At 40.2% G+C, this 69461-nt stretch overlaps 9 protein-coding genes and 1 long non-coding RNA gene across 11 annotated transcripts in view; 8 read left to right on the plus strand and 2 right to left on the minus strand.

Moving 5' to 3' along the window:
* Window positions 1-8921: 8921 nt before the first annotated feature.
* Window positions 8922-10144, plus strand: LOC134064452 (uncharacterized). Its single transcript, XR_009936301.1, has 4 exons — window positions 8922-8975; window positions 9154-9227; window positions 9454-9541; window positions 9765-10144. It is a non-coding gene; the product is annotated as an uncharacterized LOC134064452 (long non-coding RNA).
* A 4142-nt stretch (window positions 10145-14286) lies between these two features.
* On the plus strand, window positions 14287-17413 carry LOC134064031 (toll-like receptor 4). Its single transcript, XM_062519806.1, has 3 exons — window positions 14287-14461; window positions 14551-14717; window positions 15208-17413. The coding sequence occupies exons 1-3, from the start codon at window positions 14321-14323 to the stop codon at window positions 17411-17413; spliced, it is 2514 nt and encodes an 837-aa protein (XP_062375790.1). The 5' UTR covers window positions 14287-14320.
* A 5012-nt stretch (window positions 17414-22425) lies between these two features.
* LOC134064032 (piggyBac transposable element-derived protein 4-like) lies at window positions 22426-27317 on the minus strand. Its single transcript, XM_062519807.1, has 2 exons — window positions 26947-27317; window positions 22426-25718 (listed from the first exon to the last, which is right to left on the minus strand). Exons 1-2 carry the CDS (start codon window positions 27102-27104, stop codon window positions 23894-23896), a joined length of 1983 nt encoding a protein of 660 aa, XP_062375791.1. The 5' UTR covers window positions 27105-27317; the 3' UTR covers window positions 22426-23893.
* Window positions 25337-32365, plus strand: LOC134064033 (1-phosphatidylinositol phosphodiesterase-like). Of its 2 annotated transcripts, none has more exons than XM_062519808.1 (4): window positions 25337-25494; window positions 29039-29134; window positions 29283-29338; window positions 29549-32365. In XM_062519808.1, exons 1-4 carry the CDS (start codon window positions 25459-25461, stop codon window positions 30399-30401), a joined length of 1041 nt encoding a protein of 346 aa, XP_062375792.1. In that variant the 5' UTR covers window positions 25337-25458; the 3' UTR covers window positions 30402-32365. The 2 variants fall into 2 exon arrangements, with proteins under 2 accessions (XP_062375792.1, XP_062375794.1); XM_062519810.1 differs by having other exon boundaries at window positions 25473-25533.
* Window positions 32366-36876: 4511 nt separating this feature from the next.
* Window positions 36877-39770, minus strand: LOC134063727 (toll-like receptor 4). Its single transcript, XM_062519414.1, has 3 exons — window positions 39668-39770; window positions 39412-39578; window positions 36877-39278 (listed from the first exon to the last, which is right to left on the minus strand). The coding sequence occupies exons 1-3, from the start codon at window positions 39725-39727 to the stop codon at window positions 37076-37078; spliced, it is 2430 nt and encodes an 809-aa protein (XP_062375398.1). The 5' UTR covers window positions 39728-39770; the 3' UTR covers window positions 36877-37075.
* Window positions 39771-45016: 5246 nt separating this feature from the next.
* LOC134063598 (toll-like receptor 4) lies at window positions 45017-46498 on the plus strand. The gene is made up of 2 exons (XM_062519193.1): window positions 45017-45608; window positions 45681-46498. The coding sequence occupies exons 1-2, from the start codon at window positions 45017-45019 to the stop codon at window positions 46496-46498; spliced, it is 1410 nt and encodes a 469-aa protein (XP_062375177.1).
* Window positions 46499-52542: 6044 nt separating this feature from the next.
* Window positions 52543-56640, plus strand: LOC134063599 (toll-like receptor 4). Its single transcript, XM_062519194.1, has 4 exons — window positions 52543-52552; window positions 54018-54210; window positions 54432-56275; window positions 56324-56640. The coding sequence occupies exons 1-4, from the start codon at window positions 52543-52545 to the stop codon at window positions 56638-56640; spliced, it is 2364 nt and encodes a 787-aa protein (XP_062375178.1).
* A 3094-nt stretch (window positions 56641-59734) lies between these two features.
* On the plus strand, window positions 59735-63003 carry LOC134063600 (toll-like receptor 4). Its single transcript, XM_062519195.1, has 5 exons — window positions 59735-59777; window positions 59848-60043; window positions 60421-60913; window positions 61220-62267; window positions 62316-63003. The coding sequence occupies exons 1-5, from the start codon at window positions 59735-59737 to the stop codon at window positions 62630-62632; spliced, it is 2097 nt and encodes a 698-aa protein (XP_062375179.1). The 3' UTR covers window positions 62633-63003.
* Window positions 63004-63120: 117 nt separating this feature from the next.
* Window positions 63121-67527, plus strand: ftr14l (finTRIM family, member 14-like). Its single transcript, XM_062519634.1, has 6 exons — window positions 63121-63726; window positions 63842-63937; window positions 64270-64503; window positions 64757-64916; window positions 65158-65217; window positions 66560-67527. The coding sequence occupies exons 1-6, from the start codon at window positions 63310-63312 to the stop codon at window positions 67078-67080; spliced, it is 1488 nt and encodes a 495-aa protein (XP_062375618.1). The 5' UTR covers window positions 63121-63309; the 3' UTR covers window positions 67081-67527.
* An 807-nt stretch (window positions 67528-68334) lies between these two features.
* zgc:154058 (Transmembrane protein 150A-like) overlaps window positions 68335-69461 on the plus strand; it is a 39735-nt gene continuing 38608 nt past the window's right edge. The window contains exons 1-2 of the mRNA XM_062519826.1: window positions 68335-68636; window positions 68956-69179. Of these exons, the coding sequence (XP_062375810.1) occupies window positions 69115-69179 (65 nt within the window). The 5' untranslated portion in view covers window positions 68335-68636; window positions 68956-69114. The remainder of the gene's footprint in view (window positions 68637-68955; window positions 69180-69461) is intronic.

Raw genomic sequence — 69461 nt, forward strand, 5'->3', positions numbered from 1 at the left:
GAGCCACACAGATCAGGGTCTTTCCCTTCCTTTAACAGAAGAGAAATTGAAGCCTGTCTTAGCGTGGGGGGGAGTGAACCTTTCTCTAGTGATTCCTCAAACACAGAAAGAAGTAATGGGGCCAACTGAATATGAAATTTCTTAAAGAATTCAGGGGGGAAACCATCTGGACCAGGGGCTTTGCCAGATTGCAATGACATGATAGAACACACAACCTCATCCAACTGTATAGGGCCATCAAGTTGATCAGCTAGAGTAGAATCTATATTAGGGATATCCAAGTTATTAAGAAAATGGATCATGTTATCAGAGTCAAGTGGGAACTCAGAGGAGTAAAGAGAAGAATAGTAAGACTTAAAAGTACTGTTTATCTCAACAGGGTCGACAGTTAATGTACCAGACAGATTTTTAATCTGTGGAATAGTGCGCCCTGCTGCATGGCGCTTTAGCTGATGTGCTAGAAGGCGACTGGCCTTATCGCCATATTCATAGTAAGTACCACGGGACTTCAGCAACAATCTCTCAGCTACCCCTGTTGACAGGAGGTCAAACTCCGCCTGAAGGTCAAGGCGCTGTTTATAAAGTACAGGAGATGGGTTCAGTGCATACTGACGATCAATGTCAAGAATGGCATTGGAGAGGTCTGTCTGTTTAGCTTTCCTAATTTTATTTTGATATGATGCCTCTGATATAATGTATCCTCTAAGGTAAGCTTTGAGGGTATCCCAGAGTAAAGAGTAAGATGTGCCCGGAGTATTGTTTATCGCAAGGAAAGTGTCAATGTTTGTAGAAATCCTCTCACAGAAAGAGGGGTCAGATAAAAGTAAGGAGTTCAGTCTCCATGGGGGTCGGTCTGCACGGTGGGAATTCAAATTAATATCAAGAAGCAAGGGAGCATGATCTGAAATAACAATAGGTAAATACTTTGTGTTTGTAACCTTTGGGAGTAGAGAGCCATCAACAAAGAAGTAGTCTATGCGAGAAAATGTATGGTGGACATGAGAGAAGAATGAGTATGCTCTTGCTAAAGGATTGTTAATTCTCCAAGGGTCACTATATTTATGCTGTGACATGAATTCACAAAAAGCCTTGGACATAGCCGATGGAGCACTGGTCCGAGCACTGGATCGGTCCAGCACAGGGTTGACAACACAGTTCAAGTCTCCAGCAAATATTAATAAATGGGTGTTCAGGTTTGGAATCTGCATTAAAAGGTTATTAGCAAATTCAGAATTATCAAAGTTGGGGGCATATACATTCACCAAGATAACAGGGGTATGGTTGATAGAGCCCACTATGATTAAATATCTACCATTTTTATCAACTATAGCCTTAGTTTGGGAAAAATTTACATTTTTGTGAATTAAAATGGCAACTCCTCTGGCCCTGGAGTCAAAATTAGAATGAAAATATAGCTGAGCCCAAGGGGGTTTCACTCTAAGTTGGTCCTTAACACGCAGGTGAGTCTCCTGAAGAAAAGCTACATCTACCTTCAATTGTTTTAAGTGAGAAAACACTCTAGATCTCTTCACAGGGCTATTCATCCCTTTCACATTCCAGCTCAAGAATCTCAAGGATAAATCATTTTTAATATGATCACCCATACCTTAAATCAGAGTGAATAAAAATGCAAAATGGGTATGAGAAGTAGGCTAGAAATACAGCACCAATACTTATGCCTAGCAAAAAGGACCTCAGCTAGGAGGAGTAATGTTAGAGCAACCACCATATGATCAAAAAACTGTAAAGTTAACCAAAACAAATCAAAACACATAAATAAAGAAATAAACACATACAGAAAATGACACAAAGCCACACACTCACACAAGTATCCCCCTGTCCCTCCCCTCCCCCAGTCCCTAAATCTCTCTCCCCAATCGAGAGAAATCGCGGGAAAACTCGTCATTTGCTTCCGATGCATCTAAAAAAACAAGTCTCCTCTTCTGAACAGAGAGGCTCCCCGGTGAAAAATACACAACATCCCGTATTTAAACTACGTTATTATACCAAAACATCCCTGTGATAAACAGGTCAGAAACGTATTGGCTAAACATTGAACACAGCCACATAATACAGCTCAATCGCCATTAGCTTGGAATTCTCCTTATCATTAAACAAATGCAAACTCAGTTTAGTTGGCGGCAACTAAATTTGTCAAACGCATTTCAAAACATCTGTAAACGACCCAGCTGGGATTCACACGCCATAATCAAGAAAAAATAAAATAAAAACATGCACAGAGCAATTAGCTCAAGAGCTAGCTAGCAGGCTACCAAAAAAATGAACCTGTGAGAGCGCTAGCTACTAGCAGCTAGCTGCTGATGAGTTCCAGCCTGCCAGCAATGTAGCAAGCTAGCATAAGCTATAAACGCTAGGCTAAACCATAAGTGCACTTGAAGTAAACAATATATGTTGTAAAATATTTAGAAGGCCCAAACCTTAGGCTACTTCACCCAGAAGGAAATTTACTGTCAAACCAGCTCTGTGCATCCATGGGCGAATTGAACTGGAGTTTTTCGTTGCCATAGTCGATCCGAAGTTGGGCAGGAAAACGCAGGGAGAACTGCACTTCTTTCTCCTTCAGACAACGCCTCATATTGGTGAATGCAGCCCTCTTCTTAGCGACGCTAGCGTTGAAGTCCGGGAAGATGTAGATGTTCCGACCGTCATGAGTTAGCTGCTTCTTGTTGACAATCCCCCAGCGCCAGGCTCGCTCCTTGTCCTGATAGTAGTGGAACCGAACGATGAAGACCCTCGGCTTCAGCCCTCCGGCGTTGGGGTTAGGTTTAGGGCCAATGCGATGGGCACGGTCCAGAACCGGAGGTGATTGGAATACATCTTCCCCAAGAACATCAGCGAAGAAATTGGACATGTATGCCACTGGATCAGCTCCTTCTGCCCCCTCAGGTATGCCAATGACTCGGAGATTGCAGCGGCGGGAACGGGATTCAAGGTCTTCCATTTTATCCGTTAGCTGCTTGTTAGCCGTGGAAAGATGCTCGACCGCTCTTTCTAGCGACACAACCCGGTCACTGTAAGAGGAAAGATGTTGCTCCAAATCAACAATACGGCGGTCCTGAGAATCAATCTTTGCTGTAAATCCCTCAATCGAAGCAGCAATGGGTGCAAGAGCAGCATCGATCGCCCGTTTAAGTTGATCAGTAATGGCAGAAGTTAGATCAGACATTAAGGCCGCACGAAGATTGTCCAAGTCCACGGGTAGCTTAACAGAGGAGGCGCCATCGGCACTAGCAGACGCGTTAGCATGGTCAGAGTTCTTAGCAGAAGTAGGCATAGCTGTGGTATTAATCCTGTTTCGACGTTGCTTCTCCATTCCAGTAAAACATAAAAACGTTATAAAACCTCAAAGATAAGAATACGGGAGTTTAAATATGTGTATAAAATATTATATGTGAAAAATTGGTAGCAACACCCGGGAGCCCTCTCCACCTGCGTCTTGTTCAGTCACATGCTCAACCGGAACCCAAAACAACGATGCTTTTTAATACACCAAAATAACATTTGATAAATGAACCTCACATTTTACAGTTTGGTTCTTACTGGGGCTTTTACCTCCTGAAATATCCGAGTTTAGTGCTGGCCCAGTGGTTCACCTATGGAGCTCCAGGCCGTTTTTTTTTTTTTTTTTTCGGTTTCATCCTTACAACACTCTTTGAGTCACTGTAAAACGTGATTTTAGGTGACCTTTGTGGCTACAGAAAAGAGATCCCATCGACTAAGCCAGAGTTCATTTGGTCAGTGCTCAGTTCTGTGACTATCCTAAGATGGAGCTCTGCTGAGGGATTTGACCTGGCACCACACTCAGTGGCGGAACAACTGTACACAGGGCCCTGGGGCAGAGATGGTTGATGGGCCCCCCCTCCCCATAACTCCCCCCCCCCCCCCCCCCCCCCCGCTCCGCCCCCCCAACACGTATAACATTTGAATGATAACAAAAATGTGACACAAGCAACTAAAATAATGCAAATAGCTCCTTGAGCATGACCTGCGTTTTGCAGGTCATGCTCAAGGCTGAAGGCTCTACCAGCTGTAGCTCGTTTGTTTGCACCATTGATATGATATAACAATATTTGTATTATTAAAAGCAGCCTTCATTTGTTGCTTTGGAAATGGAGGGTCCCAAGCTTATATTTCTGTTTGCAAGTAAACGTTCATTTTGAACCTGGTAGCCACTTAGCTATCTGAGTGGAATGCATTCACAAGAATAGTCTAATTTGTGACTCCATTCTTCAGATGGTAAATAGGCTAGCTAATAAATAAATTGGCTAAGTTACTCACAGTGAGTGCAGCCAATGTAAAATAGTCTTCTTACCAACCTGAGCTTACAAATGGTGAATCACTGGAAACCTGATCTGCCACCTCCTTTAGCCTCCCCTCGTCTTTGCTGCCATCATTATCACGTACCTTTCTTAAAACGATTCTTATGGCAGAAGATGTCAACAATGACAAGCTAGGTGGAACCTGCCTAATAGCTGTTTTCAAATGTTCTGCACATTTTGCGATAATTCCTTGCCGAATTTCGGACGGTAACGGACATCACGTGAAGCAGCCACTTGCTGTTCACATCTTATTTCGAATTTCCGTCGTTAGCTGGTCAGATAATGACACCTAAATATAGGCTATGCGGTCTGACAGCGGAAGAGTGAAGCTGGAACCTGCCTCTCTGTCTCTACTGCATGCTCATAATTTCGTTCCAAATTATGCTTTAGTTTACAAAGTCACGAGCATGGAGAGAGCCCACAAAGTATACTGTGCGTTCAGACCAAAACCGTCAAAAGCGTCAAAGTCGCTGGTGAAGCTCATAGCCCGACGCTCAACCCAGTTCGGTGCATTCGGCGCCGAAAGCGTCAAAGCCATGACGTGAAACATCTTGAACAAACCACAAGCAGCAATCCTGCGAGTTTGACATTCTGATTAGTTGACGCCGAACCGTGTCATAGCTCATTACCATAAAGTTAACTGAGGCTCAACATTTTTTTGACGCCCGTGAAGCTCATGAAGCCACGCTCACGCCCGGAACGCTTTTGAAGCCGGTAACGCCGACCCTCCATAGAAAATGAATGATTTCCGGCGCTCTTGACGCTTTTGACGGTCTTGGTGTGAACGCACAGTAACGATCTTTCTCGTTTGATCGATTATTGGAATTGTCATTCATAAAAACTATAGATTCTGCGTTAATTGTGTGAGAATTATCCGGGGCTGATGCTTGGCATAAGAACAAGTTAAACCAGGTATTACAAACTTCCCGTAGCCTAGTCCAAGCCTATTATATACGTTGTTCACTACAATGGAATTTTGATGATGACGTTCAACAAGTCTTCAGATATCGTACCCATCATGCACTGCAGTTGTTAAAAAATTACACAAACATGATTAAAAAAAACAATACAAGCCATAACAACATAGCTTATCTTAAAAGAACATGACTAACTATTACATTACAAGACAGCTTTAGGGATTTCACTGGTATTTTTTGAGTCATGACTCCCACCATGATAAAATAGTAGATCTAAAATGCTAGATATATATACAGGCTAGCCACCTGTTTATCATCACAATTAGTGATGTGTGCTATAACACAATCGGTGAAACGAGTAGTTACGCGTCGGGGAGATTGAGTTCGCGTTTTCGATGAAGTGCAAAGGGCCCCTTGAGCCCTCGGGAAGGGCCCGGGCCCAGGGGCAGCTGCCCCGCCTGCCCCGCCTATAGCTCCGCCCCTGACCACACTGCCATTTTGTAAAAAAAACACAGAACAGCACTGTACGTGCTCAAAATGAGTATAATAGCATCATAAGACTGTTAGTTAGACAGATTCAGCCGTACGGATGCCTCTTGTCTCCAAGGGCCCCGTTCACACATACACGGGTATACAGAGACTTTTCCCTTCGTTTGTGCCTTTCGTATACACACAAACAGTGATTTTCTCCTCTGAATACCATTCTGTCTAAAAACTCTCGTATGAATGTGAACTGAGAAAAACGAAGAAAAACAAAGTTTTAGGCAAGCAATGCACCTTCTAGGCAGCAACGTCACAGTATGTGGCAGTAAGCCTACTTGCATCTGCGCAAAAAGTGTGACCAATGTTTACATTTTCATTTGGCTATGGTGATCATCATAGACAGTAAAAGAATCATGGATGTATTCAGAGTAGCAGTCGCAAAAATGTTGCTGCCAACCCTTTTCATTTTTTTGCATTTGCAAATACAGTTTACTGTAAATGAAACAGAGGAAGTGATTTGTTGGTGTTGTTGCTATTTTCGGGATTCTGATTGGCTAACGTGGGCTCAAGCTTCTTGTTACACTAAGTAGGCTACCTACAGTTTGGCATGTTCTTGACGGCACATACACGGCAGTTCATATGTCAGTCAAAGCAGTTAACCCAATACTTTTCTGATAATCTGAAAAACATACATCAAATGTTTTTGTGTTCAAAAGCAAAGCCAGAAGTAATTGTAAAACTTAAAGTTTACTCTTCTCAAGAATACTCAGCATTTACAGTAACTGTACAGTATATGTACTGTAGCCTGCCAGTCAACTAGTCTAACGTTAGCTTTGGGCCTGCAGTTGCATCAATGTCAACTGCATCAGTGCATCAGGTCAGTCAACCAAAGCAATCAAAAGATCTTACCACAAGGGAACCAACACAGCTATTCCTTGCAAATACACGGTAGTTGTGGTAGCAAACGTCTAGACAAGTAGACAATGCGACTCATTCTTCGTCATTCTATAATGGGGCAACTAGCTGTGTGTTTCGCGCAAGGACAACACAAAAATCTAAAGCGCCATTTCTGCAAAAGTCTCAAATGTAGCCTGTGAGAGGCAGGGATTTTGGAACCAATATTGCACATGTATATATAAAGCCTAAAACTTGGTCAGGTGAGTGCACAGTACATCTCATAAAGAATTTGTATGGAATTCTGCCAACTTTTAAAATCAGCTTGGTGTGAGATAACTGACTGATAGCTAAGAATGTGCACACAAAGCCTGTGCCAAAAACGCTTCATTATATTATTACTATTTCAAGCCATGACTGCACACAAACCAAATTGCCAGCTACAGACGGGGAACTCCAGTGGTTCAAACTCAGAGGTGCAGGAGAAGAGCTCCCTCTGGGTCTCCCCCAAATGAAGTCCTGCAGAGCGTTCATCAGGACCTGTTATCAGGCTCACTCTCACCCTCTTCTCCTCTTTCCATGCCTTCTGTCAGAGGCCCCTCTGCCTCTCCTCTCCAAAACTCTATTGGTTGTCAGTACATTACATACAGGAGGCCTATTGCTATTTGAAAACTCAATTTTAATAGTGTTTCAACTGAAAATCTGAAAAAAAGATGTCAATTGCATCAGTTAGCACTGCTGTGGATCAGCCCAACAACTCAATCAGAAGATCTTACCACACAAGGGAACCAACAGAGCTATTCCTTGCAAATACACAGTAGTTGTGGTAGCAAACGTCTAGACAAGTTGACAATGCAATCATTGGCAGTTGTTGGCAATAGATAGATCCTTTCAAAATACCCCAAATCCAATTATCTACGGTATATAATTTTAACTCTGATATGTCCTGTAAAGACGTCACTTCTCTGGACCGATGAGGGAACAGAAAGTGGTCGAAGGAAAATCCGTGAAGCAGCCGCGCCGTTTGAGACATTGAGTGGAAATACTGACATTACAGAGCAGTCTCTTTGGGGCATTGGCAGAATTCTCCAAATACAGTATTGTAACATCAGGTAACTGTAGCTCATGCACCTTGCTAGATGGTGCTGAGCGGCACACTCGAGCAAAATGTCCTCTTTTGTTGGAAGATTTGCATTGAACTGTAGCTGCAGGACACTGGGAAGAGTTTGCTAAATGCTTGTCAGAGCCACATCTGAAACAAGCTCTGTGCTAAAACAGACAGAGAATGAAAATACATTACCAGCTCAGAGGATTGAAGATTACACACCTACGGTGCGGGCGGGTGAGGGAGTTCTGATTACAGAATGGATCCTAGATTGGTGAGTTGACTACCCTATATAGGCTACAAAGTTTGTTATTGGTTCAGACATCACAGTCAAGACATGACAATACATTTGGTTATATTTCTTGGTCCAAGTTAACTTCTGAGGACCTTGGACAAACATGTGACAGGAGTTTCACAATAGGCCCACACTTAGTAGCTAATCAAGAGTCCACATTGATTGAAAGGAATGTCATCAGCCTGGGAATGAAGAGTTTACATTGAAATGAATGTCATCAGCCTGGGAATTAGATCCTTACAGTCCAAAATACATACAAATAAATAGGCCTACGTTTAGACAACTACTTTATCCAGTGTTGAGGTTTCTGTTCTTGAATTGAATAATGTATTAAACATTATTGCATATTTCAGTAGAATGGCAATATTATTATATATTTCATAAAAAATACAGAATAATATTGACACAATGTAAATAATCTTAATTTCTTTTTTTTTCTTTTTTTTTTTGCGGGGGGACATGTATAAAATATGTTTAGCCTATTCACCTGTAATATATCCCCATATAGAGATATAATATAGACAGGGATGAAAAACGCATGTATTGCCCAACTCTGGCATACCTTGACAAAAATCACTATGAGACATTCCCCTCCGACTGACCAAAATGTCTTAATGAATATTTTCAAATCTATTATTGGTTTGTTTCCAGTTTTTGGAGCCTGGGCTGCCTACAGAGATCAGGTTTACTTGGATAGCTAGGAGAAGATGATTACTGAATGTGACAAAAAAAAATGTATGGACTTGAAATCGACTAAAAAATCCCTGAATGCACCTTTAACAAGCAAAACATAAGCAGTGGCATAATACCCTCTCTTTGAATGAGGACACAAACCTCCACAGATCCACCCACTCCAACTTGGTATTTAAAGAGAGCCTCCCATCATGGTAATATCAAACATCACTGAGCTGTAAAAGTTGCTTGTGTTGTTTAATTATGAGGTAAGTATATAATATATCAATTATTTGTTTTGATTATGAAAATGTATATCCATAGTACATTTTGACTGATTCATACATTTTTTGAATTAGTATATTGTTGTGCCATTCAAGACATTGACCACTGCAAATAATCTGTGTGTCATTGCATATTTGTTTTTTTCTGTATTGCTTTTTAAAGTAATCTGTGATCAGTGGCTCTTTTTGTGAGAAAGATCTACAACAATGACACGAAAACTCTTTCTGGTCATTGTGGTAAGTCATTTTAGAATGTCCATATAAACCACCTGTTTTTCATTGTAGAAAATTGAGCACAATGTCTTTCTTTTGGGTTAAACTAAAGCTACAACAGAATGTGCACATCTATTTCAGTTCCATTTCTTTCTGTGTAATTTACAGAGTAACACACTGCGTTGTCTATACTGAATGAGCAAACAGACTTGTGCACTTGTAAACTTTTCTCTGACTCGGACTTTCTCAGCTCTTTCTGGTGATTGGTGAGCTGGTTGGTCAATCATCTGCTACTGATGATGGTGTTACCCTGTCTGAACTATCCACTGCTCCGGCAGGTGAGAGAGAGAGAGTAACATAGGCATACTGTAGAGATACTGTAGAGAGCAAGAACATTGTTTGTTCTTTTACTTACTCCACATCCTCCAGAATTGTTATTCTGTTATTCAGATTTTTTTTTTTTAATTCTATTTTATGCATATTTCAAAATCATTACATTGCTGTCATCCAAATGTTCATTAACGTTATCAAACATGCTGCCTGCTCTCATTTCACATGCAGAGGCACTGAAGGACTTGGCCTATGAGGGACACCTTCGTGTAAAGCGTGGATGCATGGAGAAGAGGTGGTAGAAGAGGTGGCAGAAGAGGAGGCAGAAGAGGAGGGAGAGGACGGGGACACCGTGGGAGAAAGGGAAAACCAGGAGGAGAGGGAGGAGGTTTTGCAGGAGGGGATTCTTCAGGAGGGGGTGCATCTTGCAATGGTTAACAGAGAGAATAGCAGCAAGGACACTGGAGAAGTCCTAATAATATTTGGCATGTCCATATTCAAGGTTGTACACATTTAGTATGACATTAATACTTTTTTGGGGGTAATCTGTGAGGTGATCATCATGCTTCCTAAGCTTGCCTCTCTTAAAAAAAAATGGAAAATAAAAATGTTCAGCATCACAAACATGGGTTGTCATGTTGTATTTTTTTAGGCCTAGTCTTCTTCACTTACCCCATTAGTGACATCAGGAATAACTGCTATATATAGCCCTTTTTTTCCGTGGACATATCGGTCAGGTGACTTTATAGTTTTTTTGTAGTGTACTTTCATTCTAAAATAGGGACATAACTCCACTGACGATTGTCTTTGAATTGTGGTGAAGATTTTCGGGAGGATTCCTCAAGACCATAAAACAAATTTGGGTCGCACATAAATTGACAGGGTCGGTCGGCAACCGGAACCAAAACAATTTTTGTCCTAATTTAGCCCTCCGCTCAAATGGATATCATCGTTCTCCATAGGTTGATTCGTGTGGCGGTGCATCAGTGGATTTCATGATTCGTAACTCGTAGCCTACTGTAATTAATTAAGTATGTTTACATGTGTGTGATCATAATGTAGGCTACAGTAGCTTAATAACGAATATGTGTGCTAGATGTCCGGCGATTGGCGGCGAACATGCAAGCTAGGCGTAATGTGGGCTAATACAGTATCACTCGCTTTCCTTTTTGTGTGTGTGATGATCGCTTTTATTAGAAATGAACAGGAAAATGTCAACGTCAAAACAACGTCAGTAAACAACGTCGCATCAACAGCAGCTATAACGCTGATTCAACGTTGATTCAACGTGTGCGTGCTAGCTGGGTATCAACTTATGCATTGTATATTACCATTTTTGGTAATATACTGTACAATACATATACTACATATAAAGTAGGAATCAGACCAAAGATTCCCGACAATACAAGACGAGACACGACGTTCGAAAACCTTGCAACTGCGACTAAACATGTTGAATGCTCTGCGATGGCTTGCGACGGCTTGCGGCGGCTTGCAACTAGTGCAACATTTAATTCACACCGCTGCAACTCGGTCTCGTTGCGTCGGGAATCTTTGGTATGAATTGGGCTTAAGTCAGAAAGGGGGAAGATTCTGTTGGAGAGAGGTTCCAGCGGGGACTCACATAGGCCTAGAAGCAAAGTCATTTTGACCATGAGCACAATGGGTGTTCTAAAATGAAATTAAACATAAAGAATTGATATGAAAATGACAAATGATAATTTACTCAGCAGTAAATTATCATTTGTCATTTTCATATAAATTCTTTATGTTTTATTTCATTTCATTTTAGCAGTTAAACACGCGCACACGGGATATGTAGTGGTTTCACTACAACAATGGTCTCAGTCTCAACTTTGTAGCCTATAAAGTCAACCCACCAATCTAGGACTCACCCTATAGCCAGGGCTCCCACACCTTAGGTGTGTAGTCATCTTTCTCTGAGCTGGTAAAGTATGTTTCATTCTCTGTCTGTTTTGATCTTAGCCTGAGTATGTTGAAGTAACTTTCACACTTTGCATTTAGATGTACTTCTGTAATGTATTGGATAACAACTTGTACTGTACCTGACAAATACATTGTTATGCTGATCCGCGTAGCCACTATGTACGGCTGTGTCCGGTCCTAGGTAACGTGCTAGCGTAATGGATGGCTAGGGTTTAGCTACCGCCGCCTTAGGAGCTAACCACTGGAAAGGGCAAGCTGTCTTTGAAATTGACCATAGTATTATGAAGCGGTGGGCAGTTTGTCTGCGATGTCTGAATCGAGCACTCACATCCTAGCACAGCCAGAACCCTCTGCATAGCATGTGATTGTCGTTCAGCTCGTTTTGATGAGTATAGCAGTCCGAGTCAGCGGGGCAGCCCCTGAATCCTTTTCAGCACTAGCAACAATGATTGCGTATGGGAACCGCCCGAATTAACCGGCTGTGGAGGAGATTAGGACCCTCAGCATATTCCTAGCCATACGTGGTCGGTAAGAATGACGGTAAGAAGGTGAGCATACACAGTAAATAGTAATGGTCAGGCCCGTACGGCCCACATAAGCCTGATCCCGGATAATACATAATGTTACTTTCGAAGGCACATATGGCTCCCCAGCCTGACCCCTGAGAATAATGTTGCCTTGAACTGAACCTTTTTCATATTTGGCGGAGTCAGCTTTATTAGGATTCAACAGGGGTTATAATCAATTAATGTCTCAAACAGCGCGCGGCTGCTTCACGGATTTACCTTCGACCACTTTCTGTTCCCTCATTGGTCCAGAGAAGTGACGTCTTTGCATGGCTGAGGGAGGTTGGGGCATAGTGTGAGAAAGGCAGAAGTATCTATCAGCCTGGGGAACTATGATAACATTTTGGGGAATTGCGTGTGTCCTGTGTGAACTGGCAAAAATGTCATGGGAACACACAGGGTCATGGATGTCACACTCCCATACCTGCCCCCTGCTGCATTCAGGTTTTGAAGTCATGCCACTTTCAGTGGAACAGAGAAAAAATCAGACCTCTGAGCCAAGAGGTACAGTAGGCTACAAATCCGTGAATGACAGCAGCAGTGTAGTGGAGCTGTTTATGCTAGCAGTCTTAAAGCCTGTACGCTACAGGCTTACCAAAAATGAACTAAACCGTGACACTGAACTGCATATGGCCTAATAGGACATCATGCATTACTTGACTTAATGCAGTGGGGGGGCCACTAGTGGGGAACAGAGATAGGTCATGTGGGGCGTGATGAACTCGAGGATTTTTTTCTTTTTGTCATTCTTTAATAAGGCCTTTCTTTTTTGGACGAGTTTATAGATTCAAAACAAAACTGCAAAACACAAATATATGCCTTAAAACAGACCGACATATCAATTAAAATAGCATCCGATCCAGCAGACCAAGACAGGAAATGCAAAGTGGAAACACTTTTTTTTTAAGTCATTTTGCTAAGTTGATGGGGTCAGCTGGGGCTTGAATATGACAGAAAAGGTTTTGAGAACCACTGACTTAATGGAAGAACAAACCACTCCCTTTCCAAATAAATCTTCAAACTCAATCTTGAAAATCCATTTTACCAATTGTAAAGACAAAAACGATGGACTTCTGATACAGTTATTCATGATTCAAGTTCTTTGAGCCTAAATGATACACAGATAAAGCCTGTGGTCATTCATCTCAGTTATGAGAACAGACAGGAGATGGACCTCTGCGGGGGTCCTATTGCAACACCGCCCTCCTCGGTAAAAGTTGAAAAAGGGTAACACTACCCACTGTAATATGGCAGAAATTAGAATTTTATCGACAGAATGGACATTTTGGCTACAGCAGAATTTTTTTTTTTAATCCTTAAGGAGTTTTTTTTATTATCATTATTCCTTCCCTTGGTCTTACAGTGCCCTCCATGTAGGAACCCATGCTGAAGTTGACTTGCTTTGAGCTCAATGAGAATGAAACCAGCTAAGAGGCTAACTGAAATAAAACCATGCCAATCTCTATGGTGAAGGGTATGTGATGAGGTGGAGCTATTTTAATTCCAAAGGCCAAGGGGACTTTTTCAGGATGCATAGTGTCCTGGATACATGAAATGAATGGCATTTAAACAATTAAAAAATATGAAATCTGCCTGCCTCTATGGGGATTTTAACACATATGGTTAACATAGGGGTTCCAATACTATATAGTCTACTGTATTATTCATTCACAAAGAAAACTGATGTCCTTTAAAGTTGGATATTTCCTCATTTTATTTAAGGCATTAAGATCAATTTCCTAAAGATGATTTTATATTCCTTTTTATTGTCAAGTTTAGCATGTGTTCCAATACGTATGGAGGGCACTGTCTCTTTAATATCTTCTGCTATTACTTTCTTACTGTTTGACTTGTAAAGCACCCTTGGTCAACAACTGTTGTTTTAAGAGGGCTCTATAAATAAACCTGACTTGACATCATATGGAATAGCATAGACCTCAAAACAAAGAGTGAGTAATTGTGACAGAAAACTCCCAACAGTAAGAAAAATTTTCTGAAGTTGACAGCACCTTGACATACAGTATGTGATTTGTTCCTCCCTGCTTGCTGACAGTTTTTAGGAATTACATTGTAGCGACGCATGAACACAATAAAACTACGTCAGACGTATCATCATGTGACTTGAAAAGTACATTTAGCCTACACTTCAATGACAATAATATAGTCATAGCCTTTGTTCTCATGTCTGAGAAGTTACGCAAACCGTGGAATGTGTTCCTGTTCCTCATTGCTATTTCAGGAAAGCCTACACAAAGCCCTGTGCTGTGCAAATAAATGAAGACTTTTATGAAGTTGGTCAGTTTTTCTATAATGACATCTCTCCGAGGACACAGAATTACATTTCCAGTCATGTGGATCATTTTTACTACTGCATGGGCAGTCAAAATGAATGAGGATATGGAGGCATGCTTGGAGGTATAATCATTTATCATTCAGTTTGTATGATATGCCTAATTTCGTGTCATCATAATGTGTAGACTTTAAAAACTCTCTCTTGTTTTCAGGTCATCCCCAGTCTCCAATACTCATGCTTCAAGAGAAACCTGAGCTACATACCAACCACTATCCCTCCCTCCACACAACATTTGGACTTTAGTTTTAATGACCTCACAACATTACAGAGAGACACGTTCCCGAGATTACCATTACTACGACATCTTGATCTAACAAGGTAAAAGGAGTTTTTTTTTTGTTGTTGAGCTTCACCTTCTTACTGTACGTACACACCGCCGGCGACTTGAGCTTACAAGAAGCTCTGGAAGCCCTGCCAAGGATGCTGCAGGAAGCTTTGGACGCTTTGGTCGCTCTGACGTGCATTCTATGTTCGATCATGTGCGTTGGTGGTCGTTTGGCCGCTGAACCGTTTCATAGCTCATAACCATAAAGTTGAGCCACTTTCAACTTTCTCAAGTCACTCAAGACGCCCAAAGCGCGACGCCGACGGATTGGCCGCTGCTGGCAACTGAGAGAAGCCAGCTTCCATTGAAAATGAGTGACTTCCGGAATCTTTGGAAGCTCAAATCGGCGGTGGTGCACGTACAGTTAGACATGATGATCTAATCTGACACTGTAATAGTCTGTTCATCCAGCCTGTAAGGAAAATAAGCACAATGAAGATTATGTGACACTGTCCTGTGTTTGTGTGTCTCTTTTTCGAACAGATGTCACATCCAACACATTGACAATGAGGCCTTTTTTAATGTAAGGAATTTGTCTGTTTTGATTCTCACTGGAAATCCAGTGAAATATTTTGGAAGAAGCAGCATTAATGTTTTGGAAAAAATATACAAGCTTGTTCTAGCAGACATCGGTCTGTTTTTTTTGGATAGATTTAATTTACGTAATTTAACAAACCTAAAGGAATTAAAAATTGGAACAAACAGATTATTTTCTTTGGCCCTTCCAACCTATGCTGAAAATTTCAAGGACTTCACATTATTGGACCTGCATACAAACAATATATCTGTCATCAGAACTGTTCACACTTCTGTTTTGCGTCAGATGAGTAGCAATTTAACTTTAATATTGTCCGGAAACCCAATATCCTTCATAGAAACTGGGGCATTTAATGGCCTTTATCTGCGAGAGATCAATCTACTAAACACAATCTCGTCCACAACTACAAGAGAGGCTCTTGGAGGTCTTAGTGGTTTAAATGTGAAGAAGTTGAAAATGGGGTATTTTACTGAAGCTGGAAGAATCCAAATGAATCCAGATTATTTGGACAGTATTTGTTTCATAAACTTCCAAGAGATAGATTTTCATCACTCCACCTATTTCAAACTGCCCAGTCACATCCTTCTTTGCATGAGTAATTCTTCAAAAATTGTTCTGACAAATGTTGGAATAATTAACAGGGAGCATGTGTATTTTCCAAACCTTGAAGAGATTGTTGTTGTTAAAGGCAAAATGGCCATACTACCAGATGTTCTACTATCTCATCAACACAATTTAAAGAAACTGGTCATCAATTACAATCACCAGACAACAGAATTTAAAAGCTTTGATGATTTGCCTAGTCTAGACTACATTGATCTAAGTCATAATGAGTTGATCATGAATTGCTGTGACATTGAATTTAGTGGCATCCCTAAACTTAGGTATCTAAATCTGAGTGAGAATGCAAGGGTTAAAATTAGGGGCCTTGGACTTTTAAATTATCCATCTCTAGAAATATTGGATCTTCATGGCACAGAAGTAGAGATTGAACATGACGTGGCTGTTATGCAAAACCTTAAGAATTTAAAAACTCTTGACCTTTCCCACTCACAAATTATCTTTAAAAGCATAGTTATCTTTTATGGTTTGAGCAGTCTGAAAGAATTGAAAATGGCTGACAACAGCTTTGCAAAAGGCATTTTCGGCCAATTATTTTCAAGTCTGACAGCTTTGGAGCTCCTGGACATTTCAAATTGTGCCATTGAAGACATACCCCCGACTTCATTTGAGGATCTACATAATTTAAAAAATTTGATTCTTAGTGGGAACAAACTGACCACAATGGACTTTCTGACAGGTCTTAGTTTATCAAAACTAAAGTCATTGCATACAGATAACAATCACATAGCCAGCATCTCTCCAAACGTCCTTCAAAATATCCCTGTGGATATATTGGTATTTGATTTGTCCTTTAATCCCATAGAATGTTCCTGTTCTCAAACTGAATTTATTTCCTGGATTATTAATCATCAGTCAGTTCTAAAAGATCCTCATCTGATATCATGCAAATCCTCATCTTTGAACTCCAGGGTGATTAACTTTGATCCCACACACTGTGTTCACAAAAAGAGAGTGATAATAATTGTATCTTTATTTGCAGTTGTAATTGTATTCCTATTGGCTGCATTGCTGTATAAGTATCAGTTCTATATCCATTACTGCTTCATATTGCTAAGAGGCTACAGAATGTCTAGACAACAAGAATGTTCCTATGATGCCTTTGTGATCTACTCAAGCAAGGATGAAACCTGGGTGTTGAATGAGCTTGTGGAAAACCTTGAGAACAGACCTCCTCCGATTCAGCTTTGCCTGCATGAGCGAGATTTTCAAGCAGGCAAGTCGATCACCTCCAATATAGTGGATGAAGGCATTATGGGCAGCCGGAAAACCATCGTGGTGGTGTCTCAGCACTTCCTAGACAGCTCCTGGTGCCAGTTTGAGTTTGAACTGGCACAATCCTGGCTTGTGTTGAGGCGAAATGCCGGCATCATCATTATCATTCTGGAAGATGTGGAAGGTAACAACACAAGGAGACTGTTTGGACTTCATAAGTATCTAAGAAAAAACACGTACCTCAAGTGGAAGGGGAATGTTGTAAGCAATGTGCGATTCTGGGCTCGTCTCAGAAAAGCCATTCTTAGGAACTGAAATGTTCACTTTGACTTGCAAGTCATGTTAATCTTGCCGAACTATAGAATTTACATATAGTTCAGAGAGATGTTGATAAATGTTGATCTAAGGGTGTGATTGTGTTGATCTCTTTTTCAATTGATACCTTATTAAAGAGACTTCCAGAAACCTGTTAAAACCACCTGCCATGTAGTCTGGCTATCACCATACTAAGCTCAATCTTTTATGATTGAACATTAGTCGAGTCTGCGATTTGTTTATTTTATTTATTTTATCTCTTATTTATTTTTAAGAGACTGATCAATGGTCATATATAGTTCAAATGACTCCGTACACTTGGATAGTCCTTCAACCAATCAAACCAAAGATCCGCACAGAGCCAGTTAACCAATTAAGGTCATTGCCCCGCCCCTCGTTAGCCAAGGCAGGCCAGAGGGAAGACATGGGGCCAGAAGTCAGTCTACCTGAGATGAGATGAACATGCTGAGATGTTCTACGAAGGCCTTTTTCATCTTTTGAATCATTCCATGAAACTTTTTTACAGGTTTGGAATCATGGCAGGATGAATTGCATGATAGCTCAAATCAGGTCAATGCCTGTTGTAACAGACGTTATTTATGAAAATAAAAATAATAATAATAAAAAAAAAGCAGAACTACTTCAGAACAATAATAAACAGTGCTTATCTACTAATGTAATGCTGACTTTAAAATTGCCACAAGATTCATTTTGGTAACTGACCAATGGCAAATACTGTCGTTTAGCAGCAAAAGTCAATCCTTTGCGCCTCGACAACATATCCCACTGGGTGAGTCAGTGCTCACTCACCTCTGCACTGTGAACCTCCTGAGATAGCTCTGCTGAAGGTCCTGTCCATATGTGCAATGCCACACAAATACACATGCAGATAAATCTGGGAATTATTTTAGACAGAATTAACATGGCTGAATAGATGTAAAACAGAGATTGAGTCACCATTTCAAATGGCTCCGGTGTGCAGGGCTACAGTACATTCCCAGTCATGTGCATGATATTTACTGCTGTGTGGGCAGTCAAACTGAAGGAAGATATGAAAACATGCCCAGATGTATGGTAATGTCTCTTTAAATTTGCATTACATGCCTGTATACTTTGAGATTGAACATTAGTCTAGGAGTCAGCACTAGTTCTGCTGCACAAGAGGCATGATTACAGTAATGGACATAGTTCAAATCTCTGTATGCATTTGGATAGTCCTTCATCCAATCAGGCCAATGATCTGGCTGCGCCTGCATGGTGCATTAGCCAGATAAGTTTGTGATACATCCAAAAGAAATTCAAGTTTGAAGTTATATTGTTGAAAATCAGCACCATCAGATGTGTTTCTTACAGTAAAAAAAAAAAAAAAAAAGACAAACAAAGAATGATAAGCAGCAGCCGATGCAGAGAACAATGCTGCTTTGAAAGTAGATTACCAATCAGTCGGAGTCAGAGTGGAAGTAGTATAAACAAGTCAGAGTACTCTTGTTCCTGCATTTGAGAAATCCTGAAGGGCACATATTTTAGTTCCTCATCAGTTCTCACGAAAGCCGGCCCTCTGGCAGTTTAACAATAGCAGAGTCACAACCCTGATACAAAAAGCTTTTATCAGTTATCCCTCTGTTTATTTTTAAATGGCTGCCTTGACAGTACACCGGTGTGCATGTCTCATTCCAATGGAATAAATAGTGCCTAATTCTGTCTCAATGTTTGCATACATTTTTTTTAAAGACTGGCTCTTGTTTTCAGGTAATCTCCAGTCTCCAATACTCATGCTGCAGGAGAAATCTACTATTATGTTTAAGAAGAAGCAGACAGAGACGGAAGCGTTTTTCACCCTCACTCAAGTTATTCATTTTCACATTACACAACTCTTTCAATAACGACCAACACTGAGACTCTAACTTCATAATAGCAGCCCCCTAACTTCTAACTTTTTCCTAGTGTGTCGACAAATGGGTTTTGCTAATTACATTATATTAGGCTACATTTGGCTGACGCTTTTTAACCAAAGTGACTTACAACCAGGTAAAAAAAAACAAAAAAAACAAAAACATTTTAAGCTTTTAAGAGCGATTCTAACAACAATTTTACAACAATAAACAAAAAAACACAATATGTGCATCAATGAGTGCAATTGTCCGTAGGGGGAGTGCAGCTGGGAGTAAGGGCCTACTTGTCCCTGTCAAGGTTGCCATGGTGGACACCTCAAAGGACACAGAGGTGGTGCGTCAAGGATCAGCAAGGGGGAGATGTGGCTAGGAATGACCGCCTCCTTCTTGTCCCTTTGGAGGTTGCCATGGTCGGGGCCACCTCAACAGGCACAGTTACAGTAGGTGGTGGATCAGCAAGACTAGTAGTGCTATGAGAGGAGATGTTCTCTGAAGAGTTGGCTTTTCAGAGGTTTTTTGAAGATGGAGAGGGATATCATAGTAGGAACTGGTAGTACGTTCCACCAACGAGGAACAACAGATAAGAAAAGTTTGGTTTAATTATGTGTACACATAACTACCAGTTCCCTCCACACATTTGGATTTCAGTCTGAATTACCTCACAACATTGCAGAGAGACATATTCCCCAGATTGCAATTGCTACATTTTACAAGGTAGGCTTTCAGTAAATAGAGGTTTATTTGTTTCTTTAACTTCATTTCCGACACAAAATTGTTTTGACTGATCATGTTAAGACATTACAATGTGAACGCCTAATATGTGTTTTCGTGATTAACAATGTTTTAACATGGGTTACTGCTTTTCTTTGGGACAGATGTCACATTGATAGTGATGCCTTGGAACGCATGCACACACAGAGAGAGAGAGAGAGAGAAAGAAAGAGAGAGAGAGAGAGAGACGTACACCAAAGCAAATACACACATACACACATTTACATGCACCTAGCTAAGCAATACACTAATTCAACTTAAAAAGAGCACTGATCGAATACCACAGGCAAGGTGTAATTTCTCAGATATATAACAACCAATCAGTTTTCATGTTTGGCCATGATATAGCCCAAAGATAAACTTTTCTAAAAAAAAAGTGGTCACTGGCAACTAAAAAAAAATAGAGAGAGATGTCATGAACCACACAAGCCGCACGTTTGTCCCCATTGCTATGGTCAGCGGCTAGAGATGAGGTGCATTTGCAACTGCAGCCTTTCACACCATTTTGCAGGGTTAGTGTTTTCAGAAGTGTTTGTGGGAGAATCTGCTGTGCCGAGTGTGGCACGCTACTTCTCTAAAACTGTTCAGACATTTGCATTTGGATACACTGTAAAACCCTGGAAGTTAACTCAAATCATTTGAAGAAACCGAATGCCTTGAACCATTTGAGGTCGGCAACTCATTTCATTTACATGTAAATAAGTCATTGTTAGTTATTAGTACATGTGTATTTTATGTTGGTATAACTTCATTTCAACTCGGGTGAAATATTTGCCATCCACACATTTCAATTAAGTCATCATGACAAGTAAGAATTTCATACACAAGAAAAAAATGTCGGCATAAAGTGTAACATTTGGTCGCTCTGAAAAGAGTAGAAGCTACCCTTTTGATAAAGGTGTTTTTACAGAGTCATTTTTTTCTCAATTGATTCATTATTTCACTCTTTTTGTTGGTATTCAGTTCTGTTCAGTGCACATCATGTCACACATCATCACATATTAATCTTGACTGAAATGTAATCTTAAAATACAATATGTAAACTATATTATATAACTGTCATGTTATTGTGCTATTTACATTGATTCATTCAATAGAGTTCATAGAACGTGCTCAACTTACAAAATATTAATGGCTGGGTGCTTGTGACAAAGAAGAATATATGGTCCACTGGCAATAAAAAGTTATGCATGACGAGTGCTGTACTCTCGTTTGATTTGCTATTTACATTTATGCCATACACCATCAAACAGAGAGGACTCTCCACATCACATTTGGCCTGTGGGTTAAGATTGTACTTCTGGGTGTTGCGCATTGCCTAATAGCTGCGACTGAGCGAATGCCATGCTGAATTTAGATATCATGTTTCACAATTATCATTCTGTAGTTATCTTATTAAATTCATAGAAATCCAAACCTAAAAACCCCTCCTAAAATTAGCTAATCCTGCAGTTCATATCCTGACTATAAGAGGGGTAATACAGTCACTCAGTGTAAACAATACGCTTTAATCCCCCCTTAAAGAGACGATAGACAAAGATTACCCAACTTTGTGACACTTTAAGTAACCAGGTCAAAGTCAGTTGAGAAAGCAATCAAGTTTGCATTAAGCCAAGAGAAAGAGAACTTCAGTTCCCTAATATCCTTTATAGTTTGAATATGGGCTTCTCCTATTTCTGACCATATTCTGAAAATCATCAACACAATAATTTTGGCCATCACCTGTTATGTTACATTCAGAGGTCCAGGGCCTTTCACTACAGAGTCTGCTTTTATTAAGATTCAAGCTTTTATTAAGATTCAGTGTAAACACAACTAGACAAAAACCTAGACACACTATAAATGTATGCACAAGAATTTTGAAGTTTGAACCTTGTAAATATACAGTGCCCTCCAAAAGTGTTAGAACACATGCTTAAAGTTAAATATAAAATCATCTTTTGGAAATTTATCTTAATGCCTTAAATGAAACAATGAGGAACTATTCAACCTTTAAGGACATTATGACACAATGTTTTCCTTAAAATACAGGGGGTCATATATTAAATAAGAATAAAAATCATCTATGGGAATTTAACATGGGCGTTCCAATACTTATGACCCCCTGTATTTTAAGGAAAACATTTATTTATTTATTTACAATACATTATTCATTCACAAAGAAAATGAATGTCCTTAAAGGTTGAATAGTTCCTCATTGTTTCATTTAAGGCATTAAGATACATTTCCATGATTTCCAAAGATACATTTTACATTTCCAAAAGATGATTTTATATTTAACTTTAAGCATGTGTTCTAATACTTTTGGAGCGCACTGTAATTGTTGGCTGCTGATGGTAATTCTGATACCACAGATGAATGAAGACCCAGTCAGACCAATGGTAGGAAATCAAGAACAGAGTTTTATTTACAATGATGTGCATCAATGGAGAGACAGCACTTCACCTAAAAATCCATCAGCTGCTCTAACGAGACAAAGAAATAGGATTTACAAACAGTAACACTGGCCAAGTCAAGGGGCGATCCCGTCTACCCTAATCATAATTGGCACAAATGGTTTTTGATGTTTAACAGACAACAAAAAGGGATATCAATCCCAGCACCTTCCATGTTTACGAACAGTACAGATATCATGCAGGTTCACTACGTAGGAACATGCTTTTAGTGTCAAGTGACCTACTAATGAGAAATGCAGAACATTAAACCGCATATTGGAATATTGGACATAATGCTCTATTCCACTTTCTCTCACTACATAGAAATAAGAGGAGCATTCAGAAATGCAAAAACAGTCAGACTAACTGAAGCCAGTGGCTTTTGATGTAAAACAGACAACAAGAAGGGATATCAATCCCAGCACCTTCCATGTTAACAAACAGTACAGATAAAAAAAAGTGATGCAAATGCAGAACATTAAAACGCATATTGGAATATTGGACATAATGCTCTATTCCACTTTCTCTCACTACATATTCAGACATGTAAAAACAGTCAGACAAACTGAAGCCAGTGGCTTATTCAAATGAATATTGATTAGATGGGTATATCACACCTGTTTAGGTCAAGTAGGTGCATGCACATCCCACCTCATGGGGCCAGGTGCAGGACACATTCATTGTAACAGTGATAAAAGAAAGTATATGTCCGCACACTGGAGACTCCAAAACCAACAAGGTTTATTTAAAACCACATGCAACGTTTCGACCAACCATGTCCAAAACCACCTTGTCGGTTTTGGAGTCTCAAGTGTGAGGACATCTACTTTCTTTTATCACCGTATCACACCTGTAACTGCCCCCTCCCCACTGTCACTGTCCATGTGTCGATAGCTGCCCATCTGTCAGTGGCTGTCATTTTCCAGATACAGCCAGGAGCAGCCATGGCCTACTGGTTAGGGCTTCAAGCTTGTAACGGGAGGGTTGCCAGTTTCTGTCCCCGACCAGTAGGAAAAATGTGGGCGTGATTGAGCACTGCTCTCCCACGTTCACATCCACGGCTGAAGTGTCCTTGAGCAGGGCTTCTAACCCCTCACTGCTCCCCGAACGCTGCTGTTGAACAAGCAGCTCAACGGGTCCGTTAGTGTGTGCTCCACCTCACTGTGTGTTCACTGTGTGCTGTGTGTGTTCACTAATTCATGGATTGGGATAAATGCGGAGACTGAATTTCCCTCACAGGATCAAAAGAGTATTTATACTTATACTTATATACTCAGGAAAGTGTCAAGTCACGAGTCACGTGTCAAGTGAGCTTAGATTGAGCTTAGAAAAGAGCTTGGATTGGAAAAAGCTTCAAAACAATCTAATTGAAACAGGTGGCCTTATACATCTTCTACTGATCGTTTCCCATCTTCATGCCAAGCAACAAAACAGTTTCTGCCTTGCTGAAGGCAAAGGTAGACGCTGCATGCACTGCACTTCCACTGGGTTTTGGTTTGTTTTCCGTGCAATCTGCAGTACACACAGCCTCTGCGACCATCACTGGACCTATTCCCATCTGTGCCGAGGTCAATGCCACAAACTGGCATGCAAGTCTCTCCGGCTTTCTGCACAGGAGCCTTTGGGGGCAGAAAAGTCAGTGACACACCACACAACTCTGCAGTGAGCTCCTCCATGAACTGCTTGTGACTTATGCTTTTCTTATGCATGCTTTGCAAGAGTTCTTTGTGGAGGATATAGGCATTTGTTGCAGCCATGTCCAGGAAGTGAAGAAAAAGCTTCTTGTACCACCTCGCAGTTTTGTGCTGTGATGTGTAGTACTGGATAAGCTGGTCAGACAAATCCACACCACCCATGTACTTGTTGTACTCCATCACGGGTTTGGGGCAGGGAACAGCCTGTTTTGACCAGCTACCCTGTCTGTCTTTCACTCTCCGGTCCACTGTATCCCCAGCATAGGCAGCATGGATGGATGAGCAGACACACACCTCTCGTGTGTCCATCCACTTCACGTAGACAAAAGGACCCTCTCTAATCCAGCGCATTGCTCCTCTGGGTGACCGCTTTGTCAGTGCATTGATGTTACTGTGTGGGAAATCCCTCCGGGAATCTCTGTACGTTCCACAAGCGCCAAACTTGACTGCATGCAAGGCCTTGAAGAGTCTGGTGCTTGTGTAAAAATTATCCATGTAGATATGGTATCCACTCCCGAAATATTTTTTCTTAATCAGGGACATGACAGCGTTATAAGAGAGGCCACGACCATCGGAGAACCTGGTCTTTCCAGTGTATATAGAAAAGTTGATCGTGTACCCATTGCTGGAGTCTGCGAGTACAAACAACTTGAAGCCCCACTTGGTTGGTTTGTCCTTCATGTACTGTCTCATAACATTACTTCTGGAAGCCACCATGCGTTCATCCACAGAAAGGTTCCTGCGGGGATGATAGAATGTCATAGAGACATTCTGAATGGTTTCCATGAGGGGTTTGACACGGAATAGTTTGTCGTACAATGGAGTTCCCTTCTTGGCATCGTTCTCTCTGTCTTCATCTGGGTCACTCATGCTCACATTCCAGAAGATGGTTCGGTATCTGTCCCTTGAAATCATCTCACTTGGAAAAGGGACAGAGAAGATATTGCATTTCCTCCAGTAGTCAGTGATATTTTTCATCTGGATCATGCCCATGTAGAATATCAGTCCGATGAATTTGTAGAATTCTGCAGCTCTAACATCCACCCATCTGTACTTTGCCCCTCTGGCAATGTTCCTGGCAGCATGCTTGTTGGTGTTACGGCAGAGGGTTTCCACAGTGTCCAGCGAAAAGAACAGCTTGAAGAGACTCAGAGGAGTGTGGTTGTCCTCTGCCCTGAGCTGCACACCAGGATCCCTTGAAGGAACAAAGCGCAGTGGTGGTGGAGTGGTATCTTCCTCACATTCTGTCTTCCATGAAAAATACCGTGCTTTCTTCCCAGCTGGCTCAGGTAGGAGGTCCTCCTCCTTCACAATGCTAGCTGGCTCAGGTAAGGTGCCCTCCCCCTTCACATTGCTAGCTGGCTCAGGTAGGGTGCCTTCCTCCTCCACATCACTAGCTAGCTTAGGTAGGATGCCCACCTCCTCCACATTGCCAGCTGGCTTAGGTAGGATGCCCACCTCCTCCACATTGCTAGCTAGCTTAGGTAGGATGTCCTCCTCCTCCTTCAGATTGCTGTAAAGACCATAATAGAAGATACAGTATTTAGAAGTTGCTCTTACATTATCTGTAACCAACATTGCATTCATTAGGCCTATTTGAAGACAGAGACATAATGGCACATCTCTGTATCTTTCTAGCATCACTTGCTACACATTTACACCAAAACAAAGGTAGGTATGCATAATAGTGTGTTCCATAGTATTCTGATGCAGTTTGTAAACATACTTCACATGAGGCCTACTACATGCCTACATTTGACATCTTATGCAGGCTATAATAAAGCTAAAGTTAGCGATTGAGACTGCATGAAACATGTTGACTTTGGTAGCCCACTAGCCTGTAGCCTAAATGCAAAGCTGAGCATAACTCGACGTGATTATAAACCATATTATTAGGCTATGAACAACAAGACACTCCTACTTCCAATGAAATGTAGTTTGTCGACAAAAATGTTTTAAAGAGAAACTATGCAGGATTGGCGATTTCATCTTAAGCTTCGGTTTCGTTTTTCATTTTCGCTCGTTTTATGCTTGCATATTTCTCTGCAGAGCTTCCCTCTGCAGAGCTATACATATATAGGCTATATATAAATATATAAATTGCAAGCGTGGTTCTTCTTGTTCTTTATGCGTCTCAGCCTTCCAGATGTAAACAGGGAACGATCGTCTCCAAGTTGCAAGGTTGCAATAGCGGATAGGGACACTGGGGGCGGGAGGAAATATTACTGATTTCGATAAAACTGGTCAGTCAAGCAAAACAACGATTTCTAAGCGATTTTATGACTATGAAAAAGTTGCATAGGGTCTCTTTAAAGAGAAACTATGCAGGATTGGCGATTTCATCTTAAGTTTCGGTTTCGTTTTTCATTTTTGCTCGTTTTATGCTTGCATAGTTCTCTGCAGAGCTTCCCCAACAGCTTTAGCGTGTATTTAATACATAGGCTATATAAATTGCAAGCGTGGTTCTTCTTGTTCCTTAGCATCTCAGCCTTCCAGATGTAAACAGGGAGCGATCGTCTCCTGAACAAACTGCAATTTGCAATATGACTGTTTTCAATAAAACTGGTCAGTCAAGCAAAACAACGATTTCTGAGTGATTTTATAATTATGACTATGAAAAAGTTGCCGTCTCTTTAAAACTTGATGGAAGTAGGCTACATGGTCCAATCAACGGCATACATTCTGTCTAACAGAGGAAGCAAGACAAGAACAGCTCTAGTAAAGCATAATAGCCTACTTACTACTCGTCATAAATATCTTCGATGGGATCAAGACGAAACTCAAAATGCATGCGTTCATCATCGCTGTCCTCACTGGATATGTCGGTGTCGTCGTCTGATTCAATTGCCAATTCGTGTTGATCCTGAATCGGCAGTGCGGCTTCATCTGGCGATATCATCTGTGCGTGCTTCACGTAGCCTAATAGTATGCCACCTAGAACTGGACGGACGATACGTTTATCTAGAATCTAGATTTCTATTAACTTATGGTTCTCCCTTCCTCTCGACCTTAGGCTTTTGACTTCTATTTGCCAGACACCAGTAGACATTGATTTGCAGCTACTCTTTTGTTTGAGCTTTCGCCATATTGACTTTCTTGATTATAATATACTAGTTCCTCCCCCTCGGTGTGCTTGAGTCGGTGTTACATAGGGCCTACAGCTTTGATGAAAATAATAATAATAAAAAAAGACATTCTTCGCGTAAATTAACTCCACGTGGGTAGGCTATCGAAACACTAACTTGCATCAGATATCCCTTCATATAGGCTGCTTTAAGAAATGTGGGCTAACTTTCTCTATTTACTGTAATACGTTAGGCTACGACCCTTTCAAAAAACAAGTTTTTCTCCTCAAAGCCTCTAACTCCACTGGCATGGATGCGTAAATCTGGTGCACAAAGTAGTGGCCTTTCATTGCACTAACAAAACAGCAGTAGCAGTGGAGTAGCCTATTACAGTTTTTTTCAATCGCTTACAAGCGTTTGTCCATTCATTTGACACATTTTCAAAACTCTAAACACAGACTCTCACCTACAAAACACAATTGGCCAAATGGATAATTTTCCTCTCAAAAGCACATCCCATGTTCTTACACCACATTTTGTTACATATACACTAACTTGTCATTTCTCTGCACACACTAACTTTACCAAAACACTGGAAACCTGACTCAAATTTAAGTTATTTTGTCAAAGAATGAAACTTGTTTTCACTTCACAAGATACATGCAGTCAATCAGAGTACACTAGGTTTCAAAATACTGGCTACTGTTGACATTACAAAAACTGAATAGACTTTTATCTTTCAGTTTTACAGGTATTTGCATGCAAAACATGCAATCCAGCATGTTTACACTATATTTCTTGGTTGGGAACTATATGTCCAGATGTAATGTTCACATTCAAATGCATTCCAGTAAAAAGCTCATCTTTTTTTTTTTTTTACTGTTCTCTAGGCCTACAGGAGGTGCAGTATAAATACTGTTTACAGTAGACTATGATGGAACAGAAAAAGTTTTACAGATTGCAGTGAACAAAATATCCATGATACACGAGAGCATTCTGAACAAAAAACAACAGCAAAAAGCCCAGATAAAAAGGGGGTGAACAAAAAAAAGCACAATATTACTGTGTCTAATCTCTGCACCTGCTCCTCTCAGTGCTCCTGCACCTCTCACTGCATCTCTCACTGGGCCTGCTCTTCTCCCTGGGCCCCTTACTCTTACTCTTCCTTGTCCAGACATTACAGTATTTGTCTTTTTCTGTTTCTGCTTCCAAAAACATCACCTCCTCTTTTTACTGTGTAAGTGTCAATGTAATAGAGACCCCTGCACTGAGTCTAAGACAGACTGAAATCAGCTGTGGTTGGCCCAATTTACCCAACATAAATCATCTGTGTGTCAATTATTCGATTGTTTGTTTGTTATCAGCTGAGATATATTGCTTTTGAATTGATAACATTGCAGAAGCAGAGGTTTTTATACTGTATCTAAGGTTTGGAATATTGTTTTAACTATTGTGGGATGTTGTGTGTTAACATTAGAAAATAATACAAAAACAATCCATTGTTTTGTTGGGAGGTATAGTTTGTCTGTTAAGAAAATGTAAGCATTGTGAAAATATATTCACTGACTGCATACTGTGTGAAAACAACATGAAATGTGTGAATGGTATGGCCACGAAAGACCGATGCTGTGCTAACTGTGTTTAGAGTTTTGAAAATGTGTCAACTGAATGGACAAACGCTTGTTAGCGATTGAAAAAAACTGTAATGTACACTGAGGCAGAGCTTTTACTTCAGTGGTCCACTGCTGTTTTTTTTTAACCCAGCTAGACACGGCCCTTTTCAAGACAGTATAAAGATGGTGTTGTTGGTATGAGCAGCACATGCAGCACAACACAAATCAACAGATTTAATCACCAAGACAAGGTAAGTTTTTTTCTTGGAATGAATTAACTCAAAGTAATACAAATAATGAATGTAGTTTTGTAATAGTAATATAAAAATAATGTAAAATACATGTAAAAGTTTATCAGCTAATTTATGTGACTCATTATGAACTTCTATGTGAATTTAGCAAAGCCCAAACATGAGAAACATCCTCATTTGGACACTACTTGCTCCTCTGCTCATGTAAGTAAAGTCTTCTTTAGCAAATAAATTAAATATGAAAATATAAAAATGTATTCAGTTGGTTTTAAGGTTTCAAGGTTGAAGCTTGTCTGCATTTTAATGGAATGAGAGATGTGTACTATATATGTCTAACTGTTTATGAATAGTATGTTAGAGTTCTTCATCAAACCATCTCTTGAAAAACTTTTTCTCATTTTTTTAATCTCACAGTGCATTTCAGAATGATTGCTGCTGCAATGCACAACAAGACTTCAATGACAAGGCAGATTTCCACCCACCCCAATCTAATGCCGCTGACTGGATGGCATCCATTGAAGACAGAAAGCTGATCTCTCACATCACCATCCCTGGGAGCCATGACACCATGGCTCGTCACTATGGCCCAGCCGTGATATGTCAGGCCTGGAGACTGAAAGACCAGCTCATGGCAGGCATACGCTATCTTGATATCAGGATGAATGGTAATTCTATCATAGTGCATGGACTGTTTGAACAGAAAGCTACTTTTGCTGATGTGATAAAAATTACCCAGGAGTTCCTAAAAGACCACAAGAAAGAAACTGTTCTTCTAAGGGTAAAACCAGAGTGGCCTTCCAAAGGAAGGGTTAAACAGGGAGTTCAAAGAGTGATTCAAGGTTATAACAATATCATTTTTACGTCAAACATACCAACAATGGGCGAAGCTAGAGGCAAAATTGTGCTTGTACAGAAGGACAAGTTTGACCTTGGCATTCCAATTCACGGTACTGATAAGAAGGGGGATTACAAGGTCATTGATATTGGCAAGAAAAAGGATAAAATTATGATTAATTTACAAAACGCTTGGAAAGAATGTGGTAAGGATCGAGTAATCCTGTCTTACTCGAGTGGCACAGGAATTGGCACAATAAAGGGAATGTTATTAACACCTCGTCGTGTAGCCAGGGAAGTTAACCCCTGGCTCCATCGCTATCTGGAGGACCTGAAGAAGAAAATTATTGAACAGCCATCTTGTGTTGGAGTCATTGCTATGGACTTCCCTGGCTTTGACCTTATACAAGCTGTGATTAAGCTAAATCATTGAAACATGCATAAGCATAATTGTGGTCATTTTATGACTTAAATTTCAAGTCTTTGTATGCTGAATAAAAAGTTCTCAGTCAGGAGTGTAAACATACATAGCAAGTTGCATGGAGAATCTAGACAACATTACCATTACCATTACCATTACCATTATTATTTTTAAACAATTATAAACAAGTAATACATGGCAATCTCGCAACTTCACCGAGGTCCTCCGGTTTCGTATAGGGTTAGCACTTTGTGATCTTATAACTCTTTTTTTATTTTCTTATTAATAAACGCAGTCTGCCGTTGACAGTTATTCTATAGGGTTGTGACCACAACTTCACGGGTACATTTGGTTAACAGCAAGAGTAAACAAAACAAGAGGTGCCAAAGCAACACTGCCTCACTGATCCTCGTAATCGTATCGTGATCGTATCGTATCGTAATAGTAATTGTATGCATAATGATGATACAACACACTTTTTAGTCAGTCAGTAATGTGTTTATTAACACAATTCTTCAAATGTGTGCGGTCGTCCTATTTCACCCCCCCCCCCCCCCACGCACACACATGCATCATTCACCCTCTGCAGCTCTTACTCTTACCTCTGATGCACTTTAATGCTTTTTGCACTTATCCTGCCCCCCTCCCTACTACCCCCTTTTCACTGCATTCTCTACATTAGTAATCATGCATGTGACAAATAATACATACTTGTATCCTTGTATAATTTAATTCTTGCCTGGTGTATCACTTCTGGTGGTCATATTGAACATTATATGAAAAATAGGAGATAAAAAATATATAGATATTGAGAATTTCTCCATCTTACAGCCTGCCTAAACACAGATAAGTATAAAGTAACTTCTTAAATATAGTCACCCCCTTGGATACTTCCCCTTTTACTGCTTTTATAAATGGAATCTTGATCTTACTTTTTAATTTGGCCTTTTGTTTGCAAAAACTAAATTTAAATTTAATTAAATTAAAAATGTACAGTTCACAGTTACTTTAGTCTGACAAGTTCTACAGTGGCAAATTCTTTTTGTTCCTGATTGGTTCTCGAGAAACGCTCCATTCTGCTTGATTACTGAAGAGGTTTTTTATCTTTTATTTTTTTTATCAAAGATCTGTTCCGGTTTTATGGTTAAAAAACGGTTCCATTGTACAGGGTAAGACTCCCAGTCATGCACATGATTTTGTGCTACTGTGTGGTGAAACTGAACGATATGAAGGCGTGAAAACATGCTTAGCGCTTTGTGGCCTAGGCTATTTTCAATTTAATTTAATTGTATTATGTTTACTTTTAAACTTTTGTTAATTTCATTGTAGCACATGCTATATCTTGTATTTTTCTGGACATATCTGTGAAAGTATGATGTGATAATACTTGCATATTTATATCTAGGATAAACAATTTGCAACTCATGAATTGTTTTCATGTTTTTGCATTCATGTCTGCCAGTAGAAATATCTTTTCATATTTGCATACCGTAAGTGAGATTTTCTTTTTTTTTTTTTCAAAAAGTTGCTCTGAGACAGTTTTTTTTATATTTCTCACAGAGAAACATAGACAGAAGTATAATGTCACTAGGACGGTGTAGTCACTGTCCTTAAAAAGCACAACCAATTTAGAGGTGTAAAAATCACAATGAACAATTCTACAATCATGGGCCTAAAATGACTTACAAATAAATCCCCTCTCCTGTAAAATGATGAATAAATACAGATGATGTTAATATGCACTTGAGTCTTTTGCCCCAGATATCAATGCACAAAAATTGGTCTTGTTTTTCATTTTAGAGGTGAATGTATGAGACAGAAGGAGAATGAGAGGATGGAAAGAGCTAAAAAGAGGATGTTTATATCTTGTATATGCATATATTGTTTTAAAAAAAAAGATATTACAGTTATATTATATTTATATTGTAGGGTGTGTTTCAGTCTTCCCTCTCTCTCTACCTCTCTCTCTCTCTCTCTCTGTGGATTTGTGTTTGTTTCAAGGTGTGGGTCTGTGTGTTTGGAGGTGTAAACAGAAACTGAGAGAAAAATAGAGAGAAGCGACAGGGGGAAAGAGAGTGCTCTAGTTCATAAGTGCAGTTTCAGCAGCCTGTCTCTCCTGCATGCTAATTCTACTCCTCTTTTGACTGCAAGGTTTTGCTCAGCATACCCTCATTCAAAAATGAATGTGAGATCTGTGCAAAATCTGAGGCTGGAGCAGCTGATGTCTTGGCAAACCAATCAGGGGTCTGACATCAATCTACCTTGTAAAGCTGTGTTGCCATGGAAACTTTTTTTTATCTTCAGATCCCACCTTTTGCCCTCTTAAATAGGGTTCAGACCAGGTTCCTGACGAGACGAGCCACGACGTTATAAAACCTTAACTGCATGTTGAATGCTCTTCGACGGCTTGCAACTACGTGCAATTTAATTCACACCACTGCGACTCGGTCTTGTAGCGTCAGGAATCTTTGGTGTGAATTGGGCTTTACTTTGCTCAATTTTCTTGTTAACCAGATATTATATCCATGAAGCTATATGTTCACAACCCCACTAACTGGCCGCAACATGTTCTTCAGATGGCAAACAGCTATAAACAAAACAAACACAAAAACCTGAGATAGGCTAAGCAAAATAAAGAGCTGACTGACAGATTGATGGTTAGTAAAAATTCTGAGTTATGAAGAATAAATAGCTGATGGACAAAAAAAAACGTTTCTCTCACCATTTCTGGGCACTTGCACTCAAGGCAGCATGGGAACACCCAGGTTAGAGAGAGTGCACCGCTGCCTTTGGTTTGTCCTATCAGCAGATTGCAAGCTTGACGATTGCAGTGTGGTATTATAATGTTACTGTCTCACAAATGTATTACCGGTAGCCTACTTTCAAATGTATTGAACGGTCGAGAATCAGGTAAAGGCCACATGCATGTGTTTCATAGCCTATGCTAGGCTACATTGTCATCGGTTGAGTGTTTAAATAAAGTCATTAAATCAGTGATAGCGAGCGTCATTGTAACCTATTAAAGGGGGCTATAGGCCTAGCCTAATATCAGATATAGGGAATGAGGGAGGGATGGCGACTTTGTAATAACTAAATATCAATTTTGGACAAATGGAGTCAGCCTACCAGGCCTAGCCTGTATCCCATTGTAAGGCAAAATATTATTATTCATACAATGATACGAACAATGATAGGCTAGTCTGCAGGTCTATGAATAAGGGGGCAGCAGTCATAAGAAGATACAACTCACCATCTAAGTAATCTTTTTATCCAAAACATTTTTATTTAAAAAAAACTCAGTTTGGATAACTCCCCGAGAGTAAAAAGCAGTGGAATATGCATTTTTTTGTTTTCCAGTGGTCCTGAAATTTTGACGCTGTCATCTGGAGCTTAGCATGAAAAACTCGGTGCATTTCTGACCTCTGAGACATTCACGTTATGTGTGAACATCCTGCAAGAATTTGTTTACGAATTACGAATTTTTGGGCAGAAATAGACTGTTAGGCCTAGTGCCATCCAGACGCACAGTCGAGAAACTTCTTGTTGTTGTTGCTGTTATGTTTTTGGTCTGTCATTAAAAAAAGAGAGAAGTTTCAACAATTATTTAATTATTTACAAAATCACTTAAATATTTAATCTAATTATGCAAAAGTAAATCTTTCTGACTGTGTAGCTCTAATGTTGAATGGAGGGAAATGTGTCAAAATTTTGTCTGAGGTCCCCCAGACCCCACCACAAATTCGGTCCCCCCAATGTTGACATCTATGGCCTTGCTGTAAGGTGTCCCAATACGGAATTGTACAAAAACACATACAGCAAACATCTCCTCTGTCTGCTAGCTCCCTGTCCCCTGATCACACTGTAAAAAAAAACACTGTCTCTGTAGACAGCCCAGGCTCCACAAACGACAACAAAAACAAACTGGTGCAACGGCCTGCACCACAAAACAGCCAAATACCAACGAGATGCACATTTTGGAGAGTTTCAGTTAGAGCTGAATATTGGGAATTGTCCAAGGGATATCGCGGGGCACTATTGAGTAGCCCCTATGCAACAAGAAACAGCAAAGAAAAAAACATTTAACCAACGAAACCAGCTCCACCAAGATTTTGGCCTTGGGCTCCTGGACTATGATAAGCATATTTTATTGTCATGGCTATAGGTTGTATACTGAATTATGATTTTTCTGCTTAGCCTATTTGAGTAAACTTATTATAATTAAAAAAATAAATAAATAAATATTGAAGTACTTGAATACTTCAACGTATTTTGTTAGAAACTACTATTGATCTTTTCCAATCCTGCGAAATACAAATGACAAAATACACTAAAGTATAAATACGTATTTGAAATACACATAACATACTGCAAATGTCTGAACACACACACACACACACACACACACACACACACACACACACACACACACACACACACACACACACACACACACACACACACACACACACACACACACACACACACACACACACACATACACAGACATTTATGCCTACAGACAACAGATCCTATCGAGTCGGCCAGCCAGTGCTCATTCACCTCAATTCTGTGGCCATCTGAGACAAGAGTTCTGCTGAGGATTATATCATGTGCAACGCTGCCCTCCTGTGGTCAGAAAAGAATAACATGGTACACTACACTAAATGTCAAACTAAGCAGCATTTTCAAACTGTTACTTAAGCAGATTAAAAATGAAACAAGACGGAAGGTTCCCAGTAAACTTCAGGTGAGAATTTCTGAAAGAGACAAAATATTGACACATACCGCATACCGGTATGCTTTGTTCTTCCTCACTGGAAAAAAAAATAGTTTTATCTTCTACAATTATCACAGATCTTTGCTAAGGCCAGTTTATTCTACAATACTTTGATGCACCAAACTGTTTTTGATAGCATATTAAATGCTTTTAATATTTGGAGGTTTATAATTCAACAACAATCACAACACAGTGACATGCCATTATATTGTATTTCCCCAAACTAAATCACATTTAGGCAAAAGAGTGACACACTTGACCGACAAAAAGTAACAGTTCCCTTTGTCTCCACATCTGAGAAGTTCTGAGGTGGCACAGGGTTTTTGTTCCTTGGTTTTCAGGAAAGCTGACATGCCTTTTCAACAGTGGTATAGCTCTGGTCGATCAAAGTATAATACACTGAACAAAATTATAAAACATGTACTGTATGTTGACTTGTTTTTCCCCCATTTATCATGGGCTGAACTCAAAGATCTAATGATCTAAAGATCTCAATACACAAAAAGCCTATTTCTCTCAAATATTGTTCATAAATGTGTCTGTATTAGTGGGCATATTCCTCTGCTGATATAATCCATCCATCCAATAAAAGGCCACTCAAAAATGTTTTGATGTTAGGCCCTATTTTCTGACAGAAAGCTGTGCAGATATTGCAGTAACAAACTCTCTGAAAGTATGATGTGATAATATATTAGCCTATGTATGTTGAGGATAAACTATTTGCATCTCATGAATTGTTTTCATGTTTTTGCATTCATGTATGCCAGTAGAAAAATCTTGTCATATTTGTGTAAGTGAGATTTTCTGGAATCTTTGAGTATAAGAATCATGTGATAAATGATCTATTTGGTATGTTATGATTATGAACACGTGTATATACGAAGTTAATGGCCACCCCATCAGCCAATCAGAGAAGAGAATTCCATTGTTGAGGGAGATAAGATCCAATAATCATGCTCAAAGTATATGTTAAAATGAAATTGAATAATATATGATTAATCAATCCATTGATACTGAACTATCAAACTACATGAAACTGAGCAGAACATGTTGATAATTTCGAGCAAAGATATGTGAGAATTTTCAAGATGGAGGAAAAGATCATGTGAAGTCAATCTTCCTTGATGTCAAATTTCCTTTAGTGCAATAGAATGGGGAACAGAAACACTTGCCGAAACTCGTCTATCACCACAATTTCAAGCTGCTGTTTATTGGGAACTGTCTTCCACTGTAACTCAAACTCTGTTTTAAATCTGTTTGTACATGTTAATTCTGTCTAAAATACACCTGTGTATTTGTGTAGTGTTGCACTATGACAGGACCTTCAGCAGCTCCATATGGGTGTTCAGAGTGCTGCGGTGAGTGAGCACTGACTCACTCAGTGGAATCTTGATGTCTAAACACAAAGCATTGACTTTTGTTGCTAAATGACAATATTTGTCATTGGTCAGTTACCAAAAGCAGTAAATCTTGTGGCAATTTCAGCATAACCTGAGGAAAACTTTCAAACATCTCAATACTCAAAACAAAAAGAGATGATACTTGAAAGAAATAAACCTTCAGTTTAGGCCACTGTTAACAGATTGGATGTACAGTATAACCCTTTAACCGAGATCTAAACGAGCCACTATCCTCACTATTGGACTGAGCCTTTACTACTCCAACCTCTTCTCATGACAAATAAGGCATCAGTGTAACATTTCCCTTTCAGTCTTACAAATAATCAACGCAAAAAGAAACAGTGAAAATAGGCATCATTTTAGATGGCAGATTTATGGAAGTCTGGAGGTATCAATCAAAATTCAATTAAATTCAATTGAAATTTTAAAAAGAGATCAACACAATCACACCCTTATATCCACATCAGTCAACCTCTCTCTGTACTATGTATCATTTGTTAATACAAATTTCAGTTTCTAGCAATAATGGCTTTTCTGAGACGAGTCCAGAACCGTACATTGCTTAGCACATTCCCCTTCCACTTGAGGTATGTGTTCTTTTTCAGATACTTATGAAGTCCAAACAGTCTCCTTATTTTCTTATCTTCCACATCTTCCAGAATGATGATGATGATGCTGGCATTTTGCCTCAACACAAGCCAGGATTGTGCCAGTTCAAACTCAAACTGGCACCAGGAGCTGTCTAGGAAGTGCTGAGACACCACCACAATGACTTTTCGGCTGCCCATAATGCCTTCATCCACTATATTGGAGGTAATCGACTTTCCAGCTTGGAAATCTCGCTCATGCAGGCAAAGCTGAATTGGGGGAAGGCCTTTCTCAAGGTTTTCCACAAGCTCTTCCAACACCCAGGTTTCATCCTTGCTTGAGTAGATCACAAAGGCATCGTAGGTGAATTCTTCTTGTCTAGACATTCTGTAGCCTCTTAGCAATATGAAGCAGTAGTGTATATAGAACTGGTACTTATACAGCAATGCAGAGAAGAATACAAGTACAGCTGCTAATATGGAAACAGTTATGATCCCATTGTTTGTGGGAACACAGTGTGTGGTGTCAAAGTTTATCACGCTGGAGTTCATGGATGAGGATTTGCATGATATTAGTTGAGGATCTTTTAGAATTGACTGATGGTTAATGATCCAGGAAATAAATTCAGTTTGAGAGCAGGAACAGTTGATGGGATTGAAGGACAAATCAAATACTGAAAGATTTGCTGGAAGTTTCTGAAGAATGTTTGGAGAGATGCTGGCTATGTGGTTATTTTCTGTATGCAAATACTTTAGTTTCAATAAACTAGGACCTGTGAGAAAGTCCATTGTGGTCAGTTTGTTCCCACTAAGAATCAAATGTTTTAAATTATGCAAATCCTGGAATGAAGTCAAGGGTATGTCTTCAATGGCACAATTTGAAATGTCCAGAAGCTCCAAAGCTGTGAGATTTGAAAATAATTGGCCAAAAATGCCTTTCGCAAAGCTGTTACCAGCAATTTTCAATTCTTTCAGACTGCTCAAACCATAAAACATTACTATGCTTTTGAAGATAATTTGTGAGTGGGAAAGGTTGAGAGTTTTTAAATTCTTAAGGTTTTGCATAACAGCCAAGTCATGTTCAAGCTCTACTTCTGTGCCATGAAGATCCAATATTTCAAGAGACGTTTGATTAAAAAATCCATGGTCTCTTATTCTAATCTTCGCATTCTCACTCAGATTTAGATACCTGAGTTTAGGGCTGCCAATAAATTCATTATCACAGCAATTCATGATCAACTCATTATGACTTAGATCAATGTAGTCTAGACTAGGTAAATCAGCAAAGCTTGTAAATTTTGGTGGCAGGAGATTGTAATTGATGACCAGTTTCTTTAAATTGTGTTGATGAGATAGTAGAACATCTGGTAGTATGGCCATTTTGCCTTTAACAACAACAATCTCTTCAAGGTTTGGAAAATACACATGCTCCCTGTTAATTATTCCAACTTTGGTCAGAACAATTTTTGTAGAATTACTCATGCAACCAAGGATGTGATTGGGTAGTTTGAAATAGGTGGAGTGATAAAAATATATCTCCTCGAAGTTTATGAAACAAAGGTTTTCCAAAGAATCTGGATTTATTCCGATCCTTCCTGTCTCAATAAAATGTCCTATTTTCAACCTCTTCACATTCAAACCTCTAAGACCCCCAAGAACTTCTCTACTTCTGAATAAGGTTGTGTCAAATAAATTGATCTCTTGCAAATAAAGGCCATTACATGCTCCAGTTTCTATGAAGGATATTGGGTTTCCGGCCAATATTAAAGTTAAATTGCTACTCATCTGACGCAAAACAGAAGTGTGAACAGCTCTGATGACAGATATATTGTTTTTACGAAGGTCCAATAATGTGAAGTCCTTGAAACGATCAGCATACATTGGAAGGGCCAAAGAAAATAACCTGTTTGTTCCAACTTTTAATTCCTTTAGGCTTGTTAAATTCTGCAAATTAAGACTGTCCAAGGAGAGCAGACGTATGTCTACAAGAACAAGCTTGTATATTTTTACCAAAACATTAATGCTGTTTCTTCCAAAATATTTAAGCGGATTTCCAGTGAGGATCAAAACAGACAAATTCCTTACATTAAAGAAGGCCTCATTGTCAATGTGTTGGATGTGACATCTGTTCAAAAAAAGAGACACAAAAACGTAGGACAGTGTGACATAATCTTCACATTGTGCATATTGTCCTCACAGTGTTAGTTTAGATAGTAATGTCTAAGAAATTAAGTAAAACAAAGAAGCCCTCCTTTTACCTTGTGAGATCAAGATGTTGTAGAAGTGGTAATCTCAGGAACATTTGTCTCTGCAATGTTGTGAGGTAATTAAAACTGAAGTCCAAATGTTGTGTGGAGGGAGGGATACTGGTTGGTATGTAGCTCAGGTTTCTCTTGCAGCATGAATATTGGAGACTGGGGATGACCTGAAAACAAGAGAGACTTTTTAAAGTCTACCGTACACATTATGCTGACAGAGAATTAGGCATATTATGCAAACATTTCTGTACTGTACCTCCAAGCATGCCTCCATATCTTCATTCATTTTGACTGCCCGTGCAGTAGTAAAAATCATCCATATGACTGGAAATGCAATTCTGTGTACTCGCAGAGATGTCATTTTGATAAAAAGCCTTAATTTATTTGGACAACACAGGGCATTGTGTAGGCTTTCCTGAAATACCAATGAGGAACAAAAACCACGTGCCACGTGATTGCGTAATTTCTCAGACATGAGAATGAAAGAACTCTGACTATGTTACTCTTTGTTTTGCTATTCCATATCATGTCAAGTCAGGTTTATTTGTAGTGGCCATTTAAAATAACAGCTGTTGACCAAGGGTGCTGTACAGTGCCAAGCAGTGTAAAAAAGTAAGATATAAAAGATTCAAATGGTATAAGACCAAGGGAAAGGTGAAAAAGCTACGACACAAGGAATACAAGTGAGCTCTGCTGCAGCCACAATATCCATTCTGCCACATCACAGTGTGGAGTGTTACCTCTTTCCAATTTTGACCACAGGAGGGCAGTGTTGCAATAGGACCCTCTCAGCAGAGATCAATCTATTTTCTGTTCTCATAACAGGCTTTATCTGTATCTATTATTTAGGCTCAAAGATCTGGTTATGAAAACCACTAAATATTACAGGGCGATTCTGAGGTCATCTTAACTAGAACCAGCGAAGAAGATCTTTATCTGTATCAGAAGTCCAGAATTTTAGTTGAAATCTATGTCTTTACAATTGTTAAAATTGCTTTTCAAGATCAAGTGAGTGAGGTGCTCTAAGCAATCTCCTAAGCTCGCTATTCCCTTATAATAGAATTGTCTCTAAAAGATTTGTACCAACTCGAAAAGATATGCACAATATACCTATCTTTGTAAATACAGAAATACAAATATACAAATGTGACATAATGCATGTCTTTGTAAAGATATGGTTGACATTTGTAAATAAATTGGCTTTATGTGTGGGAGGAGTTGTATTCTGCATTTGCGGATTTGTGGATGAAGTCATTTTGAGACATTCTTATCGCACAGCGATCAATAAACAAATACCCCAAAATACACCCTCCCCTGAATAACCAGTAGATGCCAGTGTTGTCCCACACACAAAGCCAAACATTTTTATTTACAAAAGTCAAAAATATGTTTTTGACACCCAGAAACTGGTTAGGGTGGGGTGGGGTGGGGGTCAGTTTGTTGTCAGTGCACCACAATGTTAGGTGCTGGACCTCCTCCCTGTTATCTGTAGGCCGTCTCATCGTTGTTGCTGATGAGACCAATCACCATACTGACGTCTGCAAACTTGACAATGGTGTTACAGCCATGTGCAGGTGTGCAGTCATAGGTGAAAAGGGAGTAAAGAAGAGGGCTCAGCACACATCTTTGTGGTACGCCGGTGTTCAGGGTGATGGTTGAGGAGGTGTGATTATCAGACTGAGGTATGTTGGTTAGGAAGTCCAGAATCCAGTCATAGAAGGAGGTAGGCTACTGATGACCAGTTCACTGAGTTTGGTGATCAGTTTGGAGGGGATGATGCTGTTGAATGCTGAACTAAAGTCAATGAACAGCACTCTCACACAGATGCTGCTATTGTTAAGGTGGGACAGGGCAGAGTGACGTGTTGTAGAGATGGCATCCCCTGTGCTACTGTTCTGACGGTAGGCAAATTGGAAGGTCCAGTGAGGGCGGTAAACAGGTCTTGAGGTGGGCCAGGACCAAGCACTTCATGATAATGGGGGAGTGAAACTGGACGGAAGTCATCCAGGCTTGTTGTAGTGGAGTGTTTGGGCACCAGCACGACGGAGGTGGTTTTAAAGCACGCAGGGACAGCTAGTGACAGCTAGTGACAGATCAAACATGTCAGTCCAAATGTCAGTCAGTATGAGTCCGGGGATACCATCAGAACCATCAGCCTTACGTGCATTAGTCCTGCTCAATACTGCACCTACATCGGTGGCGGAGAGTGTGAGGGGGTGATGATCTGCAGAGCCCTTGATGGCCACCTACTTGTTGTCCCTATCAAAGTGGCCATAGACATGGTTCAACTCATCAGGCAAGGAGGTCTCGGTAGGAATCATGAAGATAAAATATAAAGTACTTTGTTTAAAAAAACAAAAGCAAAAGTGTTACATTAAGCGAGATACATTAAATAAGTAGTAAGGGAAATAGCACACCACCATCGAAAGACATTTAAAAAGTATAAGTATGAGGTGCATTTAGAAAGTATAGAGCACCACTCAACATCAACCATGCCCATACGAGACATATCAAACTGGTGCCTATGACAATTGAATCCCAGTTTACTTTAAATGTTGCTTTCACCGTCATCCAATGCAATTAAGAATTCCACGCAGCCATGTGATGTGTATTCATTCAGTTATATGGGTTCCCTCTGATGACAACTACAAAGCAAGTATAGGCAAAACAATGACAAAAAACTAGAAAAGCAGTCAGAGAGCACAGACCTCCGTCAAGCAAGCTCCTCTGGATGTTTTACCAGTCTGTTGTTGCCAGCGTCCTCTTCTATGCTGTGGCATGCTGGGGAGGAAGCACTAGGAAGAGGGATGCTGGGCGACTAGACAGGCTGGTAAGGAAGGCTGGCTCTGTTGTGGGAGCTGATCTGGAGTGCATCACTTCAGTATCAGACAAAAGGACCCTGAACAAGCTACACAGCATCCTGGACAATGACTGTCATCCACTCTACAGCACTATCATACAGCAGAAGAGCTTGATCAGCTGGAGACTACGCACAACAGACAGACTGAGGAAGTCATTTGTACCCAGGGCCATACAACTGTACAATGCTTCACTGAAGGGAAAAGGAGAGTTGGACTTCTATGCATAGTATATCTGCACCTCCCTCTTATACACTTACATGGCATGGCTTACATGTCCTCTTTTTGTCCATATATTTGACCAATGACTAATGTCTGCACCCATATCTAACTATCCTTGCACTGCTGCTATAACTCTTATATTACTAGGTTTATTTAATTGTCCATATATTTATACTAGTACTGTTATTATTATTACTATGCTTACATTTTGTACTGTACATATTTATTGCTGGTCACTAGAATTTAATCTTGCACTGTTGTACTTACTATGCTTACATTTTGTACTGTACATATTTATTGCTGGTCACTAGAATTTAATCTTGCACTGTTGGACATATTTGCACTACTTGACACACACCTCATACTGGATCACAGTACCAATCCTCAGTACATTCATGCACATCTTATCTATAGTATTTTACTGCTCCTTTAGTCATGTTGATTTGTTGATTTGCTTTGTATTTTCCTGTTTACATTGTATTGTATGTTGTGTGTGGTGTCTTAAGCTGCTGGGACCTTGAATTTCCCCTTGGGGATCAATAAAGTATCTATCTATCTATCTATCTAAGCGAAAACATTAACCGCTTCCTGGATCCAGACGGTAATACGGATCGGATCACTCCCAAAAATCATTTCTTCCTTGGGTCATTTCAGACCTTCCCTGAAAATGTAGTCGAAATCCATCCGTAACTTTTTTAGTTATCTTGCGAACAAACAAACAAACAAACAAACAAACAAACAGACAAACAAACCCAGATGAAAACATAACCTCCTTAGCAGAGGTCAAAATCAATGAGGCCGACTGAACTGGCCCTAACTGACCAAAGAACTTTACAACATCAAGAGTCCCAAACTTCACCCCGTCACCACCTTTTTTCCTTCCCCAAAGAGAGTGGCCACTTTGTCAAAATACTTCTTATTACTCATGTACTAATGATCAGTAGGTCCACAAAAATACATTCTATGGACAATATAAGTTATTACGCTGTATTCCATTTTGTAGATACCCTGGAATAAGGAACCCTTAAAATAAAGTATTACCATGAATGAGCTTTTGGAGTAAAGTTAGTCAGAGAGTAGTATAAACAAGTCAGAGCACTTTTGTTCCTGCGTTTGAGAGATCCTAGTACAGTGCACATATTTTAGTTCCTCATCAGTTCTCATGAAAGCCGGCCTTCTGGCTGTTTAACAATAGCAGAGTCACAAACCTGATAAGTGAAGCTTTTGTCAGGTGTCCCTCTGTTTATTTGCAAATGGCTGCCCTGACAGTACACCGGTTTGCACTGTCAGTCTTGTGGATGGTTCTTCCTAGTCTATGTACAGCCAAGATAACAAAAGACCAAGGAGATTGCTTAGAGGTATAGTAACATGTCTCGTTCAGCTGGAATACATAGTGCCTTATTCTGTCTCACTGTTTATGCAAAGACAAATCTCTCTCTTGTTTTCAGGTCATCCCCAGTCTCCAATACTCATGCTTCAAGAGAAACTTGAGCAACATAAGAAGAATCCCTCCCTCCACACAACATTTGGACTTCAGTTTTAATTACCTCACAACATTACAGAGACACACATTCCCGAGATTACCATTTTTACAACATCTTGATCTTACAAGGTAAAGGGAGGCTTTCTTTGTTTTACTTAATTCCTTAGACAGAATTGCACTGATGCAGAATTGTATTGACTGACAATGTTAAGAATTTATGCACAATGTGAACCCAATTATTTGTTCTCATGGTTTTAAATTTTTTATTGTTTAAATTATTGTTTTCTGTTTTTTTATTTTATTTTATTTTTTTTATAGATGTCACATCCAAAACATTACCAACGAGGCCTTCTTTAATGTAAGGAATTGTACTGTTTTGATCCTCACTGGAAATCCACTCAAATATGTTGATAGAAACAGCATTAATGCTTTGGAAAAATTACACAAGCTTGTTCTAGTAGACATCGGTCTGCTTTCACTAAATAGTCTGAATTTACATAATTTAACAAGCCTAAAGGAGTTGAAACTTGGAACAAACAAAATATTATGTATGGCCCTTCCAACGTATGCTGTCACTTTCAAAGGTTTCACTTTACTGGACCTTCATGGAAACAACATATCTATTATCAGAGCTGTTGACACATCTGTTTTGCATCAGATGGGTAGCAATATAACTTTGATATTATCCAGAAACCCAATATCCTTCATAGAAACAGGGGCATTTGCAGGCCTTTACCTTGTAGAGATCAATCTCTTTGACACATTCACCTCGTCCACAGATGTTAGAGATATTACTGGAGGTTTAAGTGGTTTAGATGTGAAAAGACTGAAAATTGGACATTTCCAAGAAAACACCAGGCAAGAAACAGTACCTCTGGACTACATTTGTGTCATATACTTTCAAGAGATATATTTACATCAATCTAATCCTTCTCACCTACCCAGTCAGATCCTTGGTTGCATGGCTAATTGTTCAAAAATCTATCTGAGTAATATTGTATTAGAAACTTGGGAACATTTTCATTTCCGACACCTCAAAGAAATGATTGTGGTCGGCGGAAAAATGCTCACTCTACCAGGCCACCAACTCTCTCATCAACACAGCTTACGAAGACTAGTCATCAATGACAATTCTCACCTGTCAGTATTTCAAACATTAGTTGATTTACCTAGTCTTGAGTACCTTGATCTAAGTAGGAATGTACTGACCATATATTGTTGTGATTTAGAATTTGTTGACACTCCTAATCTCCGGTATCTAAACCTGAGTGTGAACTCAGCAGTAACAATAAGAGTATTTGGACTTGTAAATCATCCAACTCTTGAAATATTGGATGTCCATAACACAAAGGTAATAGTTGAAAAAGACTTCAGTGATGTTATGGAACATCTTAGGTATTTGAAATATTTGGACCTCTCCAATTCACAAATGACCTTTAAAAACAAACTTTTTCATGGCTTGAGAAGTTTGAAAGAATTGAAAATGGCTAGCAACAGCTTTGCAAAAGGCATTTTTGGTGAATTATTTTTAAATCTCACAACTTTGGAGGTCCTGGACATTTCAAATTGTGCCATTGAAAACATACCCTTGACTTCTTTCCAGAATCTACATAAATTGGAACACCTAACCCTAAGTGGGAACAAACTGACCACAGTGGACTTTCTCACCTGTCCCAGTCTGTCTAATCTAAACTCCATTCATGTAGACAACAACCACATAGCCGCCATCTCTCCAAATGTTCTTAAGAATCTCCCTGCAGATCTTTCGGTACTTGATTTGTCCTTCAATCCCATAGAATGTTCCTGTTCTCAAACTGAATTTATTTCCTGGATCATTAATCATCAGTCAGTTTTAAAAGATCCTCAACTGATGTCATGCAAATCCTCATCCAAGAACTCCAGGGTGATTAACTTTGACCTCACATACTGTGCCAACACAAACAGAGGGGTAATAACTGTTTCCATATTTGCAGCTGTAATTGTATTTCTATTCTCCGCATTGCTGTATAAGTATCAGTTCTATATACACTACTGCTTCATATTGCTAAGAGGCAACAAAATGTCTAGGCAAGAGGAATGCTCTTATGATGCTTTTGTGATCTACTCAAGCAAGGATGAAACCTGGGTGTTGGAAGAGCTTGCGGAGAACCTTGAGAAAGGACTTCCCCCAATTCAGCTTTGCCTGCATGAGCGAGATTTTCAAGCAGGAAAGTCGATTACCTCCAATATAGTGGATGAAGGCATCACAGGCAGCCGGAAAGCCATTGTGGTGGTGTCTCAGCACTTCCTAGACAGTACATTGTGTCAGTTTGAGTTTGAACTGGCACAATCCTGGCTTGTCTTGAGGCGAAATGCCAGCATCATCATCATCATTCTGGAAGATGTGGAAGATAAGAAAATAAGGAGACTGTTTGGACTTCATAAGTATCTGAAAAAGAACACCTACCTCAAGTGGAAGGGAAACGTGCTGAGCAATGTCCGCTTCTGGGCTCGTCTCAGAAAAGCCATTATTGCTCAGAACTGAAATGTGTATTAACTTTGACTTCATTGATAACTCACTCTTAGACTTCCATACATCTGCAAAAGCCTCCTCTCATCTAAATTGATTGGTTTTGGAAATATTGAGATTGAAATGAAAATGTTACACTGATGTCAAATTTGTCATGGGGAGAGTATGAGATAGGATGAGTTTGGCAGTGACATACAGTACTGTAGGTATAGAAGGTAGGGGCAGGAAGCTACGTCAAGGTGATGAAAGTGTTGTGAACCAGTAAATGTACATACTGTGTATTTATGTTGTGTATTGTGTATTCATGTTTATTATGTTGTGAATTATGTGTGTGTGTGTGTGTGTGTGTGTGTGTGTGTGTGTGTGTCTGTGTGTCTGTGTCTGTGTGTGTGTATACGTGTGTGTGTGTGTGTGTGTGCGTTTGAACAGTTTGTCCAGGTAGGAGTGGTGAGTTTAGGAGGTGGCACACATACGTGACCATTCAAAGCGAAATCAGTCGTTTTGCGCACAACGTTACTTTGAGAAAATCAACAATAACAAACTTCTGGGTTAAAATGTTGAATTTCACATTTTCGCATAATTTGACTGTATACAGTCTACCGTTTCATATCGTGAACGCATTTCACGGAAAAACATTTGTTTTGACTGTTAAACCCGGCGAAGATTCAACACATTTGCTGTCATTTCCATTGTGCACGCGCCGCTTAAAAAAGTGATTTCTCCTCTTCTGGCATATCGTGACAGGAGAACCATGTCAACTTTGGATGCGGTTATCTTAGCGATAGTTTGTGTAATACCCTCGATATACATATCGTTGGAAAGCTTAGTTTATGGCCATTCACGTGAGCACAATAACTTAATTTAGTAAATTATACCGAAACGACTGGTTCCGCTTTACAGGGTCACATACATGCAAAACCACAAACACTTAGACACACACAAGGTGTAGATCTTATGTTCTGCTGATGTTAACAGGAAGAGAGGCAAATGTCAGAGGGTGTGAATGTGAGATCTCTAAAATCCCAAATCTCAAAACTAAGGTCAAAAATGTGTGTGTGTGTGTGTGTGTGTGTGTGTGTGTGTGTGTGTGTGTGTGTGTGTGTGTCTGGGGGGGGGGGGGTGTAGTGTGTGTGTATGTATTTGTGAGGAGGGCTTCAATTCACCTGAAAGAGATCTCTATCTGTTGGTCACACACACACACACACACACACACACACACACACACACACACACACACACACACACACCAAGCACAGACCACTAAAAGATTGAGTAAGATGTCCATGTACATCTCTCTTTCTCTCTCTACCTTTCTCTCTGTCTTTCTCCCTCACTCATACAAACACACATCATTGCAAGTGCATGTGTACGTACATATTGGAGTGTTTGTGTGAGTGTGTGTTGCAGTGTGTGTGTGTGTGTGTGTGTGTGTGTGTGTGTAGGGTGACTCTGGTGGCCCTGTGTAAGCTGTAGTGTTTTAAAAAGGATCTATTTGGATCTATTTCTTTAGGTGTAATCACTCCCCATGTGCATTGTTTTCCCTATTGGTGGTTCGGCATGCGCAGTGATATTCATGTTCTACATTGAAAGTAAACTGATTGAACACGAGTGAACTTCAGCTCTGTGTGAGAGTAATTCATTTATTATTATGTAGTCGTAAAGACACGACAAATTGGCGACGAGTATTCCATGAACCTACTGTGCAAATGGAGCCGACCGTATGGAATGACAAGTCAACCGGAGGGAAGGAGAGAAAGCAAGATAACAGCACTAACGATATAGGAAATGTAGAGGCCGAATGTGGATGCGTGAGTAACGTGCATAGTACACAGTAAGCTACGCAACTAAACAAGCTAAAAAGGTTAATCTCAAGACTGACCATGACTTTCGTTGGAAAAGTAGACGATTTTGATAGCGCAAATGAAGACTGGGATGCTTACATAGAGAGAGTGGAACTGTACTGTGATGCTAATGACGTGGAGGATGCGAAGAAAGTCTCCGTTCTCCTCAGTCTAATGGGAGCTAAAACGTAGGCCTACAATCTCCTACGCAACCTAGTTAGCCCTGATAAACCGTCGAGCAAGACATTCGACGAAATTAATCAGATTTTGAGAAACCATTTGAACCCTAAACCTCTAGTGATAGCTGAACTATTCAGATTCCATAAAAGAAATCAGGCAAAGGATGAAAGTGTTTCTGATTATATGGCTGAATTACGAAAACTTTCTCAATATTGTGACTTCAAGGAGGGACTTTCTGATGCATTAAGGGACAGGCTAGTATGTGGCATGCATTGCTCAAGCACACAGAAGAGGCTACTGTCAGAAAAGGCATTGGCAAACTGAAACACATAAAAGCAAAAATTGAATTGGACGACAATGCAACACCAAGGTTTCACAAGGCGCGTCCAGTGCCGTACGCACTGCGTCCGAAAATAGATGCTGAACTTCAGAATCTGGAGACTTCTGGCATTCTTTCTAAAGTTGATTGGAGTGACTGGGCTACGCCAATCGTTCCAGTTATCAAGAAAGGGAAAAGTGGAGGTGTTCGCATATGCGGCGATTTCAAAGTGAGCGTTAACCCGGTGCTGCGTACTGTGCAGTATCCCCTGCCACGAATTGAAGACATTTTCTCCTCATTAGCTGGAGGGGAGAAGTTTTCAAAAATTGATTTGTCACAAGCCTATCTCCAAATGGAGGTGGAGGAATCAAGTAAGTTGTTAACTATCAACACGCATAAAGGACTGTACCAGTATAATCGGCTTGTGTTTGGCGTCGCATCAGCACCAGCAATTTGGCAAAGAGCAATGGATCAAGTGCTTCAAGATATACTGAGAACACAGTGTTATCTTGATGATATTATTGTGACAGGAAAGAATGACAAAGAACATCTTCAAAACCTCAGCAAGGTGCTCACAAGGCTTAGTGAGTATGGCCTGCGAGCAAAGAGAGAGAAATGTGAGTTTTTCAAGAGTGAAATATCATATTGTGGCCACGTCATTGACAAACTTGGCTTACACAAATCTCAAGAGAAAGTCGAAGCAGTACTGAAAGCCCCTAGACCAGAAAACGTGTCAGAGCTTAGATCGTATCTGGGCCTAGTAAACTATTACCACAAGTTTCTTCCAAATCTGGCTTCAGTGCTGCATCCACTGAACACACTGCTGCAGATAGGAATCAAATGGGAATGGTCAGAAAGATGTGAGAAAGCATTCCAAGAAACAAAAAGGCTGATCACCTCTGATGCACTACTTACCCATTATGATCCATCACGCCCCATCCGCCTTGCATGCGATGCATCCCCGTATGGCATTGGCGCCGTATTGTCACACAGTATGGATGATGGATCTGAGCGTCCAATTGCATTCGCTTCAAGGTCTCTGACGAGCGCTGAACGCAACTATGCACAGATTGACAGAGAGGCCCTCAGCCTTGTGTGGGGCATAAAGAAGTTCCACCACTATCTTTATGGCCAGCGGTTCACATTAGTGACAGACCACCAGCCCCTTGTATCTATCTTCAACCCCAGGAAAGGAATCCCTGTGATGTCAGCCACCCGACTACAACGGTGGGCACTGTTTTTGGGAGCTCACTCCTATATGACATTGAGTTCAAGGGGACCAAGCAACACTGTAATGCTGATGGTTTGTCACGCCTCCCGCTACAGACAACTGAGGAAGAAAGGTCAACATCTCGAGATCCAGCAGAAGTGTTCCATACAGCGCTGGTGGACCAGTTACCAGTAACGAATGCTGAGATTCAGAGAGAAACTCGGAATGATCCAACGCTGTCAAAAGTGTATGAAATCACGGTGCAAGGCTGGCCAGCCCACGGAAATGCCATGTTTCATGAGTTTTCTGTGAGACGTGATCAACTCTCCGTTTGCCAGGGAACTCTGTTGTGTGGATCACGTGTGGTAGTGCCCTCAAAGCTTCGCACTAGAGTGTTGGAGAACCTACACGAAGGTCACCTGGGTACAGTTAAAATGAAAAGTCTCGCCCGTAGTTATGTATGGTGGCCAGGGATCGATAAACAAATTGAAGATATCACCAAAACCTGTTCAGGATGCCACAACATTCAAAATGCACCCCCACAGGCACCTTTACACCAATGGGAGTGGCCATCTGCACCCTGGCAGAGAGTGCATATCGACTTCGCTGGGCCATTCATGAACTCCATGTTCCTCATTGCTGTGGACGCCCACTCAAAATGGCCAGAGTTCATACCAATGAAATCTACAACCTCAGAAAAGACTATTGCTGTACTAAGGAACATCTTTTCCAGAAATGGTCTCCCTGAGCAAATTGTGAGTGATAATGGCCCGCAGTATACTTCAGATGAGTTCAGACTTTTCATGAAGAAGAATGGCATTAAACACTTCAAGTCAGCGCCACACCATCCAGCAACGAACGGGTTAGCAGAACGGTTCGTCCAAACCTTCAAGAAGTCCATTAAAGCAATGGAAAAGGAGAACATCTCTCTTCAGCATAAAGTGGATAACTTCCTTTTTGTGTATCGGAACTCTGTTCATGCAACAACGAATCGAACTCCGGCAATCCTCTTTATGAATAGACAACTGAGATCTCGCATTGACCTCATGAAACCCAACTTACGGAGGGAAGTGCAGAATAAACAGTTCAAAACAATGTCAAGTGAATGTGCAAGGAGTTTTGATGTTGGACAACAAGTTTTGGCACGGGATTATCGTGAAAACAAGTGGACACCTGGGCGGATAGTCACGAAGAATGGACCACTGATGTACGAGGTGGACATTGGAGAACATACATGGAGACGTCATGTTGATCAGCTATTGAACGCTCAGCCAAATAACACCACTGAGCAGCCTGCATCCAACAACCCCGATACGGTGTGTTCGCCAAACCCATCTCCCACACCTGATCATGACAATCCTAGTACTGCGACACCTACAAAAGGAAATGTGCCTCCTGAAGAAAGCACTCCAAAGATTCCAAGACGTTACCCTGACAGAATCAGGGAGCCACCTAAGAGACTGGAATTATAATGAATTGTCTTAGTTACAAGTGGCTATAACAAAGTTATGGACTGTACTGTTTAGAAAAGAAATTTAAATTGTTGATGCACTGATATTGATCTGCACGGCAGACTGTTTTGATATTTGTTGTGTTGAAATGTGTCACAAAACTAAGTATGTTACTATATGTTAAATGTGTAGTACAAATCTAAAAGGGGAGGAGTGTAGTGTTTTAAAAAGGATCTATTTGGATCTATTTCTTTAGGTGTAATCACTCCCCATGTGCATTGTTTTCCCTATTGGTGGTTCGGCATGCGCAGTGATATTCATGTTCTACATTGAAAGTAAACTGATTGAACACGAGTGAACTTCAGCTCTGTGTGAGAGTAATTCATTTATTATTATGTAGTCGTAAAGACACGACATAAGCCATTTCAGCAGTTCGTCCAGGTCGGGGTGATGTGTGTTGGAGGTGTCTGTGCCCGGCGTGGCTACCCTTGGGTGTTCAAGTGTGTGCATATACCTACTGTAGAAGGTGGTCAGTGGGGGGAAAAGTTTGGGAAACACTGATCTACTGTAGGCTATAAATTGCACGCAAAAAAATTGGAAGGATTGGCTTTTTCATGAACATGGCCTAAAATAGCTTATCATCACACAACCCTAATGAACTAATTATTTGTTCTATGTTTAAGTTTGATTGAGTCTGTTTAAGACGTGCTCACTATCCACTGTTCATATTCATACTTAAAGAATGGAGGGGAGTTTGTATTGTGCTAAAAACATTTTGAAACTTTAATAAAATGTTGTAGTTGTTATAAACAAGGTGTTACAGATCCAGTAAGGGTACGGTACTGAAAAAAGTACACTGTAAAAAATTGCTGTTAATTAACAGCAATTTTGCAACAGCATTCTACTGTTTTTCCACAACACAGTCAACTACTGTGGAAATACTGTATTACTGTCAGATAGGTGTGTGTTGTTGAGCATAAACAGTAACTACTGTAGGAAAGCAGCATCAGCCGTGGAGAGTAGAGGAACGTTCGACTTCTGAAAATTCTCACCCCCCCATGGCGGAAAGTGAGTTGTATGAATTACAACTTTAATATTGTCTACTGTATTTAATAAAAAGCTTTTAAATTACATCTTGTTTGGTCTGCTTGTTTGGAATGCTGGTAACTTCAGCTGACAGTACTTAATTGTATTTATACAGCAATAAACTGTTCTAAGAGGACAGTAGGGACACATTATTATAACAGTGTTTGGCTTTTATAACTGAGGTGTACTGTTATTTAAACGATACAAGTACTGTGAAAATGCTGTAGCGTAGTGTCATTTTAACAGTACTAGTACTGTGTACATTTTGTAGAGTACTGTTACTTTACGGTACTACTACTGTGTAAGTATTGCAGTGTACTGTGATACATTAAACAGCATTATGCTGTAGTTGAAAATTACCGTAAAAAAACAGTAGAATACAGAACCTCAGGAACCGGCACTGGTACCAATATCGGTTCAACTGTGATAAGTACCCAACCCTACTGCAGGAAAAGAAGTTTGGCATTAAGGAAAAGTGACATCATCTCTTAACCTCTCACATATCTTTGCTTAATGAAGCACATCCACAGTTATAGTTACAAATTAATTAAATTAGAGCCAAATATGGTCTGGGTATACCCTTTCACCTATGTTAGCAGGGATAGGTAGCCTATTAATGGACATGAACTGATAATAGAACATAACCAAACATAAAAAATGGAGCACAGCATTAGTTCAAGCAGGTCACGGAGTCTCGCTAGCTTCCCTGGATGGCCCAGCTGACTGTCAATCTAACCGCTCAGGTGATTGCTAGCTGGCCAGGCCCTGCTTTCATTGGCGGAGATCATTCAGACCGCTTATTTAAACTGCCTTTGCCAATCTGCTGCCAGCTTTTTTCTTGACAAAGTGGTCCTAAATTATATTTGATCTGGACAGATTTCATCTATCAAAAAAGAATGGATAATAAAAATCAGATAAAATGTTGGAGCTACATAATGAAATGATGTTGGAAATGTTTTAACATTCAATAACTGTTCATCAGCACCATTGGATGGTTTTATTACAGTTAAAGTGTTAAGACACAAAACAAATATTTCAAAGAATGATAAGTATGTGGATAACAATGTTGCTTTGCTTTGGAAGAAGGCTACCAATCACACTCCGAATCAGAGTGGAAGTATAATTTAAAAACTCAAGGTACTTCTTTGTTCCTGTCTTTGATAGACCCTGTGGCATATGATTTAGTTCCTCATTCCCATAAAACAATGGCTATTTAACAATAGCATGGTCACAACCCTGACAAGTGATGCTTTTGTCAGGTATCCCTCTGGTTATTTGAAATGGCTGCCTTGACAGTATACCGGTTTGCACTGTTGGTCTTGTGGATGATTCTTATTATTCTGTGTACAGCTAAGATAATAGAAGACCAACGAGATTGCGTAGAGGTATAGTAACATGTTCAGATGTTATGAATAGCCCCTAATTCTGTCTCAATGTATATGCAAAGGTTTAAAATCTCTCTCTTGTTTTCAGGTCATCCCCAGTCTCCAATACTCATGCTTCAGGACTAACCTGAGCTACATACCAACCAGTATCCCTCCCTCCACACAACATTTGGACTTCAGTTTTAATTACCTCACAACATTGCAGAGACACATGTTCCTGAGATTACCATTTTTACAACATCTTGATCTTACAAGGTAAAAGGAGGTTTTTTAATTTAACTTAATTTCTTAGACATGATTACCTAAACTGACACTGCACGGACCATAGGTACAATGTGAAGATTATGTGACACTGTCCTGTGTTTTTGTATTGAAAGACCATGTTCAGAAATGATGCACACTGTGAACCCAGTTATGTGTTTTCATGGTTTAAAATGGTGTTTCAAATGTTTTTTTCTGCTTTTCTTTTTTGACAGATGTCACACACAAAACATTGACAACGAGGCCTTCTTTAATATAAGGAATTTGTCTGTTTTGATTCTCACTGGAAATCCGGTTAAATATTTTGGAGGAAACAGCATTAATATTTTGGAAACAATACACAAACTTGTTCTAGCAGACATTGGTTTGCTTTCCTTGGAGAATCTTAATTTAGTGAATTTGACGAGCATAAAGGAATTAAAAGTTGGAACAAACAGATTATTTTCTTTGGCCCTTCCAATGTATGCTGTTAGTTTCAAGGACATCACTTTACTGGATCTTCATGAAAATAACATATCTGTCATCAGAGCTGTTCACACGTCTGTCTTGCGTCAGATGAGTAGCAATTTAACTTTAATATTGTCCGGAAACCCAATATCCTTCATAGAAACTGGGGCATTTCAGGGCCTTTATCTGGGAGAGATCAATCTATTTGACACAATCTGGTCCACAACTGCAAGAGATGTTTTTGGAGGTCTTAGTGGTTTAAATGTGAAGAAGTTGAAAATAGGACATTCCGTGGCAATGGGAAATATCCCAATGAATTCAGATTTCCTAGCCAGACTTTGTTTCATAAACTTCCAAGAGATATATTTTTGGCAATTATACTTTTTTGAACTACCAAGTCATATCCTCCTTTGCATGATTAATTCTACAAAAATCTCTCTGAGACATGTTGGAATAAATACCTGGGAATATTCTCATTTTCCAAACCTCAAAGAGATTGTTGTGGTTGAAGCTAATATGGTCTCACTACCGAATCTGCTACTGTCTCATCAACACAACTTAAAGAAACTGGTCATCAATGGCAATCAATATTCATCAATATTTAAAAGCTTTGCTGATTTGCCTAGACTGGAATACATTGATCTGAGTAATAATAAGTTGATAATGTCTTGCTGTAATGGAGAATTTATTGGTATACCTAAACTCCGGTATCTAAATCTGAGTGAAAATGCAAGCGTAAGAATTAGAACCCTTGGACTTTTCAATTATTCGTCTCTAGAAATATTGGATTTTCATGGGACAAAGGTTGAAGTTGCAGATAATTTGATTTTTATGCAAAACCTTAGGAATTTAAAAACCTTTGACCTTTCCTACACACAATTTACCTTTGACAGTAATGGCATATTTCATGGCCTGAGCAGTCTGAAAGAATTGAAAATGGCTGGCAACAACATTGAAAAAGACGTTTTTAGCTATTTATTTTCAAATCTCTCAACTTTGGAAGTACTAGATATATCAAATTGTGGCATTAAATACATACCCTGCACTTCTTTCCAAGATTTACATAATTTGGAACACCTAACCCTAAGTGGAAACAAACTGACCACAGTGGACTTTCTCACCTGTCCCAGTCTGTCAAAACTAACCTCCATTTATGTAGACAACAACCACATAGCCGCCATCTCTCCAAACGTTCTTAAGAATCTCCCTGCAGATCTTTCAGTATTTGATTTGTCCTTCAATCCCATAGAATGTTCTTGTTCTCAGACTGAATTTATTTCCTGGATCATTAATCATCAGTCAGTTCTAAAAGATCCTCAACTGATATCATGCAAATCCTCATTCATGAACTCCAGGGTGATTAACTTTGACCCCACACACTGTGTTCACATAAAGAGAGTGACATTAGCCATGTCCATATTAGCAGCTGTGATTGCATTCCTATTGGCCGCATTGCTGTATAGGTACCAGTTCTATATCCATTACTGCTTCATATTGCTACGAGGCAACAAAATGTCTAGACAAGAACATTTTTCTTATGATGCCTTTGTGATCTACTCAAGCAAGGATGAAACCTGGGTGTTGGAAGAGCTTGTGGAGAACCTTGAGAAAGGCCTTCCCCCAATTCAGCTTTGCCTGCATGAACGAGATTTCCAAGCAGGAAAGTCGCTCACCTCCAATATAATGGATGAAGGCATCACAGGCAGCCGGAAAGCCATTGTGGTGGTGTCTCAGCACTTCCTAGACAGTACATTGTGTCAGTTTGAGTTTGAACTTGCACAATCCTGGCTTGTCTTGAGGCGAAATGCCAGTATCATCATCATCATTCTGGAAAATGTGGAAGATAAGAAAATAAGGAGACTGTTTGGACTTCATAGGTATCTGAAAAAGAACACCTACCTCAAGTGGAAGGGGAACGTGCTAAGCAATGTGCTGTTTTGGGCTCGTCTCAGAAAAGCCATTATTGCTGAGAACTGAAATGTTTTCTAACTTGGACCAAATGTGTTTTGTACTGTATGTCAGTGTCACAAGAGTCATATTTATCTTGCCAAACTTACATACATAGATCAGAGACAGGTTGATAACTTGTGGATCTAAGGATGTGTTTGTTTGTGTTAAAGTGTAACTCCGGCTCTGTGATTGTTTGTGTACAGATAGCTTACTTAAAAGAAAGGTTATGGACAACTCACTCCTTGATTGGCAAGATGGCGGCAAACAGAAAATTCAAGTGAGTTGTTCAAAATGTTCTCAATCCTCGAGTTCATGTGTAGAGACACTGATGATGTTCATGTGTTGTTGAGCCTTCATAGTATATTAAAAATAGGAATTTTGACACAATCATGTGTCAAAATAGTAGTGCCCCTACGGTTTCCAAGGCCATATGACCCAGAAATGACAAATGACAAATGACGCAAAATAGACGTGCGCTTTCACAGGCAGTTTTAGTACATACAGGGGAATACATAATTAGGCGCATTTTACGCTCCTCCTCCCATCTTTTTACACAAACCTCCTACTATCATCTGACACTCCCATAAATCCATGCATGAGACAGAAAAGCACAATTTGCCATTCTCAGCTCCCGCAACAGGCAGTCTGCGCCTTCACCTCATTGCGGCCTGTTAATACATACCTCGCCATCTTTTTATACGCACGTTGCGAAACAAACACGCCTGAAGTGGGCGCAAAAGCGTTACATCTGCCCCACTGTTACTATATGTACAGTAATCAGCCCTTACACCGTGTCCTAACCGGATCCAAGCGAGCGACTGTCAATATTGTCTGTCTACACTCAATCCGTTAAATATGCCATTGTGTTGCATCAGGGGATTCCATATTCCTCATTCAGAATAGTAGAGCAATGCGAGCGACAAAAAGAAAATAGAAACGGGGCGTCCGACAAAAGTTCTCTTAAAAACGTCGCGCTGCTCGCGTCGCTTCAGTCTGGACACTCCAATTGAAAACAATGGAATTAAATGGATTTTATCGCAAATGTTCGCTCGCATCGCGTTCGGTTAGGACAAGGTGTTAGCAACAAGTCCCAATCGACTGTTCTGCAGGATCAATACCCTTAGGATTTGTATTCTGTGATTCCACCTACCTGCATTCTGTATTCTGTGATTCAGCCTACCTGCCCCACAGTGCTCTAGAGAGAGTTATCATGCATTCATCACATCACAACTAGACTACTGCAATGCCCTATACACCAGCATTGACCAATCTTAGCTCCGCCGCCTACAGTTGGTGCAGAACTCAGCAGCTCGACTCCTCACCTGTACAAAAAAGCGCGATCATATCACCCCGGTCCTTGCATCACTCCACTGGCTACCCATTCACTACCGCATTGACTTCCAACTCCCTCTGGCTGTTCAAATCCCTCCATGGTCTGGCCCCCACATACCTTTCTGATCTCCTCCAACACCACATCCCCTCCAGAGCACTACAGTCAACTGACCAACTGCTACTAGAAGTGCCCAGGATCAGGCTAAAAACAAAGGGGGATAGAGCCTTCGCGGTTGCAGCCCCTAGTCTGCCTCCCCTTCCACATTAGGGTACCCCTTTTTATTAAGAACCTGTTTACAGTGTCCCATGGTTACCTTTTTAAATTATCTCTCCTTTTGTATTTATTTTTTATTTTTAACTCCTTAAAATGTTTGTGCTTTTTTTTTTACTTTACTTTACTGTGAAGCACTTTGGTGAGGCTCAGCCGTCTGTAAATCGTGCTATAGAAATAAACTTGACTTTTATCAGGCTATGTTTTTGTATTGAATGTATTGAATGTATTGAATGTATTGAAACTCCTTGTCAGTCAATAGTGAACGTAAACAACTGTGTATAATTGTTTTGTCATTGCCTATACATGGTGTAGTTAGTTTGTTTTTCTTTTTTTAATGCTTTATTGAACTTTAAGCAAAATAAACATTTGTATCCATAACAAAATAAGATTTGATGAAGTTATTTCACTTTGCCTATAGTGATACAGTCACACACAGGTTTTCCAGACCCTGGTAAGATTAAGGGTCTGGCCATGAATAATGTAATGGCCCTACTCGAGGGGCAGCACCAAGCATGCATTTGAAAATCTCACTGCACGCACGGATAACATGTTTGCTTACTGTAAATCACTGATTTGTATGTGTATCTATTTACTTAGCGATTATATTCTACTTTATTTTGTCTTATTTTATCATTCTTTAGCTAATGCACTATGTATAGCACTTTGGTTAGTGTGAGCTGTGTTTAAATGTGCTCTAAAAACTTAACTTATACTTACTAACTTACTTACTCTGATTGATTCCGGACTTCGATGCAATTGGATAACACTATAACCAATGTTTACGGACTTCTAACGTTGCAGCACTGTCGTCAACTGTTTAGCTCATCTCTGGCCCGCCTATATCAGATACACCGATGTGATTGGTTAATGAAATTAGCCTGGGTGCCAGCCGAACTTAGCCCTGTCCACAACATTTGAGATCGGGAAGTTCGGTCTGACATTGCTCCATTGAGGCGGAATTGTCCGAACCAGAGCTGTTCGTACCAATCAAATTGTCAGATTGGGCTTTATACAACAGTGCCTCATCTATCACGTCTGTGTAGGTTGAAACATGGCCCATAATTACTGTAAGTCCCAATGGAGCAATGTCAGGCTATAATGAAATGATATTGGAAATGTTTTAACATTCAATAACTGTTAATCAGCACCATCAGATGGTTTTATTACAGTAAATGTTTTAAGAAACAAAAAACTATTTCAAACAATGACGAGAGAAGTAGCCTATGCGGATATCATGTTGCTTTGGCAGTAGGCTACCATTCACAGTCAGAGTGGAAGTAGGCTGTAATTGCAAAAAACTTGAGGTACTTTTTTATTCCTGTGTTTGGGAGACCCTGAGGTGACATATGATTTTAGTTCCTCATTAATTCTGACAAAAGCCTGTCTTCTGTTTTTTTTAACAATAGTAGAGTCACAACCCTGGCAAGTGAAGCTTTTGTCAGCTCTACTTGAAATGGCTGCCTTGATAGTATACTGGTTTGCACTGTCAGTCTTGTGGATGATTCTTACTAGTCTATGTACAGCCAAGATAATAAAAGACCAAGGAGATTGCTTAGAGGTATACAGTAGTAACATGTCTCGTTCAGATGGAATTCATAGTGCCTAATTCTGTCTCACTGTATATGCAGAGACTTTAAAAACTCTCTCTTGTTTTCAGGTCATCCCCAGTCTCCAATATTCATGCTTCAGGAGAAACTTAAGCTACATACCAACCAGTGTGCCTCCCTCCACACAACATTTGGACTTCAGTTTTAATTACCTCACAACATTGCAGAGACACTCGTTCCAGAGATTACCATTACTACGACATCTTGATCTCACAAGGTAAAAGGATGGTTTTTACTTCATTTCTAGACATGATGATCTAAACTGACACTGTAAAGCCTAACTCACACCAAAGATCCCCGACGCGACGAGACCGAGTTGCAGTGGTGTGAATTAGTTGCAAGCTGTCGCAAGCCGTCGCAGAGCATTAAACATGTTGAGTCGCAGTTGCAAGGTTTTAGAACGTTGCGGCTCGTCTCGTCGGGAATCTTTGGTCTGAACCTTACTTAAGGACCATAGGCACAATGTAAAGATAATGTGACACTGTTTTTGTATTGTCAGACCATGTTCAGAAATTGTGCACACTGTGAACATTATGTGTTTTCATGGTCTAAATGGTGTTTTAAAGTGTAGTTTTCTGCTCTTCTTTTGGACAGATGTCACATACAAAACATTGACAATGAGGCCTTCTTTAACGTAAGGAATTTGTCTGTTTTGATTCTCACTGGAAATCCGCTTAAATATTTTGGAGGAAACAGCATTAATGTTTTAGAAAAAATACACAAGCTTTTTCTAGTAGACATTGGTCTGCTCTCCTTGGAAAGTCTCAATTTACAGAATTTGACGAGCATAAAGGAATTAAAAATTGGTACTAACAGATTATTTTCTTTGGCCCTTCCTATGTATGCTGTTAGTTTCAAGGACATTGCATTACTGGACCTTCATGAAAACAATATATCTGTCATCAGAGCTGTTCACACGTCTGTTTTGCGTCAGATGAGTAATTTGACTTTAATATTGTCCGGAAACCCAATATCCTTCATAGAAACTGGGGCATTTAACGGCCTTTATCTGGGAGAGATCAATCTACTTGAAACAATCTCATTCACAACTCCAGGAGAAGCTTTTGGAGGTCTTAGTGGTTTGAATGTGAAGAAGTTGAAAATAGGACATTTCATTACATTAACAAATCCAATGATCCAAATTAATTCAAATTCCTTGGCCAGCCTTTGTTTCATAAACTTCCAAGAGATATATTTGTATCAATCCAACTTTTTTGAACTACCCAGTCATATCCTCCTTTGCATGATTAATTCTACAAAAATCTCTCTGAGACATGCTGGAATAAATACCTGGGAATATTCTTATTTTCCAAACCTCAAAGAGATTGTTGTGGTTAACGGCAAACTGGGCTCACTTCCGAATCTTCTACTATCTCATCAACCCAATTTAAAGAAACTGGTCATCATTGGCAATCAATATTCACCAATATATAGAACCTTTGCTGATTTACCTAGTCTGGAATACATTGATCTGAGTAATAATAACTTGATGATGTCTTGCTGTAATGCTGAATTTATCGGTGTTCCTAAACTCCGGTATCTAAATCTGAGTGAAAATGCAAGAGTAAAAATTAGAAACTTTGGACTTTTAAATTATTCATCTCTAGAAATATTGGATCTTCATGGGACAAAGGTTGAACTTGTAGATAATATGGTAATTATGCACAACCTTTTTAATTTAAAAACGTTTGACCTTTCCTATACACAATTTACTTTTCAAAGTAATGCTATTTTTTATGGTCTGAGCAGTCTGAAAGAATTGAAAATGGCTGGCAACAACATTGAAAGGGAGATTTTCAGCAAACTCTTTTCAAATCTCTCAACTTTGGAGGTGCTGGATATATCAAATTGTGCCATTAAAGACATACCCTTCAATTCTTTCCAAGATTTACATCATTTGGAACACCTAACCCTAAGTGGAAACAAACTGACCACAGTGGACTTTCTCACCTGTCCAAGTCTGTCAAAACTAACCTCCATTCATGTAGACAACAACCACATTGCCTCCATCTCTCCAAACGTTCTTCAGAATCTTCCTGCAGATCTTTCAGTAGTAGATTTGTCCTTCAATTCCATAGAATGTTCCTGTTCTCAAACTGAATTTATTTCCTGGATCATTAATCATCAGTCAGTTTTAAAAGATCCTCAACTGATATCATGCAAATCCTCATCCATGAAATCCAGGGTGATTAACTTTGACCCCACACACTGTGTTCACATAAAGAGAGTGACATTAGCCATGTCCATATTAGCAGCTGTGATTGCATTCCTATTGGCCGCATTGCTGTATAAGTACCAGTTCTATATACACTACTGCTTCATATTGCTAAGAGGCTACAGAATGTCTAGACAAGAAGAATTCACCTACGATGCCTTTGTGATCTACTCAAGCAAGGATGAAACCTGGGTGTTGGAAGAGCTTGTGGAGAACCTTGAGAAAGGCCTTCCCCCAATTCAGCTTTGCCTGCATGAGCGAGATTTTCAAGCAGGAAAGCCGATTACCTCCAATATAGTGGATGAAGGCATCATGGGTAGCCGGAAAGCTATCGTGGTGGTGTCTCAGCACTTCCTAGACAGCTCCTGGTGCCAGTTTGAGTTTGAACTGGCACAATCCTGGCTTGTGTTGAGGCGAAATGCCAGCATCATCATCATCATTCTGGAAGATGTGGAAGATAAGAAAATAAGGAGACTGTTTGGACTTCATAAGTATCTGAAAAAGAACACCTATCTCAAGTGGAAGGGGAACGTGCTAAGCAATGTGCTGTTTTGGGCTCGTCTCAGAAAAGCCATTATGGCAAACAAATGAAAATGTCGAAATTCAAATTGCAAATGCATACTAAACATATAAAATTAGAAGACATCAGACTGTTTTGCTGGAAGAATGTTTGATGCTTAAAATATTCGCATCTTCACCTGACAGGAGTCTCTGAACTATCATTGTTTTTATAATGCTTTTGTCATTGTTGTGTGGTGGCATATTAGTTTAAATGTTTTCAGGTCAATTATTGTCCCCTTAAAATGGTACAAAACAACTGTTATAGCCTACTAGACAGGTACAACCCAGACAGCTACAAAATGTCTGTGTTCAAAATATTGCATTCCTGCAATAAAATGCAGTACTGTGTATCCAAGTGTTATTCAGTTTTATCACGTCCAAAATATTGCATTTCATGATATGAATGGCAAATCATTCCCCCAAACCTGGCCGTATTGAAGTTGCGCAGATGCAGCTGGAAACGTGTGTTGTTTCAAATGTATGTGCAGTTTGTCTTGGGCAGAGGAAGAGTTGTAAATTCGTCCACGTCACACACCTGCGTTCCCAACTTGAAATACCGGTTAAACTACAGAGTTTCACATTCCTGACATTCTTAAATATAAGGGCAGGTGACATAAGGTTTCATTGAAACCAGATTCCTCTAGACAACCAGATGTCCACTGCCTCTGTATTATCCCAGGAATTGTGTGTACTAGCCTATTGCAAAGATGTCACGAAGCAGCAGCAGAATGGACAAGGATAGATACAGCACTCTTGAAAAACCACGGAGGTCAACACCCCGTGGTGTTCGACCGAGTTCAAGGCTTAGTGATCGTGTAGACCCCGGGACTGTCTTGTGCGATTTTTGCATGGGAAAGAAGTCCAAGGCCGTAAAATCTTGTCTGACATGCTTGGCATCGTACTGCGAGACTCACCTATACTCGCACTACGAGTACCCGGCTTTCATGAAGCACAAGCTGGTGACCGCCACCGGACAGCTGCGGGAGGAAATCTGCGCCGACCATGATAAGCTTCGGGAAGTCTTCTGTCGTACAGACCAGTCGTGCATCTGTGTATCATGTCTAATGGATGACCACAAAAAACATGACATTGTTTCCGCTGCGGCAGAGAGGACTGAAAAAGAGGTAAGTGGCATTCATTGCTGTCACTTCGTGGACACAAAGTTAACATGCCTTAACCTGTCTTTCACAATGTTGTATTAATGTGCCACAATGTGTATAATGTGCCGTTTTCTGGCAGAAACAACTAGCGGCCAAGTTGATGATGTCACAGGAGAAAATCGAAGACAGAGTGAAGAGATGGCAGGAGCTTAGACAGGCCGTGGAATCTCACAAGGTCAGTGGCACTATTTACTTTCAGCACATTTCACATAGGCCTATGTGGTATGTCGGATAACGTTTGTGTAAGAGTATAAAAGATATATATATATATATATATATATATATATATAAGAGTATATGACACTTTGACCTTTTGTGTTATAGTGTAACCTGGAATTATATGTTGATGGTAGATACTCTGGTAATGTCACACAATTTAAGGCATTGTAGGCCTATGTTTTATTCCACATGTCTTATACTTTAGGCCTACTATACTTTATATAATTGGTGTTAACTAAACCTGCCTAATAGGGCCAATAAGATTATCATCGTCTCTCTCTCTCTTAGAACTCGGCACAGCTTGTCCTGGAGGAGAATGAGCGAGTGTTCACCGAGCTGATTCAGGCCCTGCAGCGGCGCCATGCTGAGGCGAAGCAGCTGATCCGCGCACAGGAGAGGTCCGTGGTGGGCCGCGCTGAGTCTCACCTTGACCGTATGGAGGAGGAGATCATGCTGCTGCGCAAGAGACACAACGACCTGGAGATGCTGTCACATACAGATGACCACATCCACTTCCTGTTGGTGAGGCCTAATTTTTTATTTTATTTTTTTTTTGGGGGGGGGGGGTTAGTCTTTTTAGTTTTTGTTTGTTGTTCACCTACATGGTCATGTGGATATTATCTGTGAAATCCTTTACATAACATAGCTTATTCTCCCCTTCCTCATGATCGGAAATTAGATAGGCTATATGTAGATACCAGTGCATCAGTTTGCTCCCAGTATACAGTACTTCATTGAACTCGTGGGGAAATCCCCTCCTGTCATTGTCTCGCAGAGCTGGCAGTCCCTCTCAGCTCCGTCGGGTTATGAGGATTTGACCAAAGTGGCCCTGGCTCCGTCCTTCTCCTTTGAGCCCACCAAGAGAGCTATTGGTGAACTGAAAGCTCAGCTAGAGGAAGTGGGCAAAGTGGAGATGGCAAAAATCAGTTCAACGGGTAGGTCAGGTGTGAATGTCTGGCGGCACACATTCTCAAAATGTACGAGTGACGGTTACAGTAAAAACGTACTCTTGATAATCATACATGATTATTATCAAACATGATTGTTAAGACCATCTTTGCTTTTGACAAACTCTACACTGATTACATTACTACTGCATTACAATACTACTGTTACCACTGCCCTGCCCATATCAGTCTATGACTGCGTCTGAGTCTGTACATTTCCATTCTGCAGTAAATGATGTACACATCCTCCAAACTCTGGAACCAAGGACACGGGAGGAGTTCTTGCAGTGTAAGTATGGGCACATTTGAGTTTACCTATGACCTATGGAGAACATAGCTATTGTTTACATGCACGTTTGAAACAAGTGGGTGGCACATCTGCATCTGTTGACTAATGTCCAGTTTCTGTGGAACCGGTTTTAGTTCTGCAACTGTAAAAATTCCTCTTTGTCACCGTGATGAGTGAGCGCATTGCCACAGGGAAGTTTTTGTAACTGTTTTGTTTCTTACATAACCTCATTCAACAATGTTTATTCACGCCCACATCATCCACACAGAGCTATCTCTGTTACAGTGACAAAACAGTGTTGCCTTTACCTGATTGAGAAAAACTAACATGTCATGATTACAATGTATCAAGGGAAGTTGTGTCTTTGGGGAAGCTCTGCATCTTAACAGAGAGCTCAGTTGTTCAGTAGCTGAGTGCAGTATGTAGTCAAGACCATCTTAAATGAGTCTAAGACCATGACCAAAGGCGGGGTAAGACCAAGACCTGATACTAACAGATGCACACATGCATGACAGATGACTGTTTCTTTTGTCATGTGAGTTTGCTAAATTAATTCTTTACGGATAGCAATGGCAAACTTAACCATGACATCCTTGGTCCTAGTGACTGACTTATATGTGAGTTGGTGAAGGGGATATGGGGTGTGCAAGTAACAACTAATAAGAAAAGATACAAATGTATCAGTTTTTCAAAATAGATGCATCTTATTGAGGACATTTGGAGAAAGACATTGTACATCCAATCATAGCACCGTGTTATCTTAAAGCTTTGTGATGAATCGTCTTTTTTTTCTTTAAAAAAAAAAACAAAAACTATGAATAATCTACATCTGAGACCAAGACAAGTCAAAGTTGATTCCGACACAAAATGTCTTAGTCAATATAAAATTGATTCCGACACAAGGCTAAGATCAGTCTAAGACCAGTCTAAGACCAGCCTTGAGTACTACAACACTGGCTCAGATCACAACACGTGACGATGATTACAAACAGGCTTTTTAAAACGTATTCATTCATAATGAAAAGAAAACACTCCCTGCACTCACCCAGCCATACTGTAGGTTTAACTGAAACACAGAATCTTAAAAACAGGAAACTGGTCAGAAAATAAAACATCCGCACTCTGAAATCTGGGCATATATTTTGATTATGCAGATTTTATCTCTCCAAAAAAATATTCATGCAAAAGTAACAGTACAAAATGAAAATAAGCATCTGCTCTCTCAAATCCTGGCAAATGTGTTGAGTATGCAGATTTTTATCAGTGAAGAACAGTCATGCAGATCAGTGAAGAACATTCATGCAGAAGCAACAACACAAAATCTCCCATTTGCGTTTCACAGACTCCTGTCAGCCGACCCTGGACGCCAGCACCGCTCATAAGAGCCTCCGTCTGTCGCGTGGCAACACATCAGTGAAAATGACCACCGAACTCAACCCTTACGCCGACCACCCTGACCGCTTCGACCACTGGCAGCAGGTGCTGTGCACCCAGGGCCTTATGGGAAAACGCTGCTACTGGGAGGTGAACTGGAGTGGCACCGAGGTGGACCTCGCCGTGACCTACCGCGGGCTCGGCCGTAAGGGCAACGGGAACGAGTGCAGCTTCGGCTGGAACGACCACTCCTGGAGCCTCTACTGCTCGGACGCCAAGTTCAGCTTCACGCACAACGGCAAGACCACCAATATCCCAGTTCCTGGCTCGATGACGGTGGGGGTTTACCTGGACCACAGGGCGGGTACGCTGGCATTTTACAGTGTGGCAGACCCCATGGTGCTTCTACACAAGGTGCAGACTACCTTCACCGAGCCACTCTATCCTGGCATTGGAGTGTGGGGTTATGGCACCACCGTGAAACTGTGAGTGGCCACAGCTGTGTGTCACTGCAGACACAAGGACTTAAAGGACTTGGGACTTATAAGGTGAAGGACGACGATGAGTGGGAATCACATCACTATCATAATTTTATATCCAATATAATGTAGGATAGCTCATGTTGGATGTGTATAAAACGGCATCCATCAAATGATTTAATGTTTTTGGATGCTATATTATCATTTAAAACACAAAATGAATGTATACACAATTTATAGCAGGCCAACAAGTGTTAATGGCAAACATTTCAACCAAAATATTGAAAATTACATAGTACATTGCCATGATAATGTCATAATACACTGGTTACCCTTTTCACTATATGCAAAGCATTAAGATATGAGGATTTTGAGATAATGTCACAAATTATAGATTGTAGTAACTGTTGATGCTGCCTTTTTGGGAGTCAAATAAAACAGGCTTCTTGTGCTTTGAGCAATTTTGAGCTTTGGCAATTTCTGATCCTCCCATAGTTGATGACCAAGTCAACCACTAGGTGGCGCAAGTAGACTACCATCTAGAGCTGAGTGGATTGTTGCAGGACTTGGAGGCACTCTTTGGAGTAGGCCTATTTGTTAATCACCAAAATAGTTTCAGACTTGCAACAAGAATGTCACGATTCAAATACAGTGGTGCATCATTTTCATTTTTGTACTTATATATTCCTCCCTGGAACGTAAGAACAGAGAACACATAAACTCACGTTTTATTTGTTTTATTTGAAGGATTAATGATACAAATTTAAAATAAATCCCAGATGAGTTAGAAAGAGTTTGTTAGTGTGTTTGTTAAAGCGAGAGAGAGAGATCAAACAGACAAACATTTTCCCTCAGAAGAACAGAGAATTTGTCAATAGACCTGAATGCTTTTGCATTTTTCCATTTTTCAAATCAAGCACTGTTACTTTAAGGAGATAGAGGAGTTTTCTTAAATATAAAAAATTGTCTAATATCCATTAAAATTCCCAATCGGTGGAGACTAAATAAAAAAAATAGCTTGTATCAAATTGTATCATGAATTAAGGACATAATGAACACACAAGCAATTAAACAAAATGCTACAAATTCACTGTGTTTGTGATTGTGCTTGAACCACACTTGCATACACCTCATGTTTACGGCGCCTTTTAACAATGCAAATGGGGGAATGAGGAGGAGGTGAGAGAAAACATCTGGCTGTTTTAACCGCATGGGCCCTCCACACGGCGCTGAAATCTAAACTTAGCACACGGGGACACAGGCTACATGCACACTCACGCTCCTCCTCGCTGAACAGAGGACCGGGTTGGAGAGAACCGGAGGGACGGACGGAAATTGTTTTCCAGTATGAATGAGGCGCCAGAGAAGGTCTGAAACTACCAGCCATTCGTTGTGATTTAGAAGGGCAGATTGTGTTTCAGTGGAAGGTAAGGCTGGGATAACCAGTTGGGATATCTCCAGTCCTCTGCTCCGTCCTCCATCCCGGATAGACCAGATCTAGACGAAAAGGTTGAAGGAGACCCTCGCAAGAGAGAAACAGATCGTAGGATATTGCACAGACCGAGCGTAAGTGAGCATCCACACATATTCTAACTTATGTTAAAGTGGCACCACATCACAACGTTACACGAGTCGCTAGCTCACGTTAACTTGCCATACCGTTGCCATTCAGCCATTTTGCTGAAAATGTAGTCGGAAAATAACTGTTTTGTTGATTTCCATTTGTTGTCCTGTTGCTTTTCATCGACGAATATATCAATAGTATTTTCATCGAAAATTGTAATTGGAGACTTGATTATCCTATGCAACTATGTAGTAATTAACCCTTATTGTAGGCTATACCTAAGCGAGTGGAATGTTACAATGTTGTGTGCGTCTCATGCAGGGGGAGACGTCACTTCGAAACAAAGTTACGAAAACGTGATTTGGAAATGGTCTGGCCAAGAACTTAAATGCCAATTGATGAGCAACGACAGCGAGGCTGGCGAAGGCGCAAAAGGAAAGGAGTCTCTCCGGAGGAGCTGTTGACGAACGACCGTCGGAGATGTCTCTTTGGATGATATTACCTGTCAGCCTACCAGCCTTGACCATTACGGGAATATGGGTCGTGTGAGTTATTGTCCTTTTTAGCTCCGTTTTCACTAAGACCTCCGAGTGATTTACTGCTGGCGTCTCAGTGCGAATTGAATCCGGACCGTGATGTTGCAACTAAGTTTTATGGCCTGTCATGGATTGTATTGCCTTTGCGGCGTTTACAGAGACAAATGTTTCTGTTACGTTATGGACAGTTTTCAGTTAGATGCTGTGCTTCAGTGTTTTTTTTTTCTGTTTTCTACTCATACATGCACCCGTTCCTTTTATCTCTCTTATATATACACACACACACACACA

This window comes from Sardina pilchardus, chromosome 18 (genome assembly GCF_963854185.1).
Source record: "Sardina pilchardus chromosome 18, fSarPil1.1, whole genome shotgun sequence".
NCBI lineage: Eukaryota > Metazoa > Chordata > Actinopteri > Clupeiformes > Clupeidae > Sardina > Sardina pilchardus.

What these genes read in the sequence shown, in the direction of transcription:
- LOC134064031 (XM_062519806.1), top strand. Translation starts at nt 14,321, where the DNA reads ATGAAGACTTTTATGAAGTTGGTCAGTTTTTCTATAATGACATCTCTC. An exon ending in ATATGGAGGCATGCTTGGAG is followed by an intron (nt 14,462 to 14,550) that starts GTATAATCATTT and finishes TCTTGTTTTCAG; the next exon opens with GTCATCCCCAGTCTCCAATA. An exon ending in CGACATCTTGATCTAACAAG is followed by an intron (nt 14,718 to 15,207) that starts GTAAAAGGAGTT and finishes TTTTTCGAACAG; the next exon opens with ATGTCACATCCAACACATTG.
- LOC134064033 (XM_062519808.1), top strand. Translation starts at nt 25,459, where the DNA reads ATGAAAAATACCGTGCTTTCTTCCCAGCTGGCTCAG. An exon ending in TTTCTTCCCAGCTGGCTCAG is followed by an intron (nt 25,495 to 29,038) that starts GTAGGAGGTCCT and finishes TAACCCAGCTAG; the next exon opens with ACACGGCCCTTTTCAAGACA. An exon ending in CTACTTGCTCCTCTGCTCAT is followed by an intron (nt 29,339 to 29,548) that starts GTAAGTAAAGTC and finishes TTAATCTCACAG; the next exon opens with TGCATTTCAGAATGATTGCT.
- LOC134064032 (XM_062519807.1), bottom strand. Translation starts at nt 27,104, where the DNA reads ATGATATCGCCAGATGAAGCCGCACTGCCGATTCAGGATCAACACGAA. An exon ending in GAAGATATTTATGACGAGTA is followed by an intron (nt 25,719 to 26,946) that starts GTAAGTAGGCTA and finishes TGGTCTTTACAG; the next exon opens with CAATCTGAAGGAGGAGGAGG.
- LOC134063727 (XM_062519414.1), bottom strand. Translation starts at nt 39,727, where the DNA reads ATGATTTTTACTACTGCACGGGCAGTCAAAATGAATGAAGATATGGAG. An exon ending in ATATGGAGGCATGCTTGGAG is followed by an intron (nt 39,579 to 39,667) that starts GTACAGTACAGA and finishes TCTTGTTTTCAG; the next exon opens with GTCATCCCCAGTCTCCAATA. An exon ending in CAACATCTTGATCTCACAAG is followed by an intron (nt 39,279 to 39,411) that starts GTAAAAGGAGGG and finishes TTTTTTGAACAG; the next exon opens with ATGTCACATCCAACACATTG.
- LOC134063598 (XM_062519193.1), top strand. Translation starts at nt 45,017, where the DNA reads ATGATTGTGGTCGGCGGAAAAATGCTCACTCTACCAGGCCACCAACTC. An exon ending in ATTGGAACACCTAACCCTAA is followed by an intron (nt 45,609 to 45,680) that starts GTGGGAACAAAC and finishes CCATTCATGTAG; the next exon opens with ACAACAACCACATAGCCGCC.
- LOC134063599 (XM_062519194.1), top strand. An exon ending in CAACATCTTGATCTTACAAG is followed by an intron (nt 54,211 to 54,431) that starts GTAAAAGGAGGT and finishes CTTTTTTGACAG; the next exon opens with ATGTCACACACAAAACATTG. An exon ending in TGTGGAGAACCTTGAGAAAG is followed by an intron (nt 56,276 to 56,323) that starts GCCTTCCCCCAA and finishes ATTTCCAAGCAG; the next exon opens with GAAAGTCGCTCACCTCCAAT.
- LOC134063600 (XM_062519195.1), top strand. Translation starts at nt 59,735, where the DNA reads ATGTACAGCCAAGATAATAAAAGACCAAGGAGATTGCTTAGAG. An exon ending in GAGGTCTTAGTGGTTTGAAT is followed by an intron (nt 60,914 to 61,219) that starts GTGAAGAAGTTG and finishes CCCAATTTAAAG; the next exon opens with AAACTGGTCATCATTGGCAA. An exon ending in TGTGGAGAACCTTGAGAAAG is followed by an intron (nt 62,268 to 62,315) that starts GCCTTCCCCCAA and finishes ATTTTCAAGCAG; the next exon opens with GAAAGCCGATTACCTCCAAT.
- ftr14l (XM_062519634.1), top strand. Translation starts at nt 63,310, where the DNA reads ATGTCACGAAGCAGCAGCAGAATGGACAAGGATAGATACAGCACTCTT. An exon ending in CAGAGAGGACTGAAAAAGAG is followed by an intron (nt 63,727 to 63,841) that starts GTAAGTGGCATT and finishes GTTTTCTGGCAG; the next exon opens with AAACAACTAGCGGCCAAGTT. An exon ending in AGGCCGTGGAATCTCACAAG is followed by an intron (nt 63,938 to 64,269) that starts GTCAGTGGCACT and finishes TCTCTCTCTTAG; the next exon opens with AACTCGGCACAGCTTGTCCT.